The sequence below is a fragment of the Pseudophryne corroboree genome, unplaced genomic scaffold (genome assembly GCF_028390025.1).
Source record: "Pseudophryne corroboree isolate aPseCor3 unplaced genomic scaffold, aPseCor3.hap2 scaffold_1141, whole genome shotgun sequence".
NCBI lineage: Eukaryota > Metazoa > Chordata > Amphibia > Anura > Myobatrachidae > Pseudophryne > Pseudophryne corroboree.
In genome coordinates, this window is record NW_026967766.1 from 1 (window position 1) to 72089 (window position 72089).

Consider the following 72089-nt stretch of genomic DNA (forward strand, 5'->3'; position numbering starts at 1 on the left):
TAATCAGAGACTTGGCTTTGTGGACACTTTTCAGAGAACAAATTTGTTAGCATAAAAATAAAGCCAGAAAATGAAGAGCTGTTTAATCACTCGATTGGATTTTTCTGCCAGCATATTTTTTTTCTCTGCAACCCACTGCTAAATTGTGCTTCCTAGCTGTTTTTTATAAAATCACTGAATCAAATCTAACTCTGATTACATCAGAGAAGGCCATGTACCCTACACCATAAGAGGAGGTTTGAAATTTTGACTTGTCTACTTAAATATCACCAAAATCTGATCACAAGGTTAACTACGTCCCTGGGTGGGATTGAACCACCAACCTTTTGGTTAATAGCCAAACACACTAACTGATTGCGCCACAGAGACACTTTGCAAAAGTCCATACTGACAAAGGCTAATAAGCATTCATCTAAAACGTTTCCTAGAAAAACTTTAAAAAGTCAATAATCTGGAGAGTTTTTGTAAGATGTTTCTTCCATCAACCAACGAAGAAACACATTGGTACTTTCCCATGATAAGTGAGTGCTTCAGGATCTCTTGCACTTACATGTGCAGCAGAGTACTGCAATGGAAGCATGCTGGGCCCATAACCCAGAGGTAGACAGATTGAAACTATCCTCTGCTATATGCATTTTTTTGTTTGTTAATTAAAGTAATCCAAAACTGGGATTGATATTTTGGCTCTTTTATTTTTACTTAAAGTACAATAACTTTTACCATTTTAATTTGTTTTAATAGTATATTGACAGTATAGTTTTCTTTCAAAAATCCACTTAATTTTCTTTACCCTGTTATTAAAATGGTAATTGACAAAAAAACTACATTGTCACCAGAAGAGCAATACAAAATGTACAAGTGATATATTAAAATCATCTTTCCAGCTTGAATTTCAATGATGCATTGGGGCAACAATTTTGTGAGAAACATCTTCACCCTTAAATAAAGATTTTCGTAATTCCTTACCTGTGTGCTAATTAGATATCACCTTGTTTTCACATTAAACAGACTTCCACATGAGAAAGCAGCAAGGATGCAGTGGCTTTAATGTTTCCTGGTGTCAACCTGTATTATTTCAGTAGACATTGAAATGAGGATGCATCTTGCTGCCTTTCCAATGAAGCAAGTTTAATTTAGTAATAGGTGAAAAACCATCCTTACAAAGGTGTTAATCAGAGACTTGGCTTTGTGGACACTTTTCAGAGAACACATTTGTTAGCATAAAAATAAATTCCAGAAAATGAAGAGCTGTTTAATCACTCAATTGGATTTTTCTGCCAGCATATTTTTTTTCTCTGCAACCCACTGCTAAATTGTGCTTCCTAGCTGTTTTTTTATAAAATCACTGAATCAAATCTAACTCTGATTACATCAGAGAAGGCCAGGTACCCTACACAATAAGAGGGGGTTTGAAATTTTGACTTGTCTACTTAAATATCACCAAAATCTGATCACAAGGTCAATTACGTCCCTGGGTGGGATTGAACCACCAACCTTTTGGTTAATAGCCAAACACACTAACCGATTGCGCCACCGAGACACTTTGCAAAAAGTACATACTGACAAAGGCTAATAAGCATACATCTAGAACGTTTCCTAGAAAAATATTAAAAAATCAATAATCTGGAGAGTTTTTGTAAGATGTTTCTTCCATCAACCAATGAATAAACACATTGGTACTTTCCCATGATGAGTGAGTGCTTCAGGATCTCTTGCACTTACATGTGCAGCAGAGTACTGCAATGGAAGCATGCTGGACCCATAACCCAGAGGTAGGCAGATTGAAACTATCCTTTGCTATATGCATTTTTTTTTTGTTAATTTAAGTAATCAAAACTGGGATTGATATTTTTGCTCTTTTATTTTTACTTAAAGTACAATAACTTTTACCATTTTAATTTGTTTTAATAGTATATTGACAGTATAGTTTTCATTCAAAAATCCACTTAATTTTCTTTACCCTATTATTAAAATGGTAATTGACAAAACAAACTACATTGTCACCAGAAGAGCAATACAAAATGTACAAGTCATCTTTCCAGCTTGAATTTCAATGATGCATTGGGGCAACAATTTTGTGAGAAACATCTTCACCCTTAAATAAAGATTTTCGTAATTTCTTACCTGTGTGCTAATTAGATATCACCTTGTTTTCACATTAAACAGACTTCCACATGAGAAAGCAGCAAGGATGCAGTGGCTTTAATGTTTCCTGGTGTCAACCTGTATTATTTCAGTAGACATTGAAATGAGGATGCATCTTGCTGCCTTTCCAATGAAGCAAGTTTAATTTAGTAATAGGTGAAAAACCATCCTTACAAAGGTGTTAATCAGAGACTTGGCTTTGTGGACACTTTTCAGAGAACAAATTTGTTAGCATAAAAATAAATTCCAGAAAATGAAGAGCTGTTTAATCACTCAATTGGATTTTTCTGCCAGCATATTTTTTTTCTCTGCAACCCACTGCTAAATTGTGCTTCCTAGCTGTTTTTTTATAAAATCACTGAATCAAATCTAACTCTGATTACATCAGAGAAGGCCAGGTACCCTACACAATAAGAGGGGGTTTGAAATTTTGACTTGTCTACTTAAATATCACCAAAATCTGATCACAAGGTCAATTACGTCCCTGGGTGGGATTGAACCACCAACCTTTTGGTTAATAGCCAAACACACTAACCGATTGCGCCACCGAGACACTTTGCAAACAGTACATACTGACAAAGGCTAATAAGCATACATCTAGAACGTTTCCTAGAAAAATATTAAAAAATCAATAATCTGGAGAGTTTTTGTAAGATGTTTCTTCCATCAACCAATGAATAAACACATTGGTACTTTCCCATGATGAGTGAGTGCTTCAGGATCTCTTGCACTTACATGTGCAGCAGAGTACTGCAATGGAAGCATGCTGGACCCATAACCCAGAGGTAGGCAGATTGAAACTATCCTTTGCTATATGCATTTTTTTTTGTTAATTTAAGTAATCAAAACTGGGATTGATATTTTTGCTCTTTTATTTTTACTTAAAGTACAATAACTTTTACCATTTTAATTTGTTTTAATAGTATATTGACAGTATAGTTTTCTTTCAAAAATCCACTTAATTTTCTTTACCCTATTATTAAAATGGTAATTGACAAAAAAAACTACATTGTCACCAGAAGAGCAATACAAAATGTACAAGTGATATATTAAAATCATCTTTCCAGCTTGAATTTCAATGATGCATTGGGGCAACAATTTTGTGAGAAACATCTTCACCCTTAAATAAAGATTTTCGTAATTTCTTACCTGTGTGCTAATTAGATATCACCTTGTTTTCACATTAAACAGACTTCCACATGAGAAAGCAGCAAGGATGCAGTGGCGTTAATGTTTCCTGGTGTCAACCTGTATTATTTCAGTAGACATTGAAATGAGGATGCATCTTGCTGCCTTTCCAATGAAGCAAGTTTAATTTAGTAATAGGTGAAAAACCATCCCTACAAAGGTGTTAATCAGAGACTTGGCTTTGTGGACACTTTTCAGAGAACAAATTTGTTAGCATAAAAATAAAGCCAGAAAATGAAGAGCTGTTTAATCACGCAATTTGATTTTTTTGCCAGCATATTTCTTTTTCTCTGCAACCCACTGCTAAATTGTGCTTCCTAGATGTTTTTATAAAATCACTGAATCAAATCTAACTCTGATTACATCAGAGAAGGCCAGGTACCCTACACCATAACAGGGGGATATGAAATTTGACTTGTCTACTTAAAGATCACCAAAATCTGATAACAAGGTCAATTAGGTCCCTGGGTGGGATTGAACCACCAACCTTTTGGTTAATAGCTGTACATACTAACTGATTGCGCCACAGAGACACTTTGCAAAAGTCCATACTGACAAAGGCTAATAAGCATTCATCTAAAACGTTTCCTAGAAAAACTTTAAAAAGTCAATAATCTGGAGAGTTTTTGTAAGATGTTTCTTCCATCAACCAACGAAGAAACACATTGGTACTTTCCCATGATGAGTGAGTGCTTCAGGATCTCTTGAACTTACATGTGCAGCAGAGTACTGCAATGGAAGCATGCTGGGCCCATAACCCAGAGGTAGGCAGATTGAAACTATCCTCTGCTATATGCATTTTTTTTTTTTGTTAATTAAAGTAATCCAAAACTGGGATTGATATTTTGTCTCTTTTATTTTTACTTAAAGTACAATAACTTTTACCATTTTAATTTGTTTTAATAGTATATTGACAGTATTGTTTTCTTTCAAAAATCCACTTCATTTTCTTTACCCTATTATTAAAATGGTAATTGACAAAAACAAACTACATTGTCACCAGAAGAGCAATACAAAATGTACAAGTGATATATTAAAATCATCTTTCCAGCTTGAATTTCAATGTTGCATTGGGTCAACAATTTTGTGAGATACATCTTCACCCTTAAATAAAGATTTTCTTAATTCCTTACCTGTGTGCTAATTAGATATCACCTTGTTTTCACATTAAACAGACTTCCACATGAGAAAGCAGCAAGGATGCAGTGGCGTTAATGTTTCCTGGTGTCAACTTGTATTATTTCAGTAGACATTGAAATGAGGATGCATCTTGCTGCCTTTCCAATGAAGCAAGTTTAATTTAGTAATAGGTGAAAAACCATCCTTACAAAGGTGTTAATCAGAGACTTGGCTTTGTGGACACTTTTCAGAGAACAAATTTGTTAGCATAAAAATAAAGCCAGAAAATGAAGAGCTGTTTAATCACTCGATTGGATTTTTCTGCCAGCATATTTTTTTTCTCTGCAACCCACTGCTAAATTGTGCTTCCTAGCTGTTTTTTATAAAATCACTGAATCAAATCTAACTCTGATTACATCAGAGAAGGCCATGTACCCTACACCATAAGATGAGGTTTGAAATTTTGACTTGTCTACTTAAATATCACCAAAATCTGATCACAAGGTTAATTATGTCCCTGGGTGGGATTGAACCACCAACCTTTTGGTTAATAGCCAAACACACTAACCGATTGCACCACAGAGACACTTTGCAAAAGTCCATACTGACAAAGGCTAATAAGCATTCATCTAAAACGTTTCCTAGAAAAACTTTAAAAAGTCAATAATCTGGAGAGTTTTTGTAAGATGTTTCTTCCATCAACCAACGAAGAAACACATTGGTACTTTCCCATGATGAGTGAGTGCTTCAGGATCTCTTGCACTTACATGTGCAGCAGAGTACTGCAATGGAAGTATGCTGGGCCCATAACCCAGAGGTAGGCAGATTGAAACTATCCTCTGCTATATGCATTTTTTTGTTTGTTAATTAAAGTAATCCAAAACTGGGATTGATATTTTGGCTCTTTTATTTTTACTTAAAGTACAATAACTTTTACCATTTTAATTTGTTTTAATAGTATATTGACAGTATAGTTTTCTATCAAAAATCCACTTAATTTTCTTTACCCTGTTATTAAAATGGTAATTGACAAAAAAACTACATTGTCACCAGAAGAGCAATACAAAATGTACAAGTGATATATTAAAATCATCTTTCCAGCTTGAATTTCAATGATGCATTGGGGCAACAATTTTGTGAGAAACATCTTCACCCTTAAATAAAGATTTTCTTAATTCCTTACCTGTGTGCTAATTAGATATCACCTTGTTTTCACATTAAACAGACTTCCACATGAGAAAGCAGCAAGGATGCAGTGGCGTTAATGTTTCCTGGTGTCAACTTGTATTATTTCAGTAGACATTGAAATGAGGATGCATCTTGCTGCCTTTCCAATGAAGCAAGTTTAATTTAGTAATAGGTGAAAAACCATCCTTACAAAGGTGTTAATCAGAGACTTGGCTTTGTGGACACTTTTCAGAGAACAAATTTGTTAGCATAAAAATAAAGCCAGAAAATGAAGAGCTGTTTAATCACTCGATTGGATTTTTCTGCCAGCATATTTTTTTTCTCTGCAACCCACTGCTAAATTGTGCTTCCTAGCTGTTTTTTATAAAATCACTGAATCAAATCTAACTCTGATTACATCAGAGAAGGCCATGTACCCTACACCATAAGATGAGGTTTGAAATTTTGACTTGTCTACTTAAATATCACCAAAATCTGATCACAAGGTTAATTATGTCCCTGGGTGGGATTGAACCACCAACCTTTTGGTTAATAGCCAAACACACTAACCGATTGCACCACAGAGACACTTTGCAAAAGTCCATACTGACAAAGGCTAATAAGCATTCATCTAAAACGTTTCCTAGAAAAACTTTAAAAAGTCAATAATCTGGAGAGTTTTTGTAAGATGTTTCTTCCATCAACCAACGAAGAAACACATTGGTACTTTCCCATGATGAGTGAGTGCTTCAGGATCTCTTGCACTTACATGTGCAGCAGAGTACTGCAATGGAAGTATGCTGGGCCCATAACCCAGAGGTAGGCAGATTGAAACTATCCTCTGCTATATGCATTTTTTTGTTTGTTAATTAAAGTAATCCAAAACTGGGATTGATATTTTGGCTCTTTTATTTTTACTTAAAGTACAATAACTTTTACCATTTTAATTTGTTTTAATAGTATATTGACAGTATAGTTTTCTATCAAAAATCCACTTAATTTTCTTTACCCTGTTATTAAAATGGTAATTGACAAAAAAACTACATTGTCACCAGAAGAGCAATACAAAATGTACAAGTGATATATTAAAATCATCTTTCCAGCTTGAATTTCAATGATGCATTGGGGCAACAATTTTGTGAGAAACATCTTCACCCTTAAATAAAGATTTTCGTAATTCCTTACCTGTGTGCTAATTAGATACCACCTTGTTTTCACATTAAACAGACTTCCACATGAGAAAGCAGCAAGGATGCAGTGGCGTTAATGTTTCCTGGTGTCAACCTGTATTATTTCAGTAGACATTGAAATGAGGATACATCTTGCTGCCTTTCCAATGAAGCAAGTTTAATTTAGTAATAGGTGAAAAACCATCCCTACAAAGGTGTTAATCAGAGACTTGGCTTTGTGGACACTTTTCAGAGAACAAATTTGTTAGCATAAAAATAAAGCCAGAAAATAAAGAGCTGTTTAATCACTCAATTGGATTTTTCTGCCAGCATATTTTTTTTCTCTGCAACCCACTGCTAAATTGTGCTTCCTAGCTGTTTTTATAAAATCACTGAATCAAATCTAACTCTGATTACATCAGAGAAGGCCAGGTACCCTACACCATAACAGGGGGTTTGAAATTTTGACTTGTCTACTTAAAGATCACCAAAATCTGATAACAAGGTCAATTAGGTCCCTGGGTGGGATTGAACCACCAACCTTTTGGTTAATAGCCGTACATACTAACTGATTGCGCCACAGAGACACTTTGCAAAAGTCCATACTGACAAAGGCTAATAAGCATTCATCTAAAACGTTTCCTAGAAAAACTTTAAAAAGTCAATAATCTGGAGAGTTTTTGTAAGATGTTTCTTCCATCAACCAACGAAGAAACACATTGGTACTTTCCCATGATGAGTGAGTGCTTCAGGATCTCTTGAACTTACATGTGCAGCAGAGTACTGCAATGGAAGCATGCTGGGCCCATAACCCAGAGGTAGGCAGATTGAAACTATCCTCTGCTATATGCATTTTTTTTTTGTTAATTAAAGTAATCCAAAACTGGGATTGATATTTTGTCTCTTTTATTTTTACTTAAAGTACAATAACTTTTACCATTTTAATTTGTTTTAATAGTATATTGACAGTATTGTTTTCTTTCAAAAATCCACTTCATTTTCTTTACCCTATTATTAAAATGGTAATTGACAAAAACAAACTACATTGTCACCAGAAGAGCAATACAAAATGTACAAGTGATATATTAAAATCATCTTTCCAGCTTGAATTTCAATGTTGCATTGGGTCAACAATTTTGTGAGAAACATCTTCACCCTTAAATAAAGATTTTCTTAATTCCTTACCTGTGTGCTAATTAGATATCACCTTGTTTTCACATTAAACAGACTTCCACATGAGAAAGCAGCAAGGATGCAGTGGCGTTAATGTTTCCTGGTGTCAACTTGTATTATTTCAGTAGACATTGAAATGAGGATGCATCTTGCTGCCTTTCCAATGAAGCAAGTTTAATTTAGTAATAGGTGAAAAACCATCCTTACAAAGGTGTTAATCAGAGACTTGGCTTTGTGGACACTTTTCAGAGAACAAATTTGTTAGCATAAAAATAAAGCCAGAAAATGAAGAGCTGTTTAATCACTCGATTGGATTTTTCTGCCAGCATATTTTTTTTCTCTGCAACCCACTGCTAAATTGTGCATCCTAGCTGTTTTTTATAAAATCACTGAATCAAATCTAACTCTGATTACATCAGAGAAGGCCAGGTACCCTACACAATAAGAGGGGGTTTGAAATTTTGACTTGTCTACTTAAATATCACCAAAATCTGATCACAAGGTCAATTACGTCCCTGGGTGGGATTGAACCACCAACCTTTTGGTTTATAGCCGAACACACTAACCGATTGCGCCACCGAGACACTTTGTAAACAGTACATACTGACAAAGGCTAATAAGCATACATCTAGAACGTTTCCTAGAAAAATATTAAAAAATCAATAATCTGGAGAGTTTTTGTAAGATGTTTCTTCCATCAACCAATGAATAAACACATTGGTACTTTCCCATGATGAGTGAGTGCTTCAGGATCTCTTGCACTTACATGTGCAGCAGAGTACTGCAATGGAAGCATGCTGGACCCATAACCCAGAGGTAGGCAGATTGAAACTATCCTTTGCTATATGCATTTTTTTTGTTAATTTAAGTAATCAAAACTGGGATTGATATTTTTGCTCTTTTATTTTTACTTAAAGTACAATAACTTTTACCATTTTAATTTGTTTTAATAGTATATTGACAGTATAGTTTTCTTTCAAAAATCCACTTAATTTTCTTTACCCTATTATTAAAATGGTAATTGACAAAAAAAACTACATTGTCACCAGAAGAGCAATACAAAATGTACAAGTGATATATTAAAATCATCTTTCCAGCTTGAATTTCAATGATGCATTGGGGCAACGATTTTGTGAGAAACATCTTCACCCTTAAATAAAGATTTTCTTAATTCCTTACCTGTGTGCTAATTAGATATCACCTTGTTTTCATATTAAACAGACTTTTACATGAGAAAGCAGCAAGGATGCAGTGGCGTTAATGTTTCCTGGTGTCAACCTGTATTATTTCAGTAGACATTGAAATGAGGATGCATCTTGCTGCCTTTCCAATGAAGCAAGTTTAATTTAGTAATAGGTGAAAAACCATCCTTACAAAGGTGTTAATCAGAGACTTGGCTTTGTGGACACTTTTCAGAGAACAAATTTGTTAGCATAAAAATAAAGCAAGAAAATAAAGAGCTGTTTAATCACTCAATTGGATTTTTCTGCCAGCATATTTTTTTTCTCTGCAACCCACTGCTAAATTGTGCTTCCTAGCTGTTTTTATAAAATCACTGAATCAAATCTAACTCTGATTACATCAGAGAAGGCCAAGTACCCTACACCATAACAGGGGGTTTGAAATTTTGACTTGTCTACTTAAAGATCACCAAAATCTGATAACAAGGTCAATTAGGTCCCTGGGTGGGATTAAACCACCAACCTTTTGGTTAAAAGCCATACATACTAACTGATTGCGCCACAGAGACACTTTGCAAATTTCCATACTGACAAAGGCTAATAAGCATTCATCTAAAACGTTTCCTAGAAAAACTTTAAAATGTCAATAATCTGGAGAGTTTTTGTAAGATGTTTCTTCCATCAACCAACGAAGAAACACATTGGTACTTTCCCATGATGAGTGAGTGCTTCAGGATCTCTTGCACTTACATGTGCAGCAGAGTACTGCAATGGAAGCATGCTGGGCCCATAACCCAGAGGTAGGCAGATTGAAACTATCCTCTGCTATATGCATTTTTTTTTGTTAATTAAAGTAATCCAAAACTGGGATTGATATTTTGTCTCTTTTATTTTTACTTAAAGTACAATAACTTTTACCATTTTAATTTGTTTTAATAGTATATTGACAGTATTGTTTTCTTTCAAAAATCCACTTCATTTTCTTTACCCTATTATTAAAATGGTAATTGACAAAAACAAACTACATTGTCACCAGAAGAGCAATACAAAATGTACAAGTGATATATTAAAATCATCTTTCCAGCTTGAATTTCAATGATGCATTGGGTCAACAATTTTGTGAGAAACATCTTCACCCTTAAATAAAGATTTTCTTAATTCCTTACCTGTGTGCTAATTAGATATCACCTTGTTTTCACATTAAACAGACTTCCACATGAGAAAGCAGCAAGGATGCAGTGGCGTTAATGTTTCCTGGTGTCAACTTGTATTATTTCAGTAGACATTGAAATGAGGATGCATCTTGCTGCCTTTCCAATGAAGCAAGTTTAATTTAGTAATAGGTGAAAAACCATCCTTACAAAGGTGTTAATCAGAGACTTGGCTTTGTGGACACTTTTCAGAGAACAAATTTGTTAGCATAAAAATAAAGCCAGAAAATGAAGAGCTGTTTAATCACTCGATTGGATTTTTCTGCCAGCATATTTTTTTTCTCTGCAACCCACTGCTAAATTGTGCTTCCTAGCTGTTTTTTATAAAATCACTGAATCAAATCTAACTCTGATTACATCAGAGAAGGCCATGTACCCTACACCATAAGAGGAGGTTTGAAATTTTGACTTGTCTACTTAAATATCACCAAAATCTGATCACAAGGTTAATTACGTCCCTGGGTGGGATTGAACCACCAACCTTTTGGTTAACAGCCAAACACACTAACCGATTGCGCCACAGAGACACTTTGCAAAAAGTACATACTGACAAAGGCTAATAAGCATACATCTAGAACGTTTCCTAGAAAAACATTAAAAAATCAATAATCTGGAGAGTTTTTGTAAGATGTTTCTTCCATCAACCAACGAATAAACACATTGGTACTTTCCCATGATGAGTGAGTGCTTCAGGATCTCTTGCACTTACATGGGCAGCAGAGTACTGCAATGGAAGCATGCTGGACCCATAACCCAGAGGTAGGCAGATTGAAACTATCCTTTGCTATATGCATTTTTTTTGTTAATTTAAGTAATCAAAACTGGGATTGATATTTTTGCTCTTTTATTTTTACTTAAAGTACAATAACTTTTACCATTTTAATTTGTTTTAATAGTATATTGACAGTATAGTTTTCTTTCAAAAATCCACTTAATTTTCTTTACCCTGTTATTAAAATGGTAATTGACAAAAAAACTACATTGTCACCAGAAGAGCAATACAAAATGTACAAGTGATATATTAAAATCATCTTTCCAGCTTGAATTTCAATGATGCATTGGGGCAACAATTTTGTGAGAAACATCTTCACCCTTAAATAAAGATTTTCGTAATTCCTTACCTGTGTGCTAATTAGATATCACCTTGTTTTCACATTAAACAGACTTCCATGTGAGAAAGCAGCAAAGATGCAGTGGCGTTAATGTTTCCTGGTGTCAACCTGTATTATTTCAGTAGACATTGAAATGAGGATGCATCTTGCTGCCTTTCCAATGAAGCAAGTTTAATTTAGTAATAGGTGAAAAACCATCCTTACAAAGGTGTTAATCAGAGACTTGGCTTTGTGGACACTTTTCAGAGAACAAATTTGTTAGCATAAAAATAAATTCCAGAAAATGAAGAGCTGTTTAATCACTCAATTGGATTTTTCTGCCAGCATATTTTTTTTCTCTGCAACCCACTGCTAAATTGTGCTTCCTAGCTGTTTTTTATAAAATCACTGAATCAAATCTAACTCTGATTACATCAGAGAAGGCCAGGTACCCTACACAATAAGAGGGGGTTTGAAATTTTGACTTGTCTACTTAAATATCACCAAAATCTGATCACAAGGTCAATTACGTCCCTGGGTGGGATTGAACCACCGACCTTTTGGTTAATAGCCGAACACACTAACCGATTGCGCCACCAAGACACTTTGCAAACAGTACATACTAACAAAGGCTAATAAGCATACATCTAGAACGTTTCCTAGAAAAATATTAAAAAATCAATAATCTGGAGAGTTTTTGTAAGATGTTTCTTCCATCAACCAATGAATAAACACATTGGTACTTTCCCATGATGAGGGAGTGCTTCAGGATCTCTTGCACTTACATGTGCAGCAGAGTACTGCAATGGAAGCATGCTGGACCCATAACCCAGAGGTAGGCAGATTGAAACTATCCTTTGCTATATGCATTTTTTTTTGTTAATTTAAGTAATCAAAACTGGGATTGATATTTTTGCTCTTTTATTTTTACTTAAAGTACAATAACTTTTACCATTTTAATTTGTTTTAATAGTATATTGACAGTATAGTTTTCTTTCAAAAATCCACTTAATTTTCTTTACCCTATTATTAAAATGGTAATTGACAAAAAAAACTACATTGTCACCAGAAGAGCAATACAAAATGTACAAGTGATATATTAAAATCATCTTTCCAGCTTGAATTTCAATGATGCATTGGGGCAACAATTTTGTGAGAAACATATTCACCCTTAAATAAAGATTTTCGTAATTTCTTACCTGTGTGCTAATTAGATATCACCTTGTTTTCACATTAAACAGACTTCCACATGAGAAAGCAGCAAGGATGCAGTGGCGTTAATGTTTCCTGGTGTCAACCTGTATTATTTCAGTAGACATTGAAATGAGGATGCATCTTGCTGCCTTTCCAATGAAGCAAGTTTCATTTAGTAATAGGTGAAAAACCATCCCTACAAAGGTGTTAATCAGAGACTTGGCTTTGTGGACACTTTTCAGAGAACAAATTTGTTAGCATAAAAATAAAGCCAGAAAATGAAGAGCTGTTTAATCACGCAATTAGATTTTTTTGCCAGCATATTTCTTTTTCTCTGCAACCCACTGCTAAATTGTGCTTCCTAGATGTTTTTATAAAATCACTGAATCAAATCTAACTCTGATTACATCAGAGAAGGCCAGGTACCCTACACCATAACAGGGGGTATGAAATTTGACTTGTCTACTTAAAGATCACCAAAATCTGATAACAAGGTCAATTAGGTCCCTGGGTGGGATTGAACCACCAACCTTTTGGTTAATAGCCGTACATACTAACTGATTGCGCCACAGAGACACTTTGCAAAAGTTCATACTGACAAAGGCTAATAAGCATTCATCTAAAACGTTTCCTAGAAAAACTTTAAAAAGTCAATAATCTGGAGAGTTTTTGTAAGATGTTTCTTCCATCAACCAACGAAGAAACACATTGGTACTTTCCCATGATGAGTGAGTGCTTCAGGATCTCTTGCACTTACATGTGCAGCAGAGTACTGCAATGGAAGCATGCTGGGCCCATAACCCAGAGGTAGGCAGATTGAAACTATCCTCTGCTATATGCATTTTTTTTTGTTAATTAAAGTAATCCAAAACTGGGATTGATATTTTGGCTCTTTTATTTTTACTTAAAGTACAATAACTTTTACCATTTTAATTTGTTTTAATAGTATATTGACAGTATTGTTTTCTTTCAAAAATCCACTTCATTTTCTTTACCCTATTATTAAAATGGTAATTGACAAAAACAAACTACATTGTCACCAGAAGAGCAATACAAAATGTACAAGTGATATATTAAAATCATCTTTCCAGCTTGAATTTCAATGATGCATTGGGGCAACGATTTTGTGAGAAACATCTTCACCCTTAAATAAAGATTTTCTTAATTCCTTACCTGTGTGCTAATTAGATATCACCTTGTTTTCATATTAAACAGACTTTTACATGAGAAAGCAGCAAGGATGCAGTGGCGTTAATGTTTCCTGGTGTCAACCTGTATTATTTCAGTAGACATTGAAATGAGGATGCATCTTGCTGCCTTTCCAATGAAGCAAGTTTAATTTAGTAATAGGTGAAAAACCATCCTTACAAAGGTGTTAATCAGAGACTTGGCTTTGTGGACACTTTTCAGAGAACAAATTTGTTAGCATAAAAATAAAGCCAGAAAATAAAGAGCTGTTTAATCACTCAATTGGATTTTTCTGCCAGCATATTTTTTTTCTCTGCAACCCACTGCTAAATTGTGCTTCCTAGCTGTTTTTATAAAATCACTGAATCAAATCTAACTCTGATTACATCAGAGAAGGCCAAGTACCCTACACCTTAACAGGGGGTTTGAAATTTTGACTTGTCTACTTAAAGATCACCAAAATCTGATAACAAGGTCAATTAGGTCCCTAGGTGGGATTAAACCACCAACCTTTTGGTTAAAAGCCGTACATACTAACTGATTGCGCCACAGAGACACTTTGCAAATTTCCATACTGACAAAGGCTAATAAGCATTCATCTAAAACGTTTCCTAGCAAAACTTTAAAAAGTCAATAATCTGGAGAGTTTTTGTAAGATGTTTCTTCCATCAACCAACGAAGAAACACATTGGTACTTTCCCATGATGAGTGAGTGCTTCAGGATCTCTTGAACTTACATGTGCAGCAGAGTACTGCAATGGAAGCATGCTGGGCCCATAACCCAGAGGTAGGCAGATTGAAACTATCCTCTGCTATATGCATTTTTTTTTTGTTAATTAAAGTAATCCAAAACTGGGATTGATATTTTGTCTCTTTTATTTTTACTTAAAGTACAATAACTTTTACCATTTTAATTTGTTTTAATAGTATATTGACAGTATTGTTTTCTTTCAAAAATCCACTTAATTTTCTTTACCCTATTATTAAAATGGTAATTGACAAAAACAAACTACATTGTCACCAGAAGAGCAATACAAAATGTACAAGTGATATATTAAAATCATCTTTCCAGCTTGAATTTCAATGATGCATTGGGTCAACAATTTTGTGAGAAACATCTTCACCCTTAAATAAAGATTTTCTTAATTCCTTACCTGTGTGCTAATTAGATATCACCTTGTTTTCACATTAAACAGACTTCCACATGAGAAAGCAGCAAGGATGCAGTGGCGTTAATGTTTCCTGGTGTCAACTTGTATTATTTCAGTAGACATTGAAATGAGGATGCATCTTGCTGCCTTTCCAATGAAGCAAGTTTAATTTAGTAATAGGTGAAAAACCATCCTTACAAAGGTGTTAATCAGAGACTTGGCTTTGTGGACACTTTTCAGAGAACAAATTTGTTAGCATAAAAATAAAGCCAGAAAATGAAGAGCTGTTTAATCACTCGATTGGATTTTTCTGCCAGCATATTTTTTTTCTCTGCAACCCACTGCTAAATTGTGCTTCCTAGCTGTTTTTTATAAAATCACTGAATCAAATCTAACTCTGATTACATCAGAGAAGGCCATGTACCCTACACCATAAGAGGAGGTTTGAAATTTTGACTTGTCTACTTAAATATCACCAAAATCTGATCACAAGGTTAATTACGTCCCTGGGTGGGATTGAACCACCAACCTTTTGGTTAATAGCCGAACACACTAACCGATTGCGCCACAGAGACACTTTGCAAACAGTACATACTGACAAAGGCTAATAAGCATACATCTAGAACGTTTCCTAGAAAAACATTAAAAAATCAATAATCTGGAGAGTTTTTGTAAGATGTTTCTTCCATCAACCAATGAATAAACACATTGGTACTTTCCCATGATGAGTGAGTGCTTCAGGATCTCTTGCACTTACATGTGCAGCAGAGTACTGCAATGGAAGCATGCTGGACCCATAACCCAGAGGTAGGCAGATTGAAACTATCCTTTGTTATATGCATTTTTTTTTGTTAATTTAAGTAATCAAAACTGGGATTGATATTTTTGCTCTTTTATTTTTACTTAAAGTACAATAACTTTTACCATTTTAATTTGTTTTAATAGTATATTGACAGTATAGTTTTCTTTCAAAAATCCGCTTAATTTTCTTTACCCTATTATTAAAATGGTAATTGACAAAAAAAACTACATTGTCACCAGAAGAGCAATACAAAATGTACAAGTGATATATTAAAATCATCTTTCCAGCTTGAATTTCAAAGATGCATTGGGGCAACAATTTTGTGAGAAACATCTTCACCCTTAAATAAAGATTTTCGGAATTTCTTACCTGTGTGCTAATTAGATATCACCTTGTTTTCACATTAAACAGACTTCCACATGAGAAAGCAGCAAGGATGCAGTGGCGTTAATGTTTCCTGGTGTCAACTTGTATTATTTCAGTAGACATTGAAATGAGGATGCATCTTGCTGCCTTTCCAATGAAGCAAGTTTAATTTAGTAATAGGTGAAAAACCATCCCTACAAAGGTGTTAATCAGAGACTTGGCTTTGTGGACACTTTTCAGAGAACAAATTTGTTAGCATAAAAATAAAGCCAGAAAATGAAGAGCTGTTTAATCACGCAATTTGATTTTTTTGCCAGCATATTTCTTTTTCTCTGCAACCCACTGCTAAATTGTGCTTCCTAGATGTTTTTATAAAATCACTGAATCAAATCTAACTCTGATTACATCAGAGAAGGCCAGGTACCCTACACCATAACAGGGGGTATGAAATTTGACTTGTCTACTTAAATATCACCAAAATCTGATAACAAGGTCAATTGGTGGGATTGAACCACCAACCTTTTGGTTAATAGCCGTACATACTAACTGATTGCGCCACAGAGACACTTTGCAAAAGTTCATACTGACAAAGGCTAATAAGCATTCATCTAAAACGTTTCCTAGAAAAACTTTAAAATGTCAATTATCTGGAGAGTTTTTGTAAGATGTTTCTTCCATCAACCAACGAAGAAACACATTGGTACTTTCCCATGATGAGTGAGTGCTTCAGGATCTCTTGCACTTACATGTGCAGCAGAGTACTGCAATGGAAGCATGCTGGGCCCATAACCCAGAGGTAGGCAGATTGAAACTATCCTCTGCTATATGCATTTTTTTTTGTTAATTAAAGTAATCCAAAACTCGGATTGATATTTTGTCTCTTTTATTTTTACTTAAAGTACAATAACTTTTACCATTTTAATTTGTTTTAATAGTATATTGACAGTATTGTTTTCTTTCAAAAATCCACTTCATTTTCTTAACCCTATTATTAAAATGGTAATTGACAAAAACAAACTACATTGTCACCAGAAGAGCAATACAAAATGTACAAGTGATATATTAAAATCATCTTTCCAGCTTGAATTTCAATGATGCATTGGGTCAACAATTTTGTGAGAAACATCTTCACCCTTAAATAAAGATTTTCTTAATTCCTTACCTGTGTGCTAATTAGATATCACCTTGTTTTCACATTAAACAGACTTCCACATGAGAAAGCAGCAAGGATGCAGTGGCGTTAATGTTTCCTGGTGTCAACTTGTATTATTTCAGTAGACATTGAAATGAGGATGCATCTTGCTGCCTTTCCAATGAAGCAAGTTTAATTTAGTAATAGGTGAAAAACCATCCTTACAAAGGTGTTAATCAGAGACTTGGCTTTGTGGACACTTTTCAGAGAACAAATTTGTTAGCATAAAAATAAAGCCAGAAAATGAAGAGCTGTTTAATCACTCGATTGGATTTTTCTGCCAGCAAATTTTTTTTCTCTGCAACCCACTGCTAAATTGTGCTTCCTAGCTGTTTTTTATAAAATCACTGAATCAAATCTAACTCTGATTACATCAGAGAAGGCCATGTACCCTACACCATAAGAGGAGGTTTGAAATTTTGACTTGTCTACTTAAATATCACCAAAATCTGATCACAAGGTTAATTACATCCCTGGGTGGGATTGAACCACCAACCTTTTGGTTAACAGCCAAACACACTAACCGATTGCGCCACAGAGACACTTTGCAAAAAGTACATACTGACAAAGGCTAATAAGCATACATCTAGAACGTTTCCTAGAAAAACATTAAAAAATCAATAATCTGGAGAGTTTTTGTAAGATGTTTCTTCCATCAACCAACGAATAAACACATTGGTACTTTCCCATGATGAGTGAGTGCTTCAGGATCTCTTGCACTTACATGGGCAGCAGAGTACTGCAATGGAAGCATGCTGGACCCATAACCCAGAGGTAGGCAGATTGAAACTATCCTTTGCTATATGCATTTTTTTTGTTAATTTAAGTAATCAAAACTGGGATTGATATTTTTGCTCTTTTATTTTTACTTAAAGTACAATAACTTTTACCATTTTAATTTGTTTTAATAGTATATTGACAGTATAGTTTTCTTTCAAAAATCCACTTAATTTTCTTTACCCTGTTATTAAAATGGTAATTGACAAAAAAACTACATTGTCACCAGAAGAGCAATACAAAATGTACAAGTGATATATTAAAATCATCTTTCCAGCTTGAATTTCAATGATGCATTGGGGCAACAATTTTGTGAGAAACATCTTCACCCTTAAATAAAGATTTTCGTAATTCCTTACCTGTGTGCTAATTAGATATCACCTTGTTTTCACATTAAACAGACTTCCATGTGAGAAAGCAGCAAAGATGCAGTGGCGTTAATGTTTCCTGGTGTCAACCTGTATTATTTCAGTAGACATTGAAATGAGGATGCATCTTGCTGCCTTTCCAATGAAGCAAGTTTAATTTAGTAATAGGTGAAAAACCATCCTTACAAAGGTGTTAATCAGAGACTTGGCTTTGTGGACACTTTTCAGAGAACAAATTTGTTAGCATAAAAATAAATTCCAGAAAATGAAGAGCTGTTTAATCACTCAATTGGATTTTTCTGCCAGCATATTTTTTTTCTCTGCAACCCACTGCTAAATTGTGCTTCCTAGCTGTTTTTTATAAAATCACTGAATCAAATCTAACTCTGATTACATCAGAGAAGGCCAGGTACCCTACACAATAAGAGGGGGTTTGAAATTTTGACTTGTCTACTTAAATATCACCAAAATCTGATCACAAGGTCAATTACGTCCCTGGGTGGGATTGAACCACCAACCTTTTGGTTAATAGCCGAACACACTAACCGATTGCGCCACCGAGACACTTTGCAAACAGTACATACTGACAAAGGCTAATAAGCATACATCTAGAACGTTTCCTAGAAAAATATTAAAAAATCAATAATCTGGAGAGTTTTTGTAAGATGTTTCTTCCATCAACCAATGAATAAACACATTGGTACTTTCCCATGATGAGGGAGTGCTTCAGGATCTCTTGCACTTACATGTGCAGCAGAGTACTGCAATGGAAGCATGCTGGACCCATAACCCAGAGGTAGGCAGATTGAAACTATCCTTTGCTATATGCATTTTTTTTGGTTAATTTAAGTAATCAAAACTGGGATTGATATTTTTGCTCTTTTATTTTTACTTAAAGTACAATAACTTTTACCATTTTAATTTGTTTTAATAGTATATTGACAGTATAGTTTTCTTTCAAAAATCCACTTAATTTTCTTTACCCTATTATTAAAATGGTAATTGACAAAAAAAACTACATTGTCACCAGAAGAGCAATACAAAATGTACAAGTGATATATTAAAATCATCTTTCCAGCTTGAATTTCAATGATGCATTGGGGCAACAATTTTGTGAGAAACATCTTCACCCTTAAATAAAGATTTTCGTAATTTCTTACCTGTGTGCTAATTAGATATCACCTTGTTTTCACATTAAACAGACTTCCACATGAGAAAGCAGCAAGGATGCAGTGGCGTTAATGTTTCCTGGTGTCAACCTGTATTATTTCAGTAGACATTGAAATGAGGATGCATCTTGCTGCCTTTCCAATGAAGCAAGTTTAATTTAGTAATAGGTGAAAAACCATCCCTACAAAGGTGTTAATCAGAGACTTGGCTTTGTGGACACTTTTCAGAGAACAAATTTGTTAGCATAAAAATAAAGCCAGAAAATGAAGAGCTGTTTAATCACGCAATTTGATTTTTTTGCCAGCATATTTCTTTTTCTCTGCAACCCACTGCTAAATTGTGCTTCCTAGATGTTTTTATAAAATCACTGAATCAAATCTAACTCTGATTACATCAGAGAAGGCCAGGTACCCTACACCATAACAGGGGGTATGAAATTTGACTTGTCTACTTAAAGATCACCAAAATCTGATAACAAGGTCAATTAGGTCCCTGGGTGGGATTGAACCAACAACCTTTTGGTTAATAGCCGTACATACTAACTGATTGCGCCACAGAGACACTTTGCAAAAGTTCATACTGACAAAGGCTAATAAGCATTCATCTAAAACGTTTCCTAGAAAAACTTTAAAAAGTCAATAATCTGGAGAGTTTTTGTAAGATGTTTCTTCCATCAACCAACGAAGAAACACATTGGTACTTTCCCATGATGAGTGAGTGCTTCAGGATCTCTTGCACTTACATGTGCAGCAGAGTACTGCAATGGAAGCATGCTGGGCCCATAACCCAGAGGTAGGCAGATTGAAACTATCCTCTGCTATATGCATTTTTTTTTGTTAATTAAAGTAATCCAAAACTGGGATTGATATTTTGTCTCTTTTATTTTTACTTAAAGTACAATAACTTTTACCATTTTAATTTGTTTTAATAGTATATTGACAGTATTGTTTTCTTTCAAAAATCCACTTCATTTTCTTTACCCTATTATTAAAATGGTAATTGACAAAAACAAACTACATTGTCACCAGAAGAGCAATACAAAATGTACAAGTGATATATTAAAATCATCTTTCCAGCTTGAATTTCAATGATGCATTGGGTCAACAATTTTGTGAGAAACATCTTCACCCTTAAATAAAGATTTTCTTAATTCCTTACCTGTGTGCTAATTAGATATCACCTTGTTTTCACATTAAACAGACTTCCACATGAGAAAGCAGCAAGGATGCAGTGGCGTTAATGTTTCCTGGTGTCAACTTGTATTATTTCAGTAGACATTGAAATGAGGATGCATCTTGCTGCCTTTCCAATGAAGCAAGTTTAATTTAGTAATAGGTGAAAAACCATCCTTACAAAGGTGTTAATCAGAGACTTGGCTTTGTGGACACTTTTCAGAGAACAAATTTGTTAGCATAAAAATAAAGCCAGAAAATGAAGAGCTGTTTAATCACTCGATTGGATTTTTCTGCCAGCATATTTTTTTTCTCTGCAACCCACTGCTAAATTGTGCTTCCTAGCTGTTTTTTATAAAATCACTGAATCAAATCTAACTCTGATTACATCAGAGAAGGCCATGTACCCTACACCATAAGAGGAGGTTTGAAATTTTGACTTGTCTACTTAAATATCACCAAAATCTGATCACAAGGTTAATTACGTCCCTGGGTGGGATTGAACCACCAACCTTTTGGTTAACAGCCAAACACACTAACCGATTGCGCCACAGAGACACTTTGCAAAAAGTACATACTGACAAAGGCTAATAAGCATACATCTAGAACGTTTCCTAGAAAAACATTAAAAAATCAATAATCTGGAGAGTTTTTGTAAGATGTTTCTTCCATCAACCAACGAATAAACACATTGGTACTTTCCCATGATGAGTGAGTGCTTCAGGATCTCTTGCACTTACATGGGCAGCAGAGTACTGCAATGGAAGCATGCTGGACCCATAACCCAGAGGTAGGCAGATTGAAACTATCCTTTGCTATATGCATTTTTTTTGTTAATTTAAGTAATCAAAACTGGGATTGATATTTTTGCTCTTTTATTTTTACTTAAAGTACAATAACTTTTACCATTTTAATTTGTTTTAATAGTATATTGACAGTATAGTTTTCTTTCAAAAATCCACTTAATTTTCTTTACCCTGTTATTAAAATGGTAATTGACAAAAAAACTACATTGTCACCAGAAGAGCAATACAAAATGTACAAGTGATATATTAAAATCATCTTTCCAGCTTGAATTTCAATGATGCATTGGGGCAACAATTTTGTGAGAAACATCTTCACCCTTAAATAAAGATTTTCGTAATTCCTTACCTGTGTGCTAATTAGATATCACCTTGTTTTCACATTAAACAGACTTCCATGTGAGAAAGCAGCAAAGATGCAGTGGCGTTAATGTTTCCTGGTGTCAACCTGTATTATTTCAGTAGACATTGAAATGAGGATGCATCTTGCTGCCTTTCCAATGAAGCAAGTTTAATTTAGTAATAGGTGAAAAACCATCCTTACAAAGGTGTTAATCAGAGACTTGGCTTTGTGGACACTTTTCAGAGAACAAATTTGTTAGCATAAAAATAAATTCCAGAAAATGAAGAGCTGTTTAATCACTCAATTGGATTTTTCTGCCAGCATATTTTTTTTCTCTGCAACCCACTGCTAAATTGTGCTTCCTAGCTGTTTTTTATAAAATCACTGAATCAAATCTAACTCTGATTACATCAGAGAAGGCCAGGTACCCTACACAATAAGAGGGGGTTTGAAATTTTGACTTGTCTACTTAAATATCACCAAAATCTGATCACAAGGTCAATTACGTCCCTGGGTGGGATTGAACCACCGACCTTTTGGTTAATAGCCGAACACACTAACCGATTGCGCCACCAAGACACTTTGCAAACAGTACATACTAACAAAGGCTAATAAGCATACATCTAGAACGTTTCCTAGAAAAATATTAAAAAATCAATAATCTGGAGAGTTTTTGTAAGATGTTTCTTCCATCAACCAATGAATAAACACATTGGTACTTTCCCATGATGAGGGAGTGCTTCAGGATCTCTTGCACTTACATGTGCAGCAGAGTACTGCAATGGAAGCATGCTGGACCCATAACCCAGAGGTAGGCAGATTGAAACTATCCTTTGCTATATGCATTTTTTTTTGTTAATTTAAGTAATCAAAACTGGGATTGATATTTTTGCTCTTTTATTTTTACTTAAAGTACAATAACTTTTACCATTTTAATTTGTTTTAATAGTATATTGACAGTATAGTTTTCTTTCAAAAATCCACTTAATTTTCTTTACCCTATTATTAAAATGGTAATTGACAAAAAAAACTACATTGTCACCAGAAGAGCAATACAAAATGTACAAGTGATATATTAAAATCATCTTTCCAGCTTGAATTTCAATGATGCATTGGGGCAACAATTTTGTGAGAAACATATTCACCCTTAAATAAAGATTTTCGTAATTTCTTACCTGTGTGCTAATTAGATATCACCTTGTTTTCACATTAAACAGACTTCCACATGAGAAAGCAGCAAGGATGCAGTGGCGTTAATGTTTCCTGGTGTCAACCTGTATTATTTCAGTAGACATTGAAATGAGGATGCATCTTGCTGCCTTTCCAATGAAGCAAGTTTAATTTAGTAATAGGTGAAAAACCATCCCTACAAAGGTGTTAATCAGAGACTTGGCTTTGTGGACACTTTTCAGAGAACAAATTTGTTAGCATAAAAATAAAGCCAGAAAATGAAGAGCTGTTTAATCACGCAATTAGATTTTTTTGCCAGCATATTTCTTTTTCTCTGCAACCCACTGCTAAATTGTGCTTCCTAGATGTTTTTATAAAATCACTGAATCAAATCTAACTCTGATTACATCAGAGAAGGCCAGGTACCCTACACCATAACAGGGGGTATGAAATTTGACTTGTCTACTTAAAGATCACCAAAATCTGATAACAAGGTCAATTAGGTCCCTGGGTGGGATTGAACCACCAACCTTTTGGTTAATAGCCGTACATACTAACTGATTGCGCCACAGAGACACTTTGCAAAAGTTCATACTGACAAAGGCTAATAAGCATTCATCTAAAACGTTTCCTAGAAAAACTTTAAAAAGTCAATAATCTGGAGAGTTTTTGTAAGATGTTTCTTCCATCAACCAACGAAGAAACACATTGGTACTTTCCCATGATGAGTGAGTGCTTCAGGATCTCTTGCACTTACATGTGCAGCAGAGTACTGCAATGGAAGCATGCTGGGCCCATAACCCAGAGGTAGGCAGATTGAAACTATCCTCTGCTATATGCATTTTTTTTTGTTAATTAAAGTAATCCAAAACTGGGATTGATATTTTGGCTCTTTTATTTTTACTTAAAGTACAATAACTTTTACCATTTTAATTTGTTTTAATAGTATATTGACAGTATTGTTTTCTTTCAAAAATCCACTTCATTTTCTTTACCCTATTATTAAAATGGTAATTGACAAAAACAAACTACATTGTCACCAGAAGAGCAATACAAAATGTACAAGTGATATATTAAAATCATCTTTCCAGCTTGAATTTCAATGATGCATTGGGGCAACGATTTTGTGAGAAACATCTTCACCCTTAAATAAAGATTTTCTTAATTCCTTACCTGTGTGCTAATTAGATATCACCTTGTTTTCATATTAAACAGACTTTTACATGAGAAAGCAGCAAGGATGCAGTGGCGTTAATGTTTCCTGGTGTCAACCTGTATTATTTCAGTAGACATTGAAATGAGGATGCATCTTGCTGCCTTTCCAATGAAGCAAGTTTAATTTAGTAATAGGTGAAAAACCATCCTTACAAAGGTGTTAATCAGAGACTTGGCTTTGTGGACACTTTTCAGAGAACAAATTTGTTAGCATAAAAATAAAGCCAGAAAATAAAGAGCTGTTTAATCACTCAATTGGATTTTTCTGCCAGCATATTTTTTTTCTCTGCAACCCACTGCTAAATTGTGCTTCCTAGCTGTTTTTATAAAATCACTGAATCAAATCTAACTCTGATTACATCAGAGAAGGCCAAGTACCCTACACCTTAACAGGGGGTTTGAAATTTTGACTTGTCTACTTAAAGATCACCAAAATCTGATAACAAGGTCAATTAGGTCCCTAGGTGGGATTAAACCACCAACCTTTTGGTTAAAAGCCGTACATACTAACTGATTGCGCCACAGAGACACTTTGCAAATTTCCATACTGACAAAGGCTAATAAGCATTCATCTAAAACGTTTCCTAGCAAAACTTTAAAAAGTCAATAATCTGGAGAGTTTTTGTAAGATGTTTCTTCCATCAACCAACGAAGAAACACATTGGTACTTTCCCATGATGAGTGAGTTCTTCAGGATCTCTTGAACTTACATGTGCAGCAGAGTACTGCAATGGAAGCATGCTGGGCCCATAACCCAGAGGTAGGCAGATTGAAACTATCCTCTGCTATATGCATTTTTTTTTTGTTAATTAAAGTAATCCAAAACTGGGATTGATATTTTGTCTCTTTTATTTTTACTTAAAGTACAATAACTTTTACCATTTTAATTTGTTTTAATAGTATATTGACAGTATTGTTTTCTTTCAAAAATCCACTTAATTTTCTTTACCCTATTATTAAAATGGTAATTGACAAAAACAAACTACATTGTCACCAGAAGAGCAATACAAAATGTACAAGTGATATATTAAAATCATCTTTCCAGCTTGAATTTCAATGATGCATTGGGTCAACAATTTTGTGAGAAACATCTTCACCCTTAAATAAAGATTTTCTTAATTCCTTACCTGTGTGCTAATTAGATATCACCTTGTTTTCACATTAAACAGACTTCCACATGAGAAAGCAGCAAGGATGCAGTGGCGTTAATGTTTCCTGGTGTCAACTTGTATTATTTCAGTAGACATTGAAATGAGGATGCATCTTGCTGCCTTTCCAATGAAGCAAGTTTAATTTAGTAATAGGTGAAAAACCATCCTTACAAAGGTGTTAATCAGAGACTTGGCTTTGTGGACACTTTTCAGAGAACAAATTTGTTAGCATAAAAATAAAGCCAGAAAATGAAGAGCTGTTTAATCACTCGATTGGATTTTTCTGCCAGCATATTTTTTTTCTCTGCAACCCACTGCTAAATTGTGCTTCCTAGCTGTTTTTTATAAAATCACTGAATCAAATCTAACTCTGATTACATCAGAGAAGGCCATGTACCCTACACCATAAGAGGAGGTTTGAAATTTTGACTTGTCTACTTAAATATCACCAAAATCTGATCACAAGGTTAATTACGTCCCTGGGTGGGATTGAACCACCAACCTTTTGGTTAATAGCCGAACACACTAACCGATTGCGCCACAGAGACACTTTGCAAACAGTACATACTGACAAAGGCTAATAAGCATACATCTAGAACGTTTCCTAGAAAAACATTAAAAAATCAATAATCTGGAGAGTTTTTGTAAGATGTTTCTTCCATCAACCAATGAATAAACACATTGGTACTTTCCCATGATGAGTGAGTGCTTCAGGATCTCTTGCACTTACATGTGCAGCAGAGTACTGCAATGGAAGCATGCTGGACCCATAACCCAGAGGTAGGCAGATTGAAACTATCCTTTGTTATATGCATTTTTTTTTGTTAATTTAAGTAATCAAAACTGGGATTGATATTTTTGCTCTTTTATTTTTACTTAAAGTACAATAACTTTTACCATTTTAATTTGTTTTAATAGTATATTGACAGTATAGTTTTCTTTCAAAAATCCGCTTAATTTTCTTTACCCTATTATTAAAATGGTAATTGACAAAAAAAACTACATTGTCACCAGAAGAGCAATACAAAATGTACAAGTGATATATTAAAATCATCTTTCCAGCTTGAATTTCAAAGATGCATTGGGGCAACAATTTTGTGAGAAACATCTTCACCCTTAAATAAAGATTTTCGGAATTTCTTACCTGTGTGCTAATTAGATATCACCTTGTTTTCACATTAAACAGACTTCCACATGAGAAAGCAGCAAGGATGCAGTGGCGTTAATGTTTCCTGGTGTCAACTTGTATTATTTCAGTAGACATTGAAATGAGGATGCATCTTGCTGCCTTTCCAATGAAGCAAGTTTAATTTAGTAATAGGTGAAAAACCATCCCTACAAAGGTGTTAATCAGAGACTTGGCTTTGTGGACACTTTTCAGAGAACAAATTTGTTAGCATAAAAATAAAGCCAGAAAATGAAGAGCTGTTTAATCACGCAATTTGATTTTTTTGCCAGCATATTTCTTTTTCTCTGCAACCCACTGCTAAATTGTGCTTCCTAGATGTTTTTATAAAATCACTGAATCAAATCTAACTCTGATTACATCAGAGAAGGCCAGGTACCCTACACCATAACAGGGGGTATGAAATTTGACTTGTCTACTTAAATATCACCAAAATCTGATAACAAGGTCAATTGGTGGGATTGAACCACCAACCTTTTGGTTAATAGCCGTACATACTAACTGATTGCGCCACAGAGACACTTTGCAAAAGTTCATACTGACAAAGGCTAATAAGCATTCATCTAAAACGTTTCCTAGAAAAACTTTAAAATGTCAATTATCTGGAGAGTTTTTGTAAGATGTTTCTTCCATCAACCAACGAAGAAACACATTGGTACTTTCCCATGATGAGTGAGTGCTTCAGGATCTCTTGCACTTACATGTGCAGCAGAGTACTGCAATGGAAGCATGCTGGGCCCATAACCCAGAGGTAGGCAGATTGAAACTATCCTCTGCTATATGCATTTTTTTTTGTTAATTAAAGTAATCCAAAACTCGGATTGATATTTTGTCTCTTTTATTTTTACTTAAAGTACAATAACTTTTACCATTTTAATTTGTTTTAATAGTATATTGACAGTATTGTTTTCTTTCAAAAATCCACTTCATTTTCTTTACCCTATTATTAAAATGGTAATTGACAAAAACAAACTACATTGTCACCAGAAGAGCAATACAAAATGTACAAGTGATATATTAAAATCATCTTTCCAGCTTGAATTTCAATGATGCATTGGGTCAACAATTTTGTGAGAAACATCTTCACCCTTAAATAAAGATTTTCTTAATTCCTTACCTGTGTGCTAATTAGATATCACCTTGTTTTCACATTAAACAGACTTCCACATGAGAAAGCAGCAAGGATGCAGTGGCGTTAATGTTTCCTGGTGTCAACTTGTATTATTTCAGTAGACATTGAAATGAGGATGCATCTTGCTGCCTTTCCAATGAAGCAAGTTTAATTTAGTAATAGGTGAAAAACCATCCTTACAAAGGTGTTAATCAGAGACTTGGCTTTGTGGACACTTTTCAGAGAACAAATTTGTTAGCATAAAAATAAAGCCAGAAAATGAAGAGCTGTTTAATCACTCGATTGGATTTTTCTGCCAGCAAATTTTTTTTCTCTGCAACCCACTGCTAAATTGTGCTTCCTAGCTGTTTTTTATAAAATCACTGAATCAAATCTAACTCTGATTACATCAGAGAAGGCCATGTACCCTACACCATAAGAGGAGGTTTGAAATTTTGACTTGTCTACTTAAATATCACCAAAATCTGATCACAAGGTTAATTACATCCCTGGGTGGGATTGAACCACCAACCTTTTGGTTAATAGCCGAACACACTAACCGATTGCGCCACCGAGACACTTTGCAAACAGTACATACTGACAAAGGCTAATAAGCATACATCTAGAACGTTTCCTAGAAAAATATTAAAAAATCAATAATCTGGAGAGTTTTTGTAAGATGTTTCTTCCATCAACCAATGAATAAACACATTGGTACTTTCCCATGATGAGGGAGTGCTTCAGGATCTCTTGCACTTACATGTGCAGCAGAGTACTGCAATGGAAGCATGCTGGACCCATAACCCAGAGGTAGGCAGATTGAAACTATCCTTTGCTATATGCATTTTTTTTTGTTAATTTAAGTAATCAAAACTGGGATTGATATTTTTGCTCTTTTATTTTTACTTAAAGTACAATAACTTTTACCATTTTAATTTGTTTTAATAGTATATTGACAGTATAGTTTTCTTTCAAAAATCCACTTAATTTTCTTTACCCTATTATTAAAATGGTAATTGACAAAAAAAACTACATTGTCACCAGAAGAGCAATACAAAATGTACAAGTGATATATTAAAATCATCTTTCCAGCTTGAATTTCAATGATGCATTGGGGCAACAATTTTGTGAGAAACATCTTCACCCTTAAATAAAGATTTTCGTAATTTCTTACCTGTGTGCTAATTAGATATCACCTTGTTTTCACATTAAACAGACTTCCACATGAGAAAGCAGCAAGGATGCAGTGGCGTTAATGTTTCCTGGTGTCAACCTGTATTATTTCAGTAGACATTGAAATGAGGATGCATCTTGCTGCCTTTCCAATGAAGCAAGTTTAATTTAGTAATAGGTGAAAAACCATCCCTACAAAGGTGTTAATCAGAGACTTGGCTTTGTGGACACTTTTCAGAGAACAAATTTGTTAGCATAAAAATAAAGCCAGAAAATGAAGAGCTGTTTAATCACGCAATTTGATTTTTTTGCCAGCATATTTCTTTTTCTCTGCAACCCACTGCTAAATTGTGCTTCCTAGATGTTTTTATAAAATCACTGAATCAAATCTAACTCTGATTACATCAGAGAAGGCCAGGTACCCTACACCATAACAGGGGGTATGAAATTTGACTTGTCTACTTAAAGATCACCAAAATCTGATAACAAGGTCAATTAGGTCCCTGGGTGGGATTGAACCAACAACCTTTTGGTTAATAGCCGTACATACTAACTGATTGCGCCACAGAGACACTTTGCAAAAGTTCATACTGACAAAGGCTAATAAGCATTCATCTAAAACGTTTCCTAGAAAAACTTTAAAAAGTCAATAATCTGGAGAGTTTTTGTAAGATGTTTCTTCCATCAACCAACGAAGAAACACATTGGTACTTTCCCATGATGAGTGAGTGCTTCAGGATCTCTTGCACTTACATGTGCAGCAGAGTACTGCAATGGAAGCATGCTGGGCCCATAACCCAGAGGTAGGCAGATTGAAACTATCCTCTGCTATATGCATTTTTTTGTTTGTTAATTAAAGTAATCCAAAACTGGGATTGATATTTTGTCTCTTTTATTTTTACTTAAAGTACAATAACTTTTACCATTTTAATTTGTTTTAATAGTATATTGACAGTATTGTTTTCTTTCAAAAATCCACTTCATTTTCTTTACCCTATTATTAAAATGGTAATTGACAAAAACAAACTACATTGTCACCAGAAGAGCAATACAAAATGTACAAGTGATATATTAAAATCATCTTTCCAGCTATAATTTCAATGATGCATTGGGGCAACGATTTTGTGAGAAACATCTTCACCCTTAAATAAAGATTTTCTTAATTCCTTACCTGTGTGCTAATTAGATATCACCTTGTTTTCACATTAAACAGACTTCCACATGAGAAAGCAGCAAGGATGCAGTGGCGTTAATGTTTCCTGGTGTCAACCTGTATTATTTCAGTAGACATTGAAATGAGGATGCATCTTGCTGCCTTTCCAATGAAGCAAGTTTAATTTAGTAATAGGTGAAAAACCATCCTTACAAAGGTGTTAATCAGAGACTTGGCTTTGTGGACACTTTTCAGAGAACAAATTTGTTAGCATAAAAATAAAGCCAGAAAATAAAAAACTGTTTAATCACTCAATTGGATTTTTCTGCCAGCATATTTTTTTTCTCTGCAACCCACTGCTAAATTGTGCTTCCAAGCTGTTTTTATAAAATCACTGAATCAAATCTAACTCTGATTACATCAGAGAAGGCCAAGTACCCTACACCATAACAGGGGGTTTGAAATTTTGACTTGTCTACTTAAAGATCACCAAAATCTGATAACAAGGTCAATTAGGTCCCTGGGTGGGATTGAACCACCAACCTTTTGGTTAATAGCCGTACATACTAACTGATTGCGCCACAGAGACACTTTGCAAAAGTCCATACTGACAAAGGCTAATAAGCATTCATCTAAAACGTTTCCTAGCAAAACTTTAAAAAGTCAATAATCTGGAGAGTTTTTGTAAGATGTTTCTTCCATCAACCAACGAAGAAACACATTGGTACTTTCCCATGATGAGTGAGTGCTTCAGGATCTCTTGCACTTACATGTGCAGCAGAGTACTGCAATGGAAGCATGCTGGACCCATAACCCAGAGGTAGGCAGATTGAAACTATCCTCTGCTGTATGCTTTTTTTTTTTGTTAATTAAAGTAATCCAAAACTGGGATTGATATTTTGTCTCTTTTATTTTTACTTAAAGTACAATAACTTTTACCATTTTAATTTGTTTTAATAGTATATTGACAGTATTGTTTTCTTTCAAAAATCCACTTCATTTTCTTTACCCTATTATTAAAATGGTAATTGACAAAAAAAACTACATTGTCACCAGAAGAGCAATACAAAATGTACAAGTGATATATTAAAATCATCTTTCCAGCTTGAATTTCAATGATGCATTGGGGCAACAATTTTGTGAGAAACATCTTCACCCTTAAATAAAGATTTTCGTAATTTCTTACCTGTGTGCTAATTAGATATCACCTTGTTTTCACATTAAACAGACTTCCACATGAGAAAGCAGCAAGGATGCAGTGGCGTTAATGTTTCCTGGTGTCAACCTGTATTATTTCAGTAGACATTGAAATGAGGATGCATCTTGCTGCCTTTCCAATGAAGCAAGTTTAATTTAGTAATAGGTGAAAAACCATCCTTACAAAGGTGTTAATCAGAGACTTGGCTTTGTGGACACTTTTCAGAGAACAAATTTGTTAGCATAAAAATAAAGCCAGAAAATGAAGAGCTGTTTAATCACGCAATTTGATTTTTTTGCCAGCATATTTCTTTTTCTCTGCAACCCACTGCTAAATTGTGCTTCCTAGATGTTTTTATAAAATCACTGAATCAAATCTAACTCTGATTACATCAGAGAAGGCCAGGTACCCTACACCATAACAGGGGGTATGAAATTTGACTTGTCTACTTAAAGATCACCAAAATCTGATAACAAGGTCAATTAGGTCCCTGGGTGGGATTGAACCACCAACCTTTTGGTTAATAGCCGTACATACTAACTGATTGCGCCACAGAGACACTTTGCAAAAGTTCATACTGACAAAGGCTAATAAGCATTCATCTAAAACGTTTCCTAGAAAAACTTTAAAAAGTCAATAATCAGGAGAGTTTTTGTAAGATGTTTCTTCCATCAACCAACGAAGAAACACATTGGTACTTTCCCATGATGAGTGAGTGCTTCAGGATCTCTTGCACTTACATGTGCAGCAGAGTACTGCAATGGAAGCATGCTGGGCCCATAACCCAGAGGTAGGCAGATTGAAACTATCCTCTGCTATATGCATTTTTTTGTTTGTTAATTAAAGTAATCCAAAACTGGGATTGATATTTTGTCTCTTTTATTTTTACTTAAAGTACAATAACTTTTACCATTTTAATTTGTTTTAATAGTATATTGACAGTATTGTTTTCTTTCAAAAATCCACTTCATTTTCTTTACCCTATTATTAAAATGGTAATTGACAAAAAAACTACATTGTCACCAGAAGAGCAATACAAAATGTACAAGTGATATATTAAAATCATCTTTCCAGCTTGAATTTCAATGATGCATTGGGGCAACAATTTTGTGAGAAACATCTTCACCCTTAAATAAAGATTTTCGTAATTCCTTACCTGTGTGCTAATTAGATATCACCTTGTTTTCACATTAAACAGACTTCCATGTGAGAAAGCAGCAAAGATGCAGTGGCGTTAATGTTTCCTGGTGTCAACCTGTATTATTTCAGTAGACATTGAAATGAGGATGCATCTTGCTGCCTTTCCAATGAAGCAAGTTTAATTTAGTAATAGGTGAAAAACCATCCTTACAAAGGTGTTAATCAGAGACTTGGCTTTGTGGACACTTTTCAGAGAACAAATTTGTTAGCATAAAAATAAAGCCAGAAAATAAAAAACTGTTTAATCACTCAATTGGATTTTTCTGCCAGCATATTTTTTTTCTCTGCAACCCACTGCTAAATTGTGCTTCCTAGCTGTTTTTATAAAATCACTGAATAAAATCTAACTCTGATTACATCAGAGAAGGCCAAGTACCCTACACCATAACAGGGGGTTTGAAATTTTGACTAGTCTACTTAAAGATCACCAAAATCTGATAACAAGGTCAATTAGGTCCCTGGGTGGGATTGAACCACCAACCTTTTGGTTAATAGCCGTACATACTAACTGATTGCGCCACAGAGACACTTTGCAAAAGTCCATACTGACAAAGGCTAATAAGCATTCATCTAAAACGTTTCCTAGCAAAACTTTAAAAAGTCAATAATCTGGAGAGTTTTTGTAAGATGTTTCTTCCATCAACCAACGAAGAAACACATTGGTACTTTCCCATGATGAGTGAGTGCTTCAGGATCTCTTGCACTTACATGTGCAGCAGAGTACTGCAATGGAAGCATGCTGGACCCATAACCCAGAGGTAGGCAGATTGAAACTATCCTCTGCTGTATGCTTTTTTTTTTGTTAATTAAAGTAATCCAAAACTGGGATTGATATTTTGGCTCTTTTATTTTTACTTAAAGTACAATAACTTTTACCATTTTAATTTGTTTTAATAGTATATTGACAGTATTGTTTTCTTTCAAAAATCCACTTAATTTTATTTACCCTATTATTAAAATGGTAATTGACAAAAACAAACTACATTGTCACCAGAAGAGCAATACAAAATGTACAAGTGATATATTAAAATCATCTTTCCAGCTTGAATTTCAATGATGCATTGGGGCAACGATTTTGTGAGAAACATCTTCACCCTTAAATAAAGATTTTCTTAATTCCTTACCTGTGTGCTAATTAGATAATTAGATATCACCTTGTTTTCACATTAAACAGACTTCCACATGAGAAAGCAGCAAGGATGCAGTGGCGTTAATGTTTCCTGGTGTCAACCTGAATTATTTCAGTAGACATTGAAATGAGGATGCATCTTGCTGACAGCCAACATCCCGAAGGCGAGTATTGGAGGGAGGGTTAGGACCGGGGGAGGGGGTGTTAGGGAAGGCACTAGGGGGGGGGGGGTTAGTCCTAGCTGCCACCCCCTGAGGGTTAGCCCTATCCGCCACCCCCCCAGAGGGTTAGGATTAGGTATCATATGACTGCTGGAATCCCGAGCGCCGGATGCCATACCCAACCCCCTTTACTTTTTCAGGCATTTCTATCTCTCCTCTCTCTATGGTGTTCCGATTGCCCACTTTCCCTTGTGCTTTTCTCTCTCTCTCTCTCTCCTTTGTTTAGAGCATCAGTTTCTGTAGTCCACTTTATCCTTATTTTTTCCAGTGTTTCACTATCTCTCTGATGTAATGAGGATGTATGGTCTAGAGGGATCAGTAATGCATTGTACTGTATAGAGGCGTCAGGGATGTAGCGTAGGGTATAGAGGCGTCAGGGATGTAGCGTAGGTTATAGAGGCATCAGGAATGTAGCGTAGGGAATAGAGGCATCAGGGATGTAGCGTAGGGTATAGAGGCGTCAGGGATGTAGCATAGGGAATAGAGGCGTCAGGGATGTAGCGTAGGGAATAGAGGCGTCAGGGATTTAGCTTAGGAAATATAGGCATCAGGGATGTACTAGCAGGTATATAGAGGTCAGTGTACTGTATAGAGGGTAGAGATGAGCGGGTTCGGTTCCTCGGAATCCGAACCCGCCCGAACTTCAGGTTTTTTTACACGGGGCCGAGCGACTCGGATCTTCCCGCCTTGCTCGGTTAACCCGAGCGCGCCCGAACGTCATCATCCCGCTGTCGGATTCTCGCGAGGCTCGTATTCTATCGCGAGACTCGGATTCTATATAAGGAGCCGCGCGTCGCCGCCATTTTCACACGTGCATTGAGATTGATAGGGAGAGGACGTGGCTGGCGTCCTCTCCGTTTAGACTAGAGTACTAGAGAGAGACACAAATTTTGGGGAGCATATTATTAGGAGGAGTACTACTTGCTGCTGATAGTGTGACCAGTGACCACCAGTTTAATTAATCCGTTCTCTGCCTGAAAAAAAACGATACACAGTGTGACACAGTCACATACCATATCTGTGCTCAGCCCAGTGTGCTGCATTATATGTAATACTGTATATCATTATCTGACTGTGCTGAGTGCTCACTGCTCACACAGCTTAATTGTGGGGGAGACTGGGGAGCAGTTATAGCAGGAGTACATATTTTAAGTACAGTGCACACTTTTGCTGCCAGAGTGCCACTGCCAGTGTGACTGACCAGTGACCACTGACCACCAGTATTGTGATTGTCTGCTGACCACCAGTATATTGTGATTGTCTGCCTGAAAAAGTTAAACACTCGTCGTGTGGTGTTTTTATAAACGCATTCTGCAGACAGTGTCCAGCAGGTCCGTCATTACATAATATATACCTGTCCGGCTGCAGTACTAGTGTGATATATATATATATTTTAATTTTATCTCACTATCATCCAGTCTATATTAGCAGCAGACACAGTACGGTAGTCCACGGCTGTAGCTACCTCTGTGTCGGCAGTCGCTCGTCCATCCATAATTGTATACCACCTACCCGTGGTTTTTTTTTTCTATCTTCTTGATACTAGTAGCTTACTTTAGGAGTCTGCAGTGCTGAGTCTGACAGACAGTGTCCAGCAGGTCCGTCATTACATAATATATACCTGTCCGGCTGCAGTACTAGTGTGATATATAATATATATATATTTTAATTTTATCTCATTATCATCCAGTCTATATTAGCAGCAGACACAGTACGGTAGTCCACGGCTGTAGCTACCTCTGTGTCGGCAGTCGCTCGTCCATCCATAATTGTATACCACCTACCCGTGTTTTTTCTTTTCTTCTATCTTCTTGATACTAGTAGCTTACTTTAGGAGTCTGCAGTGCTGACAGACAGTGTCCAGCAGGTCCGTCATTACATAATATATACCTGTCCGGCGCCAGTACTAGTGTGATATATATATATATATTTTAATTTTATCTCATTATCATCCAGTCTATATTAGCAGCAGACACAGTACGGTAGTCCACGGCTGTAGTAGCTACCTCTGTGTCGGCAGTCGCTCGTCCATCCATAATTGTATACCACCTACCCGTGTTTTTTTTTTTTTCTATCTTCTTGATACTAGTAGCTTACTTTAGGAGTCTGCAGTGCTGACAGACAGTGTCCAGCAGGTCCGTCATTACATAATATATACCTGTCCGGCTGCAGTACTAGTGTGATATATATATATATTTTAATTTTATCTCATTATCATCCAGTCTATATTAGCAGCAGACACAGTACGGTAGTCCACGGCTGTAGCTACCTCTGTGTCGGCAGTCGCTCGTCCATCCATAATTGTATACCACCTACCCGTGGTTTTTTTTTTTCTATCTTCTTGATACTAGTAGCTTACTTTAGGAGTCTGCAGTGCTGACAGACAGTGTCCAGCAGGTCCGTCATTACATAATATATACCTGTCCGGCTGCAGTACTAGTGTGATATATATATATATATTTTAATTTTATCTCATTATCATCCAGTCTATATTAGCAGCAGACACAGTACGGTAGTCCACGGCTGTAGTTACCTCTGTGTCGGCAGTCGCTCGTCCATCCATAATTGTATACCACCTACCCGTGGTTTTTTTTTTTCTATCTTCTTGATACTAGTAGCTTACTTTAGGAGTCTGCAGTGCTGACAGACAGTGTCCAGAAGGTCCGTCATTACATAATATATACCTGTCCGGCTGCAGTACTAGTGTGATATATATATATATATTTTAATTTTATCTCATTATCATCCAGTCTATATTAGCAGCAGACACAGTACGGTAGTCCACGGCTGTAGCTACCTCTGTGTCGGCAGTCGCTCGTCATCCATAAGTATACTAGTATCCATCCATCTCCATTGTTTACCTGAGGTGCCTTTTAGTTGTGCCTATTAAAATATGGAGAACAAAAATGTTGAGGTTCCAAAAATAGGGAAAGATCAAGATCGACTTCCACCTCGTGCTGAAGCTGCTGCCACTAGTCATGGCCGAGACGATGAAATGCCAGCAACGTTGTCTGCCAAGGCCGATGCCCAATGTCATAGTACAGAGCATGTAAAATCCAAAACACCAAATATCAGTAAAAAAAGGACTCAAAAATCTAAAATAAAATTGTCGGAGGAGAAGCGTAAACTTGCCAATATGCCATTTACCACACGGAGTGGCAAGGAACGGCTGAGGCCCTGGCCTATGTTCATGGCTAGTGGTTCAGCTTCACATGAGGATGGAAGCACTCAGCCTCTCGCTAGAAAAATGAAAAGACTCAAGCTGGCAAAAGCACAGCAAAGAACTGTGCGTTCTTTGAAATCCCAAATCCACAAGGAGAGTCCAATTGTGTCGGTTGCGATGCCTGACCTTCCCAACACTGGACGTGAAGAGCATGCGCCTTCCACCATTTGCACGCCCCCTGCAAGTGCTGGAAGGAGCACCCGCAGTCCAGTTCCTGATAGTCAGATTTGTTTGTTTTTGGATTTTTGGATCAGGTTTGTTTTTGGATTTCAAGTCCTGCCTTCTGGTTTGGCCACGGCACCTCGGATATTCACCAAGGTCATGGCCGTGATGACGACCCTTCACCATCAGAGAATCAGGATCCTGCCAAATCTGGACGACTTGCTGATCCTGGTGAACTCCCAAGAGGTTCTCCACAGTTATCTGGAACTGGCGGTCCAATTCCTAAAAGTCCACGGGTGGCTCATCAACTGAAAAAAGTCCTCGCTGGTCCCTGCTCGGAACATTGTGCACCTAGGGGCACTGCTGGACACACACAGCCAACAATTGTTTCTGTCTCCAGAGAAAGTCCTGAAAATTCAGGACAGTATCGTCCTCTCTCGCCCAAGAGTGTTGATACACACAGCGATGCAAGTACTAGACCTCATGGTGTCGGCTTTCGATATGGTAGAGTACGCTCAATTTCATTACCGCCCTCTGCAGAGGTTAATCCTCTCCAAGTGGGACGGCCTGCCTCATCGGATGATGTCTCAAATGATCTCCTTGACTCCGGAGGTTCGTCTGACACTGAGCTGGTGGCTACAGGACCAACAGTTGAGCAGGGGCCATCCCTTCTGGATCTCCAACTGTGTCCTCCTGACAATGGATGCCAGTCTTTTGGGCTGGGCCATGGTGTTGGAGCAACACTTTCTCCAGGGTCGGTGGACCAGGGAGGAATCTCTCCTCCTGATATACATTCTGGAATTGCAGGCAGTGTTCAATTAATTGACACTGGCCCTGCCTCTAGTACAAAACAGGCCTGTTCAAGTACAATCTGACAACGCCACCATGGTAGTGTACACAAATCATCAAGGCGGCACTCGAAACTGCATGGCAAAGCTGGAAGTATCAAAAATCCTCCGTTGGGTAGAAAGTCATCTGACAGCAATATCGGCAGTGTTCATTCCCGGAGTCCTCAACTAGGAAGCGGATTTCCTCAGTCGTCAGGACGTTCACGCTGGAGAGTGGAGAGGCCGCAGCAGAAATGTCTGCACTGGTGTCAGTAGGTGACTGAGGCAGGGATGACTTGGAGATAGTGGGTGACTGAAGCATGTATGAGTGGGAGATAGTGGGTGACTGAGGCCGGGGTGACTGGGAGATAGTGGGTGACAGGGAGATAGTGGGTTACTGAGGGAGGGGTGATAGGAAGGGGTTGGGTAAGTATGGGAAGAAAGTGGGTGACAGGTATAATAAATGACTAAGGCAGGGGTGATAGGGAGATAGTGGATGACTGTGGCAGGGGTGACAGGGACAGTAAGAGACTGAGGCATGGGTGACAGGGATAGTGGCTGACTGAGGCAGGGGTGACTGGGAGATAGTGGGTGACTGAGGCAGGGTTGACAGGGATAGTGGGTGACTGAAGCAGGGGTGATAGGGTGACAGTGGGTGACTAAAGCAGGGGTGACTGGTATAGTGGGTGACTGAGGCAGGGATCGCAGATATAGTGGTTGACTGAGGCAGCGGTGACTGGGAGATAGTGGGTAACTGAGGCAGGGGTGACAGGGAAAGTGTGTGACTCAGGCAGGGGTGATAGGGAGATAGTGGGCTGCATATCTCTGCCTCACTGCAGCAGCACATTCCTGCTTCAATGACAGCAGCACATCCCTACCTCACTTATAGCAGCACATCCCTGCCTCGCTGACAGCAGCACATCCCTGCCTCGCTGACAGCAGCACATCCCTGCCTCGCTGACAGCAGCACATCCCTGCTTCACTGACAGCAGCACATCCCTGCTTCGCTGACAGCAGCACATCCCTGCTTCGCTGACAGCAGCACATCCCTGCCTCGCTGACAGCAGCACATCCCTGTCTCGCTGACAGCAGCACAGCACTGCTTCGCTGACAGCAGCACATCACTGCTTCACTACCAGCAGCACATCCCTGCCTCACTGGCAGCAGCACATCCCTGCCTTACTGACAGCTGTATATAGGGCCTAATTCAGACCTGATCCCTGCTGTGCATATTCACACAACAGGAGATCAGGTCTGAAGTGCGTGTGTGCTGGTGCCGCAGTGCACCGGCACATGCCAGAGATGCGATCAGCATCTCTGCCCAGTGAGCGCCTCTGCCTGATTAATCTGGAGAGTTTTTGTAAGATGTTTCTTCCATCAACCAACGAAGAAACACATTGGTACTTTCCCATGATGAGTGAGTGCTTCAGGATCTCTTGCACTTACATGTGCAGCAGAGTACTGCAATGGAAGCATGCTGGGCCCATAACCCAGAGGTAGGCAGATTGAAACTATCCTCTGCTATATGCATTTTTTTTTTGTTAATTTAAGTAATCAAAAACTGGGATTGATATTTTGTCTCTTTTATTTTTACTTAAAGTACAATAACTTTTACCATTTTAATTTGTTTTAATAGTATATTGACAGTATTGTTTTCTTTCAAAAATCCACTTCATTTTCTTTACCCTATTATTAAAATGGTAATTGACAAAAACAAACTACATTGTCACCAGAAGAGCAATACAAAATGTACAAGTGATATATTAAAATCATCTTTCCAGCTTGAATTTCAATGATGCATTGGGTCAACAATTTTGTGAGAAACATCTTCACCCTTAAATAAAGATTTTCTTAATTCCTTACCTGTGTGCTAATTAGATATCACCTTGTTTTCACATTAAACAGACTTCCACATGAGAAAGCAGCAAGGATGCAGTGGCGTTAATGTTTCCTGGTGTCAACCTGTATTATTTCAGTAGACATTGAAATGAGGATACATCTTGCTGCCTTTCCAATGAAGCAAGTTTAATTTAGTAATAGGTGAAAAACCATCCCTACAAAGGTGTTAATCAGAGACTTGGCTTTGTGGACACTTTTCAGAGAACAAATTTGTTAGCATAAAAATAAAGCCAGAAAATAAAGAGCTGTTTAATCACTCAATTGGATTTTTCTGCCAGCATATTTTTTTTCTCTGCAACCCACTGCTAAATTGTGCTTCCTAGCTGTTTTTATAAAATCACTGAATCAAATCTAACTCTGATTACATCAGAGAAGGCCAGGTACCCTACACCAAAACAGGGGGTTTGAAATTTTGACTTGTCTACTTAAAGATCACCAAAATCTGATAACAAGGTCAATTAGGTCCCTGGGTGGGATTGAACCACCAACCTTTTGGTTAATAGCTGTACATACTAACTGATTGCGCCACAGAGACACTTTGCAAAAGTCCATACTGACAAAGGCTAATAAGCATTCATCTAAAACGTTTCCTAGAAAAACTTTAAAAAGTCAATAATCTGGAGAGTTTTTGTAAGATGTTTCTTCCATCAACCAACGAAGAAACACATTGGTACTTTCCCATGATGAGTGAGTGCTTCAGGATCTCTTGAACTTACATGTGCAGCAGAGTACTGCAATGGAAGCATGCTGGGCCCATAACCCAGAGGTAGGCAGATTGAAACTATCCTCTGCTATATGCATTTTTTTTTTTGTTAATTAAAGTAATCCAAAACTGGGATTGATATTTTGTCTCTTTTATTTTTACTTAAAGTACAATAACTTTTACCATTTTAATTTGTTTTAATAGTATATTGACAGTATTGTTTTCTTTCAAAAATCCACTTCATTTTCTTTACCCTATTATTAAAATGGTAATTGACAAAAACAAACTACATTGTCACCAGAAGAGCAATACAAAATGTACAAGTGATATATTAAAATCATCTTTCCAGCTTGAATTTCAATGTTGCATTGGGTCAACAATTTTGTGAGAAACATCTTCACCCTTAAATAAAGATTTTCTTAATTCCTTACCTGTGTGCTAATTAGATATCACCTTGTTTTCACATTAAACAGACTTCCACATGAGAAAGCAGCAAGGATGCAGTGGCGTTAATGTTTCCTGGTGTCAACTTGTATTATTTCAGTAGACATTGAAATGAGGATGCATCTTGCTGCCTTTCCAATGAAGCAAGTTTAATTTAGTAATAGGTGAAAAACCATCCTTACAAAGGTGTTAATCAGAGACTTGGCTTTGTGGACACTTTTCAGAGAACAAATTTGTTAGCATAAAAATAAAGCCAGAAAATGAAGAGCTGTTTAATCACTCGATTGGATTTTTCTGCCAGCATATTTTTTTTCTCTGCAACCCACTGCTAAATTGTGCTTCCTAGCTGTTTTTTATAAAATCACTGAATCAAATCTAACTCTGATTACATCAGAGAAGGCCATGTACCCTACACCATAAGATGAGGTATGAAATTTTGACTTGTCTACTTAAATATCACCAAAATCTGATCACAAGGTTAATTATGTCCCTGGGTGGGATTGAACCACCAACCTTTTGGTTAATAGCCAAACACACTAACCGATTGCACCACAGAGACACTTTGCAAAAGTCCATACTGACAAAGGCTAATAAGCATTCATCTAAAACGTTTCCTAGAAAAACTTTAAAAAGTCAATAATCTGGAGAGTTTTTGTAAGATGTTTCTTCCATCAACCAACGAAGAAACACATTGGTACTTTCCCATGATGAGTGAGTGCTTCAGGATCTCTTGCACTTACATGTGCAGCAGAGTACTGCAATGGAAGCATGCTGGGCCCATAACCCAGAGGTAGGCAGATTGAAACTATCCTCTGCTATATGCATTTTTTTGTTTGTTAATTAAAGTAATCCAAAACTGGGATTGATATTTTGGCTCTTTTATTTTTACTTAAAGTACAATAACTTTTACCATTTTAATTTGTTTTAATAGTATATTGACAGTATAGTTTTCTATCAAAAATCCACTTAATTTTCTTTACCCTGTTATTAAAATGGTAATTGACAAAAAAACTACATTGTCACCAGAAGAGCAATACAAAATGTACAAGTGATATATTAAAATCATCTTTCCAGCTTGAATTTCAATGATGCATTGGGGCAACAATTTTGTGAGAAACATCTTCACCCTTAAATAAAGATTTTCGTAATTCCTTACCTGTGTGCTAATTAGATACCACCTTGTTTTCACATTAAACAGACTTCCACATGAGAAAGCAGCAAGGATGCAGTGGCGTTAATGTTTCCTGGTGTCAACCTGTATTATTTCAGTAGACATTGAAATGAGGATACATCTTGCTGCCTTTCCAATGAAGCAAGTTTAATTTAGTAATAGGTGAAAAACCATCCCTACAAAGGTGTTAATCAGAGACTTGGCTTTGTGGACACTTTTCAGAGAACAAATTTGTTAGCATAAAAATAAAGCCAGAAAATAAAGAGCTCTTTAATCACTCGATTGGATTTTTCTGCCAGCATATTTTTTTTCTCTGCAACCCACTGCTAAATTGTGCTTCCTAGCTGTTTTTTATAAAATCACTGAATCAAATCTAACTCTGATTACATCAGAGAAGGCCAGGTACCCTACACAATAAGAGGGGGTTTGAAATTTTGACTTGTCTACTTAAATATCACCAAAATCTGATCACAAGGTCAATTACGTCCCTGGGTGGGATTGAACCACCAACCTTTTGGTTAATAGCCGAACACACTAACCGATTGCGCCACCGAGACACTTTGTAAACAGTACATACTGACAAAGGCTAATAAGCATACATCTAGAACGTTTCCTAGAAAAATATTAAAAAATCAATAATCTGGAGAGTTTTTGTAAGATGTTTCTTCCATCAACCAATGAATAAACACATTGGTACTTTCCCATGATGAGTGAGTGCTTCAGGATCTCTTGCACTTACATGTGCAGCAGAGTACTGCAATGGAAGCATGCTGGACCCATAACCCAGAGGTAGGCAGATTGAAACTATCCTTTGCTATATGCATTTTTTTTGTTAATTTAAGTAATCAAAACTGGGATTGATATTTTTGCTCTTTTATTTTTACTTAAAGTACAATAACTTTTACCATTTTAATTTGTTTTAATAGTATATTGACAGTATAGTTTTCTTTCAAAAATCCACTTAATTTTCTTTACCCGATTATTAAAATGGTAATTGACAAAAAAAACTACATTGTCACCAGAAGAGCAATACAAAATGTACAAGTGATATATTAAAATCATCTTTCCAGCTTGAATTTCAATGATGCATTGGGGCAACGATTTTGTGAGAAACATCTTCACCCTTAAATAAAGATTTTCTTAATTCCTTACCTGTGTGCTAATTAGATATCACCTTGTTTTCATATTAAACAGACTTTTACATGAGAAAGCAGCAAGGATGCAGTGGCGTTAATGTTTCCTGGTGTCAACCTGTATTATTTCAGTAGACATTGAAATGAGGATGCATCTTGCTGCCTTTCCAATGAAGCAAGTTTAATTTAGTAATAGGTGAAAAACCATCCTTACAAAGGTGTTAATCAGAGACTTGGCTTTGTGGACACTTTTCAGAGAACAAATTTGTTAGCATAAAAATAAAGCCAGAAAATAAAAAACTGTTTAATCACTCAATTGGATTTTTCTGCCAGCATATTTTTTTTCTCTGCAACCCACTGCTAAATTGTGCTTCCTAGCTGTTTTTATAAAATCACTGAATAAAATCTAACTCTGATTACATCAGAGAAGGCCAAGTACCCTACACCATAACAGGGGGTTTGAAATTTTGACTAGTCTACTTAAAGATCACCAAAATCTGATAACAAGGTCAATTAGGTCCCTGGGTGGGATTGAACCACCAACCTTTTGGTTAATAGCCGTACATACTAACTGATTGCGCCACAGAGACACTTTGCAAAAGTCCATACTGACAAAGGCTAATAAGCATTCATCTAAAACGTTTCCTAGCAAAACTTTAAAAAGTCAATAATCTGGAGAGTTTTTGTAAGATGTTTCTTCCATCAACCAACGAAGAAACACATTGGTACTTTCCCATGATGAGTGAGTGCTTCAGGATCTCTTGCACTTACATGTGCAGCAGAGTACTGCAATGGAAGCATGCTGGACCCATAACCCAGAGGTAGGCAGATTGAAACTATCCTCTGCTGTATGCTTTTTTTTTTGTTAATTAAAGTAATCCAAAACTGGGATTGATATTTTGGCTCTTTTATTTTTACTTAAAGTACAATAACTTTTACCATTTTAATTTGTTTTAATAGTATATTGACAGTATTGTTTTCTTTCAAAAATCCACTTAATTTTATTTACCCTATTATTAAAATGGTAATTGACAAAAACAAACTACATTGTCACCAGAAGAGCAATACAAAATGTACAAGTGATATATTAAAATCATCTTTCCAGCTTGAATTTCAATGATGCATTGGGGCAACGATTTTGTGAGAAACATCTTCACCCTTAAATAAAGATTTTCTTAATTCCTTACCTGTGTGCTAATTAGATAATTAGATATCACCTTGTTTTCACATTAAACAGACTTCCACATGAGAAAGCAGCAAGGATGCAGTGGCGTTAATGTTTCCTGGTGTCAACCTGAATTATTTCAGTAGACATTGAAATGAGGATGCATCTTGCTGACAGCCAACATCCCGAAGGCGAGTATTGGAGGGAGGGTTAGGACCGGGGGAGGGGGTGTTAGGGAAGGCACTAGGGGGGGGGGGGTTAGTCCTAGCTGCCACCCCCTGAGGGTTAGCCCTATCCGCCACCCCCCCAGAGGGTTAGGATTAGGTATCATATGACTGCTGGAATCCCGAGCGCCGGATGCCATACCCAACCCCCTTTACTTTTTCAGGCATTTCTATCTCTCCTCTCTCTATGGTGTTCCGATTGCCCACTTTCCCTTGTGCTTTTCTCTCTCTCTCTCTCTCCTTTGTTTAGAGCATCAGTTTCTGTAGTCCACTTTATCCTTATTTTTTCCAGTGTTTCACTATCTCTCTGATGTAATGAGGATGTATGGTCTAGAGGGATCAGTAATGCATTGTACTGTATAGAGGCGTCAGGGATGTAGCGTAGGGTATAGAGGCGTCAGGGATGTAGCGTAGGTTATAGAGGCATCAGGAATGTAGCGTAGGGAATAGAGGCATCAGGGATGTAGCGTAGGGTATAGAGGCGTCAGGGATGTAGCATAGGGAATAGAGGCGTCAGGGATGTAGCGTAGGGAATAGAGGCGTCAGGGATTTAGCTTAGGAAATATAGGCATCAGGGATGTACTAGCAGGTATATAGAGGTCAGTGTACTGTATAGAGGGTAGAGATGAGCGGGTTCGGTTCCTCGGAATCCGAACCCGCCCGAACTTCAGGTTTTTTTACACGGGGCCGAGCGACTCGGATCTTCCCGCCTTGCTCGGTTAACCCGAGCGCGCCCGAACGTCATCATCCCGCTGTCGGATTCTCGCGAGGCTCGTATTCTATCGCGAGACTCGGATTCTATATAAGGAGCCGCGCGTCGCCGCCATTTTCACACGTGCATTGAGATTGATAGGGAGAGGACGTGGCTGGCGTCCTCTCCGTTTAGACTAGAGTACTAGAGAGAGACACAAATTTTGGGGAGCATATTATTAGGAGGAGTACTACTTGCTGCTGATAGTGTGACCAGTGACCACCAGTTTAATTAATCCGTTCTCTGCCTGAAAAAAAACGATACACAGTGTGACACAGTCACATACCATATCTGTGCTCAGCCCAGTGTGCTGCATTATATGTAATACTGTATATCATTATCTGACTGTGCTGAGTGCTCACTGCTCACACAGCTTAATTGTGGGGGAGACTGGGGAGCAGTTATAGCAGGAGTACATATTTTAAGTACAGTGCACACTTTTGCTGCCAGAGTGCCACTGCCAGTGTGACTGACCAGTGACCACTGACCACCAGTATTGTGATTGTCTGCTGACCACCAGTATATTGTGATTGTCTGCCTGAAAAAGTTAAACACTCGTCGTGTGGTGTTTTTATAAACGCATTCTGCAGACAGTGTCCAGCAGGTCCGTCATTACATAATATATACCTGTCCGGCTGCAGTACTAGTGTGATATATATATATATTTTAATTTTATCTCACTATCATCCAGTCTATATTAGCAGCAGACACAGTACGGTAGTCCACGGCTGTAGCTACCTCTGTGTCGGCAGTCGCTCGTCCATCCATAATTGTATACCACCTACCCGTGGTTTTTTTTTTCTATCTTCTTGATACTAGTAGCTTACTTTAGGAGTCTGCAGTGCTGAGTCTGACAGACAGTGTCCAGCAGGTCCGTCATTACATAATATATACCTGTCCGGCTGCAGTACTAGTGTGATATATAATATATATATATTTTAATTTTATCTCATTATCATCCAGTCTATATTAGCAGCAGACACAGTACGGTAGTCCACGGCTGTAGCTACCTCTGTGTCGGCAGTCGCTCGTCCATCCATAATTGTATACCACCTACCCGTGTTTTTTCTTTTCTTCTATCTTCTTGATACTAGTAGCTTACTTTAGGAGTCTGCAGTGCTGACAGACAGTGTCCAGCAGGTCCGTCATTACATAATATATACCTGTCCGGCGCCAGTACTAGTGTGATATATATATATATATTTTAATTTTATCTCATTATCATCCAGTCTATATTAGCAGCAGACACAGTACGGTAGTCCACGGCTGTAGTAGCTACCTCTGTGTCGGCAGTCGCTCGTCCATCCATAATTGTATACCACCTACCCGTGTTTTTTTTTTTTTCTATCTTCTTGATACTAGTAGCTTACTTTAGGAGTCTGCAGTGCTGACAGACAGTGTCCAGCAGGTCCGTCATTACATAATATATACCTGTCCGGCTGCAGTACTAGTGTGATATATATATATATTTTAATTTTATCTCATTATCATCCAGTCTATATTAGCAGCAGACACAGTACGGTAGTCCACGGCTGTAGCTACCTCTGTGTCGGCAGTCGCTCGTCCATCCATAATTGTATACCACCTACCCGTGGTTTTTTTTTTTCTATCTTCTTGATACTAGTAGCTTACTTTAGGAGTCTGCAGTGCTGACAGACAGTGTCCAGCAGGTCCGTCATTACATAATATATACCTGTCCGGCTGCAGTACTAGTGTGATATATATATATATATTTTAATTTTATCTCATTATCATCCAGTCTATATTAGCAGCAGACACAGTACGGTAGTCCACGGCTGTAGTTACCTCTGTGTCGGCAGTCGCTCGTCCATCCATAATTGTATACCACCTACCCGTGGTTTTTTTTTTTCTATCTTCTTGATACTAGTAGCTTACTTTAGGAGTCTGCAGTGCTGACAGACAGTGTCCAGAAGGTCCGTCATTACATAATATATACCTGTCCGGCTGCAGTACTAGTGTGATATATATATATATATTTTAATTTTATCTCATTATCATCCAGTCTATATTAGCAGCAGACACAGTACGGTAGTCCACGGCTGTAGCTACCTCTGTGTCGGCAGTCGCTCGTCATCCATAAGTATACTAGTATCCATCCATCTCCATTGTTTACCTGAGGTGCCTTTTAGTTGTGCCTATTAAAATATGGAGAACAAAAATGTTGAGGTTCCAAAAATAGGGAAAGATCAAGATCGACTTCCACCTCGTGCTGAAGCTGCTGCCACTAGTCATGGCCGAGACGATGAAATGCCAGCAACGTTGTCTGCCAAGGCCGATGCCCAATGTCATAGTACAGAGCATGTAAAATCCAAAACACCAAATATCAGTAAAAAAAGGACTCAAAAATCTAAAATAAAATTGTCGGAGGAGAAGCGTAAACTTGCCAATATGCCATTTACCACACGGAGTGGCAAGGAACGGCTGAGGCCCTGGCCTATGTTCATGGCTAGTGGTTCAGCTTCACATGAGGATGGAAGCACTCAGCCTCTCGCTAGAAAAATGAAAAGACTCAAGCTGGCAAAAGCACAGCAAAGAACTGTGCGTTCTTTGAAATCCCAAATCCACAAGGAGAGTCCAATTGTGTCGGTTGCGATGCCTGACCTTCCCAACACTGGACGTGAAGAGCATGCGCCTTCCACCATTTGCACGCCCCCTGCAAGTGCTGGAAGGAGCACCCGCAGTCCAGTTCCTGATAGTCAGATTTGTTTGTTTTTGGATTTTTGGATCAGGTTTGTTTTTGGATTTCAAGTCCTGCCTTCTGGTTTGGCCACGGCACCTCGGATATTCACCAAGGTCATGGCCGTGATGACGACCCTTCACCATCAGAGAATCAGGATCCTGCCAAATCTGGACGACTTGCTGATCCTGGTGAACTCCCAAGAGGTTCTCCACAGTTATCTGGAACTGGCGGTCCAATTCCTAAAAGTCCACGGGTGGCTCATCAACTGAAAAAAGTCCTCGCTGGTCCCTGCTCGGAACATTGTGCACCTAGGGGCACTGCTGGACACACACAGCCAACAATTGTTTCTGTCTCCAGAGAAAGTCCTGAAAATTCAGGACAGTATCGTCCTCTCTCGCCCAAGAGTGTTGATACACACAGCGATGCAAGTACTAGACCTCATGGTGTCGGCTTTCGATATGGTAGAGTACGCTCAATTTCATTACCGCCCTCTGCAGAGGTTAATCCTCTCCAAGTGGGACGGCCTGCCTCATCGGATGATGTCTCAAATGATCTCCTTGACTCCGGAGGTTCGTCTGACACTGAGCTGGTGGCTACAGGACCAACAGTTGAGCAGGGGCCATCCCTTCTGGATCTCCAACTGTGTCCTCCTGACAATGGATGCCAGTCTTTTGGGCTGGGCCATGGTGTTGGAGCAACACTTTCTCCAGGGTCGGTGGACCAGGGAGGAATCTCTCCTCCTGATATACATTCTGGAATTGCAGGCAGTGTTCAATTAATTGACACTGGCCCTGCCTCTAGTACAAAACAGGCCTGTTCAAGTACAATCTGACAACGCCACCATGGTAGTGTACACAAATCATCAAGGCGGCACTCGAAACTGCATGGCAAAGCTGGAAGTATCAAAAATCCTCCGTTGGGTAGAAAGTCATCTGACAGCAATATCGGCAGTGTTCATTCCCGGAGTCCTCAACTAGGAAGCGGATTTCCTCAGTCGTCAGGACGTTCACGCTGGAGAGTGGAGAGGCCGCAGCAGAAATGTCTGCACTGGTGTCAGTAGGTGACTGAGGCAGGGATGACTTGGAGATAGTGGGTGACTGAAGCATGTATGAGTGGGAGATAGTGGGTGACTGAGGCCGGGGTGACTGGGAGATAGTGGGTGACAGGGAGATAGTGGGTTACTGAGGGAGGGGTGATAGGAAGGGGTTGGGTAAGTATGGGAAGAAAGTGGGTGACAGGTATAATAAATGACTAAGGCAGGGGTGATAGGGAGATAGTGGATGACTGTGGCAGGGGTGACAGGGACAGTAAGAGACTGAGGCATGGGTGACAGGGATAGTGGCTGACTGAGGCAGGGGTGACTGGGAGATAGTGGGTGACTGAGGCAGGGTTGACAGGGATAGTGGGTGACTGAAGCAGGGGTGATAGGGTGACAGTGGGTGACTAAAGCAGGGGTGACTGGTATAGTGGGTGACTGAGGCAGGGATCGCAGATATAGTGGTTGACTGAGGCAGCGGTGACTGGGAGATAGTGGGTAACTGAGGCAGGGGTGACAGGGAAAGTGTGTGACTCAGGCAGGGGTGATAGGGAGATAGTGGGCTGCATATCTCTGCCTCACTGCAGCAGCACATTCCTGCTTCAATGACAGCAGCACATCCCTACCTCACTTATAGCAGCACATCCCTGCCTCGCTGACAGCAGCACATCCCTGCCTCGCTGACAGCAGCACATCCCTGCCTCGCTGACAGCAGCACATCCCTGCTTCACTGACAGCAGCACATCCCTGCTTCGCTGACAGCAGCACATCCCTGCTTCGCTGACAGCAGCACATCCCTGCCTCGCTGACAGCAGCACATCCCTGTCTCGCTGACAGCAGCACAGCACTGCTTCGCTGACAGCAGCACATCACTGCTTCACTACCAGCAGCACATCCCTGCCTCACTGGCAGCAGCACATCCCTGCCTTACTGACAGCTGTATATAGGGCCTAATTCAGACCTGATCCCTGCTGTGCATATTCACACAACAGGAGATCAGGTCTGAAGTGCGTGTGTGCTGGTGCCGCAGTGCACCGGCACATGCCAGAGATGCGATCAGCATCTCTGCCCAGTGAGCGCCTCTGCCTGATTAATCTGGAGAGTTTTTGTAAGATGTTTCTTCCATCAACCAACGAAGAAACACATTGGTACTTTCCCATGATGAGTGAGTGCTTCAGGATCTCTTGAACTTACATGTGCAGCAGAGTACTGCAATGGAAGCATGCTGGGCCCATAACCCAGAGGTAGGCAGATTGAAACTATCCTCTGCTATATGCATTTTTTTTTTGTTAATTAAAGTAATCAAAAACTGGGATTGATATTTTGTCTCTTTTATTTTTACTTAAAGTACAATAACTTTTACCATTTTAATTTGTTTTAATAGTATATTGACAGTATTGTTTTCTTTCAAAAATCCACTTAATTTTCTTTACCCTATTATTAAAATGGTAATTGACAAAAACAAACTACATTGTCACCAGAAGAGCAATACAAAATGTACAAGTGATATATTAAAATCATCTTTCCAGCTTGAATTTCAATGATGCATTGGGTCAACAATTTTGTGAGAAACATCTTCACCCTTAAATAAAGATTTTCTTAATTCCTTACCTGTGTGCTAATTAGATATCACCTTGTTTTCACATTAAACAGACTTCCACATGAGAAAGCAGCAAGGATGCAGTGGCGTTAATGTTTCCTGGTGTCAACTTGTATTATTTCAGTAGACATTGAAATGAGGATGCATCTTGCTGCCTTTCCAATGAAGCAAGTTTAATTTAGTAATAGGTGAAAAACCATCCTTACAAAGGTGTTAATCAGAGACTTGGCTTTGTGGACACTTTTCAGAGAACAAATTTGTTAGCATAAAAATAAAGCCAGAAAATGAAGAGCTGTTTAATCACTCGATTGGATTTTTCTGCCAGCATATTTTTTTTCTCTGCAACCCACTGCTAAATTGTGCTTCCTAGCTGTTTTTTATAAAATCACTGAATCAAATCTAACTCTGATTACATCAGAGAAGGCCATGTACCCTACACCATAAGAGGAGGTTTGAAATTTTGACTTGTCTACTTAAATATCACCAAAATCTGATCACAAGGTTAATTACGTCCCTGGGTGGGATTGAACCACCAACCTTTTGGTTAATAGCCGAACACACTAACCGATTGCGCCACAGAGACACTTTGCAAACAGTACATACTGACAAAGGCTAATAAGCATACATCTAGAACGTTTCCTAGAAAAACATTAAAAAATCAATAATCTGGAGAGTTTTTGTAAGATGTTTCTTCCATCAACCAATGAATAAACACATTGGTACTTTCCCATGATGAGTGAGTGCTTCAGGATCTCTTGCACTTACATGTGCAGCAGAGTACTGCAATGGAAGCATGCTGGACCCATAACCCAGAGGTAGGCAGATTGAAACTATCCTTTGTTATATGCATTTTTTTTTGTTAATTTAAGTAATCAAAACTGGGATTGATATTTTTGCTCTTTTATTTTTACTTAAAGTACAATAACTTTTACCATTTTAATTTGTTTTAATAGTATATTGACAGTATAGTTTTCTTTCAAAAATCCGCTTAATTTTCTTTACCCTATTATTAAAATGGTAATTGACAAAAAAAACTACATTGTCACCAGAAGAGCAATACAAAATGTACAAGTGATATATTAAAATCATCTTTCCAGCTTGAATTTCAAAGATGCATTGGGGCAACAATTTTGTGAGAAACATCTTCACCCTTAAATAAAGATTTTCGGAATTTCTTACCTGTGTGCTAATTAGATATCACCTTGTTTTCACATTAAACAGACTTCCACATGAGAAAGCAGCAAGGATGCAGTGGCGTTAATGTTTCCTGGTGTCAACTTGTATTATTTCAGTAGACATTGAAATGAGGATGCATCTTGCTGCCTTTCCAATGAAGCAAGTTTAATTTAGTAATAGGTGAAAAACCATCCCTACAAAGGTGTTAATCAGAGACTTGGCTTTGTGGACACTTTTCAGAGAACAAATTTGTTAGCATAAAAATAAAGCCAGAAAATGAAGAGCTGTTTAATCACGCAATTTGATTTTTTTGCCAGCATATTTCTTTTTCTCTGCAACCCACTGCTAAATTGTGCTTCCTAGATGTTTTTATAAAATCACTGAATCAAATCTAACTCTGATTACATCAGAGAAGGCCAGGTACCCTACACCATAACAGGGGGTATGAAATTTGACTTGTCTACTTAAATATCACCAAAATCTGATAACAAGGTCAATTGGTGGGATTGAACCACCAACCTTTTGGTTAATAGCCGTACATACTAACTGATTGCGCCACAGAGACACTTTGCAAAAGTTCATACTGACAAAGGCTAATAAGCATTCATCTAAAACGTTTCCTAGAAAAACTTTAAAATGTCAATTATCTGGAGAGTTTTTGTAAGATGTTTCTTCCATCAACCAACGAAGAAACACATTGGTACTTTCCCATGATGAGTGAGTGCTTCAGGATCTCTTGCACTTACATGTGCAGCAGAGTACTGCAATGGAAGCATGCTGGGCCCATAACCCAGAGGTAGGCAGATTGAAACTATCCTCTGCTATATGCATTTTTTTTTGTTAATTAAAGTAATCCAAAACTCGGATTGATATTTTGTCTCTTTTATTTTTACTTAAAGTACAATAACTTTTACCATTTTAATTTGTTTTAATAGTATATTGACAGTATTGTTTTCTTTCAAAAATCCACTTCATTTTCTTTACCCTATTATTAAAATGGTAATTGACAAAAACAAACTACATTGTCACCAGAAGAGCAATACAAAATGTACAAGTGATATATTAAAATCATCTTTCCAGCTTGAATTTCAATGATGCATTGGGTCAACAATTTTGTGAGAAACATCTTCACCCTTAAATAAAGATTTTCTTAATTCCTTACCTGTGTGCTAATTAGATATCACCTTGTTTTCACATTAAACAGACTTCCACATGAGAAAGCAGCAAGGATGCAGTGGCGTTAATGTTTCCTGGTGTCAACTTGTATTATTTCAGTAGACATTGAAATGAGGATGCATCTTGCTGCCTTTCCAATGAAGCAAGTTTAATTTAGTAATAGGTGAAAAACCATCCTTACAAAGGTGTTAATCAGAGACTTGGCTTTGTGGACACTTTTCAGAGAACAAATTTGTTAGCATAAAAATAAAGCCAGAAAATGAAGAGCTGTTTAATCACTCGATTGGATTTTTCTGCCAGCAAATTTTTTTTCTCTGCAACCCACTGCTAAATTGTGCTTCCTAGCTGTTTTTTATAAAATCACTGAATCAAATCTAACTCTGATTACATCAGAGAAGGCCATGTACCCTACACCATAAGAGGAGGTTTGAAATTTTGACTTGTCTACTTAAATATCACCAAAATCTGATCACAAGGTTAATTACATCCCTGGGTGGGATTGAACCACCAACCTTTTGGTTAATAGCCGAACACACTAACCGATTGCGCCACCGAGACACTTTGCAAACAGTACATACTGACAAAGGCTAATAAGCATACATCTAGAACGTTTCCTAGAAAAATATTAAAAAATCAATAATCTGGAGAGTTTTTGTAAGATGTTTCTTCCATCAACCAATGAATAAACACATTGGTACTTTCCCATGATGAGGGAGTGCTTCAGGATCTCTTGCACTTACATGTGCAGCAGAGTACTGCAATGGAAGCATGCTGGACCCATAACCCAGAGGTAGGCAGATTGAAACTATCCTTTGCTATATGCATTTTTTTTGGTTAATTTAAGTAATCAAAACTGGGATTGATATTTTTGCTCTTTTATTTTTACTTAAAGTACAATAACTTTTACCATTTTAATTTGTTTTAATAGTATATTGACAGTATAGTTTTCTTTCAAAAATCCACTTAATTTTCTTTACCCTATTATTAAAATGGTAATTGACAAAAAAAACTACATTGTCACCAGAAGAGCAATACAAAATGTACAAGTGATATATTAAAATCATCTTTCCAGCTTGAATTTCAATGATGCATTGGGGCAACAATTTTGTGAGAAACATCTTCACCCTTAAATAAAGATTTTCGTAATTTCTTACCTGTGTGCTAATTAGATATCACCTTGTTTTCACATTAAACAGACTTCCACATGAGAAAGCAGCAAGGATGCAGTGGCGTTAATGTTTCCTGGTGTCAACCTGTATTATTTCAGTAGACATTGAAATGAGGATGCATCTTGCTGCCTTTCCAATGAAGCAAGTTTAATTTAGTAATAGGTGAAAAACCATCCCTACAAAGGTGTTAATCAGAGACTTGGCTTTGTGGACACTTTTCAGAGAACAAATTTGTTAGCATAAAAATAAAGCCAGAAAATGAAGAGCTGTTTAATCACGCAATTTGATTTTTTTGCCAGCATATTTCTTTTTCTCTGCAACCCACTGCTAAATTGTGCTTCCTAGATGTTTTTATAAAATCACTGAATCAAATCTAACTCTGATTACATCAGAGAAGGCCAGGTACCCTACACCATAACAGGGGGTATGAAATTTGACTTGTCTACTTAAAGATCACCAAAATCTGATAACAAGGTCAATTAGGTCCCTGGGTGGGATTGAACCAACAACCTTTTGGTTAATAGCCGTACATACTAACTGATTGCGCCACAGAGACACTTTGCAAAAGTTCATACTGACAAAGGCTAATAAGCATTCATCTAAAACGTTTCCTAGAAAAACTTTAAAAAGTCAATAATCTGGAGAGTTTTTGTAAGATGTTTCTTCCATCAACCAACGAAGAAACACATTGGTACTTTCCCATGATGAGTGAGTGCTTCAGGATCTCTTGCACTTACATGTGCAGCAGAGTACTGCAATGGAAGCATGCTGGGCCCATAACCCAGAGGTAGGCAGATTGAAACTATCCTCTGCTATATGCATTTTTTTGTTTGTTAATTAAAGTAATCCAAAACTGGGATTGATATTTTGTCTCTTTTATTTTTACTTAAAGTACAATAACTTTTACCATTTTAATTTGTTTTAATAGTATATTGACAGTATTGTTTTCTTTCAAAAATCCACTTCATTTTCTTTACCCTATTATTAAAATGGTAATTGACAAAAACAAACTACATTGTCACCAGAAGAGCAATACAAAATGTACAAGTGATATATTAAAATCATCTTTCCAGCTATAATTTCAATGATGCATTGGGGCAACGATTTTGTGAGAAACATCTTCACCCTTAAATAAAGATTTTCTTAATTCCTTACCTGTGTGCTAATTAGATATCACCTTGTTTTCACATTAAACAGACTTCCACATGAGAAAGCAGCAAGGATGCAGTGGCGTTAATGTTTCCTGGTGTCAACCTGTATTATTTCAGTAGACATTGAAATGAGGATGCATCTTGCTGCCTTTCCAATGAAGCAAGTTTAATTTAGTAATAGGTGAAAAACCATCCTTACAAAGGTGTTAATCAGAGACTTGGCTTTGTGGACACTTTTCAGAGAACAAATTTGTTAGCATAAAAATAAAGCCAGAAAATAAAAAACTGTTTAATCACTCAATTGGATTTTTCTGCCAGCATATTTTTTTTCTCTGCAACCCACTGCTAAATTGTGCTTCCAAGCTGTTTTTATAAAATCACTGAATCAAATCTAACTCTGATTACATCAGAGAAGGCCAAGTACCCTACACCATAACAGGGGGTTTGAAATTTTGACTTGTCTACTTAAAGATCACCAAAATCTGATAACAAGGTCAATTAGGTCCCTGGGTGGGATTGAACCACCAACCTTTTGGTTAATAGCCGTACATACTAACTGATTGCGCCACAGAGACACTTTGCAAAAGTCCATACTGACAAAGGCTAATAAGCATTCATCTAAAACGTTTCCTAGCAAAACTTTAAAAAGTCAATAATCTGGAGAGTTTTTGTAAGATGTTTCTTCCATCAACCAACGAAGAAACACATTGGTACTTTCCCATGATGAGTGAGTGCTTCAGGATCTCTTGCACTTACATGTGCAGCAGAGTACTGCAATGGAAGCATGCTGGACCCATAACCCAGAGGTAGGCAGATTGAAACTATCCTCTGCTGTATGCTTTTTTTTTTTGTTAATTAAAGTAATCCAAAACTGGGATTGATATTTTGTCTCTTTTATTTTTACTTAAAGTACAATAACTTTTACCATTTTAATTTGTTTTAATAGTATATTGACAGTATTGTTTTCTTTCAAAAATCCACTTCATTTTCTTTACCCTATTATTAAAATGGTAATTGACAAAAAAAACTACATTGTCACCAGAAGAGCAATACAAAATGTACAAGTGATATATTAAAATCATCTTTCCAGCTTGAATTTCAATGATGCATTGGGGCAACAATTTTGTGAGAAACATCTTCACCCTTAAATAAAGATTTTCGTAATTTCTTACCTGTGTGCTAATTAGATATCACCTTGTTTTCACATTAAACAGACTTCCACATGAGAAAGCAGCAAGGATGCAGTGGCGTTAATGTTTCCTGGTGTCAACCTGTATTATTTCAGTAGACATTGAAATGAGGATGCATCTTGCTGCCTTTCCAATGAAGCAAGTTTAATTTAGTAATAGGTGAAAAACCATCCTTACAAAGGTGTTAATCAGAGACTTGGCTTTGTGGACACTTTTCAGAGAACAAATTTGTTAGCATAAAAATAAAGCCAGAAAATGAAGAGCTGTTTAATCACGCAATTTGATTTTTTTGCCAGCATATTTCTTTTTCTCTGCAACCCACTGCTAAATTGTGCTTCCTAGATGTTTTTATAAAATCACTGAATCAAATCTAACTCTGATTACATCAGAGAAGGCCAGGTACCCTACACCATAACAGGGGGTATGAAATTTGACTTGTCTACTTAAAGATCACCAAAATCTGATAACAAGGTCAATTAGGTCCCTGGGTGGGATTGAACCACCAACCTTTTGGTTAATAGCCGTACATACTAACTGATTGCGCCACAGAGACACTTTGCAAAAGTTCATACTGACAAAGGCTAATAAGCATTCATCTAAAACGTTTCCTAGAAAAACTTTAAAAAGTCAATAATCAGGAGAGTTTTTGTAAGATGTTTCTTCCATCAACCAACGAAGAAACACATTGGTACTTTCCCATGATGAGTGAGTGCTTCAGGATCTCTTGCACTTACATGTGCAGCAGAGTACTGCAATGGAAGCATGCTGGGCCCATAACCCAGAGGTAGGCAGATTGAAACTATCCTCTGCTATATGCATTTTTTTGTTTGTTAATTAAAGTAATCCAAAACTGGGATTGATATTTTGTCTCTTTTATTTTTACTTAAAGTACAATAACTTTTACCATTTTAATTTGTTTTAATAGTATATTGACAGTATTGTTTTCTTTCAAAAATCCACTTCATTTTCTTTACCCTATTATTAAAATGGTAATTGACAAAAAAACTACATTGTCACCAGAAGAGCAATACAAAATGTACAAGTGATATATTAAAATCATCTTTCCAGCTTGAATTTCAATGATGCATTGGGGCAACAATTTTGTGAGAAACATCTTCACCCTTAAATAAAGATTTTCGTAATTCCTTACCTGTGTGCTAATTAGATATCACCTTGTTTTCACATTAAACAGACTTCCATGTGAGAAAGCAGCAAAGATGCAGTGGCGTTAATGTTTCCTGGTGTCAACCTGTATTATTTCAGTAGACATTGAAATGAGGATGCATCTTGCTGCCTTTCCAATGAAGCAAGTTTAATTTAGTAATAGGTGAAAAACCATCCTTACAAAGGTGTTAATCAGAGACTTGGCTTTGTGGACACTTTTCAGAGAACAAATTTGTTAGCATAAAAATAAAGCCAGAAAATAAAAAACTGTTTAATCACTCAATTGGATTTTTCTGCCAGCATATTTTTTTTCTCTGCAACCCACTGCTAAATTGTGCTTCCTAGCTGTTTTTATAAAATCACTGAATAAAATCTAACTCTGATTACATCAGAGAAGGCCAAGTACCCTACACCATAACAGGGGGTTTGAAATTTTGACTAGTCTACTTAAAGATCACCAAAATCTGATAACAAGGTCAATTAGGTCCCTGGGTGGGATTGAACCACCAACCTTTTGGTTAATAGCCGTACATACTAACTGATTGCGCCACAGAGACACTTTGCAAAAGTCCATACTGACAAAGGCTAATAAGCATTCATCTAAAACGTTTCCTAGCAAAACTTTAAAAAGTCAATAATCTGGAGAGTTTTTGTAAGATGTTTCTTCCATCAACCAACGAAGAAACACATTGGTACTTTCCCATGATGAGTGAGTGCTTCAGGATCTCTTGCACTTACATGTGCAGCAGAGTACTGCAATGGAAGCATGCTGGACCCATAACCCAGAGGTAGGCAGATTGAAACTATCCTCTGCTGTATGCTTTTTTTTTTGTTAATTAAAGTAATCCAAAACTGGGATTGATATTTTGGCTCTTTTATTTTTACTTAAAGTACAATAACTTTTACCATTTTAATTTGTTTTAATAGTATATTGACAGTATTGTTTTCTTTCAAAAATCCACTTAATTTTATTTACCCTATTATTAAAATGGTAATTGACAAAAACAAACTACATTGTCACCAGAAGAGCAATACAAAATGTACAAGTGATATATTAAAATCATCTTTCCAGCTTGAATTTCAATGATGCATTGGGGCAACGATTTTGTGAGAAACATCTTCACCCTTAAATAAAGATTTTCTTAATTCCTTACCTGTGTGCTAATTAGATAATTAGATATCACCTTGTTTTCACATTAAACAGACTTCCACATGAGAAAGCAGCAAGGATGCAGTGGCGTTAATGTTTCCTGGTGTCAACCTGAATTATTTCAGTAGACATTGAAATGAGGATGCATCTTGCTGACAGCCAACATCCCGAAGGCGAGTATTGGAGGGAGGGTTAGGACCGGGGGAGGGGGTGTTAGGGAAGGCACTAGGGGGGGGGGGGTTAGTCCTAGCTGCCACCCCCTGAGGGTTAGCCCTATCCGCCACCCCCCCAGAGGGTTAGGATTAGGTATCATATGACTGCTGGAATCCCGAGCGCCGGATGCCATACCCAACCCCCTTTACTTTTTCAGGCATTTCTATCTCTCCTCTCTCTATGGTGTTCCGATTGCCCACTTTCCCTTGTGCTTTTCTCTCTCTCTCTCTCTCCTTTGTTTAGAGCATCAGTTTCTGTAGTCCACTTTATCCTTATTTTTTCCAGTGTTTCACTATCTCTCTGATGTAATGAGGATGTATGGTCTAGAGGGATCAGTAATGCATTGTACTGTATAGAGGCGTCAGGGATGTAGCGTAGGGTATAGAGGCGTCAGGGATGTAGCGTAGGTTATAGAGGCATCAGGAATGTAGCGTAGGGAATAGAGGCATCAGGGATGTAGCGTAGGGTATAGAGGCGTCAGGGATGTAGCATAGGGAATAGAGGCGTCAGGGATGTAGCGTAGGGAATAGAGGCGTCAGGGATTTAGCTTAGGAAATATAGGCATCAGGGATGTACTAGCAGGTATATAGAGGTCAGTGTACTGTATAGAGGGTAGAGATGAGCGGGTTCGGTTCCTCGGAATCCGAACCCGCCCGAACTTCAGGTTTTTTTACACGGGGCCGAGCGACTCGGATCTTCCCGCCTTGCTCGGTTAACCCGAGCGCGCCCGAACGTCATCATCCCGCTGTCGGATTCTCGCGAGGCTCGTATTCTATCGCGAGACTCGGATTCTATATAAGGAGCCGCGCGTCGCCGCCATTTTCACACGTGCATTGAGATTGATAGGGAGAGGACGTGGCTGGCGTCCTCTCCGTTTAGACTAGAGTACTAGAGAGAGACACAAATTTTGGGGAGCATATTATTAGGAGGAGTACTACTTGCTGCTGATAGTGTGACCAGTGACCACCAGTTTAATTAATCCGTTCTCTGCCTGAAAAAAAACGATACACAGTGTGACACAGTCACATACCATATCTGTGCTCAGCCCAGTGTGCTGCATTATATGTAATACTGTATATCATTATCTGACTGTGCTGAGTGCTCACTGCTCACACAGCTTAATTGTGGGGGAGACTGGGGAGCAGTTATAGCAGGAGTACATATTTTAAGTACAGTGCACACTTTTGCTGCCAGAGTGCCACTGCCAGTGTGACTGACCAGTGACCACTGACCACCAGTATTGTGATTGTCTGCTGACCACCAGTATATTGTGATTGTCTGCCTGAAAAAGTTAAACACTCGTCGTGTGGTGTTTTTATAAACGCATTCTGCAGACAGTGTCCAGCAGGTCCGTCATTACATAATATATACCTGTCCGGCTGCAGTACTAGTGTGATATATATATATATTTTAATTTTATCTCACTATCATCCAGTCTATATTAGCAGCAGACACAGTACGGTAGTCCACGGCTGTAGCTACCTCTGTGTCGGCAGTCGCTCGTCCATCCATAATTGTATACCACCTACCCGTGGTTTTTTTTTTCTATCTTCTTGATACTAGTAGCTTACTTTAGGAGTCTGCAGTGCTGAGTCTGACAGACAGTGTCCAGCAGGTCCGTCATTACATAATATATACCTGTCCGGCTGCAGTACTAGTGTGATATATAATATATATATATTTTAATTTTATCTCATTATCATCCAGTCTATATTAGCAGCAGACACAGTACGGTAGTCCACGGCTGTAGCTACCTCTGTGTCGGCAGTCGCTCGTCCATCCATAATTGTATACCACCTACCCGTGTTTTTTCTTTTCTTCTATCTTCTTGATACTAGTAGCTTACTTTAGGAGTCTGCAGTGCTGACAGACAGTGTCCAGCAGGTCCGTCATTACATAATATATACCTGTCCGGCGCCAGTACTAGTGTGATATATATATATATATTTTAATTTTATCTCATTATCATCCAGTCTATATTAGCAGCAGACACAGTACGGTAGTCCACGGCTGTAGTAGCTACCTCTGTGTCGGCAGTCGCTCGTCCATCCATAATTGTATACCACCTACCCGTGTTTTTTTTTTTTTCTATCTTCTTGATACTAGTAGCTTACTTTAGGAGTCTGCAGTGCTGACAGACAGTGTCCAGCAGGTCCGTCATTACATAATATATACCTGTCCGGCTGCAGTACTAGTGTGATATATATATATATTTTAATTTTATCTCATTATCATCCAGTCTATATTAGCAGCAGACACAGTACGGTAGTCCACGGCTGTAGCTACCTCTGTGTCGGCAGTCGCTCGTCCATCCATAATTGTATACCACCTACCCGTGGTTTTTTTTTTTCTATCTTCTTGATACTAGTAGCTTACTTTAGGAGTCTGCAGTGCTGACAGACAGTGTCCAGCAGGTCCGTCATTACATAATATATACCTGTCCGGCTGCAGTACTAGTGTGATATATATATATATATTTTAATTTTATCTCATTATCATCCAGTCTATATTAGCAGCAGACACAGTACGGTAGTCCACGGCTGTAGTTACCTCTGTGTCGGCAGTCGCTCGTCCATCCATAATTGTATACCACCTACCCGTGGTTTTTTTTTTTCTATCTTCTTGATACTAGTAGCTTACTTTAGGAGTCTGCAGTGCTGACAGACAGTGTCCAGAAGGTCCGTCATTACATAATATATACCTGTCCGGCTGCAGTACTAGTGTGATATATATATATATATTTTAATTTTATCTCATTATCATCCAGTCTATATTAGCAGCAGACACAGTACGGTAGTCCACGGCTGTAGCTACCTCTGTGTCGGCAGTCGCTCGTCATCCATAAGTATACTAGTATCCATCCATCTCCATTGTTTACCTGAGGTGCCTTTTAGTTGTGCCTATTAAAATATGGAGAACAAAAATGTTGAGGTTCCAAAAATAGGGAAAGATCAAGATCGACTTCCACCTCGTGCTGAAGCTGCTGCCACTAGTCATGGCCGAGACGATGAAATGCCAGCAACGTTGTCTGCCAAGGCCGATGCCCAATGTCATAGTACAGAGCATGTAAAATCCAAAACACCAAATATCAGTAAAAAAAGGACTCAAAAATCTAAAATAAAATTGTCGGAGGAGAAGCGTAAACTTGCCAATATGCCATTTACCACACGGAGTGGCAAGGAACGGCTGAGGCCCTGGCCTATGTTCATGGCTAGTGGTTCAGCTTCACATGAGGATGGAAGCACTCAGCCTCTCGCTAGAAAAATGAAAAGACTCAAGCTGGCAAAAGCACAGCAAAGAACTGTGCGTTCTTTGAAATCCCAAATCCACAAGGAGAGTCCAATTGTGTCGGTTGCGATGCCTGACCTTCCCAACACTGGACGTGAAGAGCATGCGCCTTCCACCATTTGCACGCCCCCTGCAAGTGCTGGAAGGAGCACCCGCAGTCCAGTTCCTGATAGTCAGATTTGTTTGTTTTTGGATTTTTGGATCAGGTTTGTTTTTGGATTTCAAGTCCTGCCTTCTGGTTTGGCCACGGCACCTCGGATATTCACCAAGGTCATGGCCGTGATGACGACCCTTCACCATCAGAGAATCAGGATCCTGCCAAATCTGGACGACTTGCTGATCCTGGTGAACTCCCAAGAGGTTCTCCACAGTTATCTGGAACTGGCGGTCCAATTCCTAAAAGTCCACGGGTGGCTCATCAACTGAAAAAAGTCCTCGCTGGTCCCTGCTCGGAACATTGTGCACCTAGGGGCACTGCTGGACACACACAGCCAACAATTGTTTCTGTCTCCAGAGAAAGTCCTGAAAATTCAGGACAGTATCGTCCTCTCTCGCCCAAGAGTGTTGATACACACAGCGATGCAAGTACTAGACCTCATGGTGTCGGCTTTCGATATGGTAGAGTACGCTCAATTTCATTACCGCCCTCTGCAGAGGTTAATCCTCTCCAAGTGGGACGGCCTGCCTCATCGGATGATGTCTCAAATGATCTCCTTGACTCCGGAGGTTCGTCTGACACTGAGCTGGTGGCTACAGGACCAACAGTTGAGCAGGGGCCATCCCTTCTGGATCTCCAACTGTGTCCTCCTGACAATGGATGCCAGTCTTTTGGGCTGGGCCATGGTGTTGGAGCAACACTTTCTCCAGGGTCGGTGGACCAGGGAGGAATCTCTCCTCCTGATATACATTCTGGAATTGCAGGCAGTGTTCAATTAATTGACACTGGCCCTGCCTCTAGTACAAAACAGGCCTGTTCAAGTACAATCTGACAACGCCACCATGGTAGTGTACACAAATCATCAAGGCGGCACTCGAAACTGCATGGCAAAGCTGGAAGTATCAAAAATCCTCCGTTGGGTAGAAAGTCATCTGACAGCAATATCGGCAGTGTTCATTCCCGGAGTCCTCAACTAGGAAGCGGATTTCCTCAGTCGTCAGGACGTTCACGCTGGAGAGTGGAGAGGCCGCAGCAGAAATGTCTGCACTGGTGTCAGTAGGTGACTGAGGCAGGGATGACTTGGAGATAGTGGGTGACTGAAGCATGTATGAGTGGGAGATAGTGGGTGACTGAGGCCGGGGTGACTGGGAGATAGTGGGTGACAGGGAGATAGTGGGTTACTGAGGGAGGGGTGATAGGAAGGGGTTGGGTAAGTATGGGAAGAAAGTGGGTGACAGGTATAATAAATGACTAAGGCAGGGGTGATAGGGAGATAGTGGATGACTGTGGCAGGGGTGACAGGGACAGTAAGAGACTGAGGCATGGGTGACAGGGATAGTGGCTGACTGAGGCAGGGGTGACTGGGAGATAGTGGGTGACTGAGGCAGGGTTGACAGGGATAGTGGGTGACTGAAGCAGGGGTGATAGGGTGACAGTGGGTGACTAAAGCAGGGGTGACTGGTATAGTGGGTGACTGAGGCAGGGATCGCAGATATAGTGGTTGACTGAGGCAGCGGTGACTGGGAGATAGTGGGTAACTGAGGCAGGGGTGACAGGGAAAGTGTGTGACTCAGGCAGGGGTGATAGGGAGATAGTGGGCTGCATATCTCTGCCTCACTGCAGCAGCACATTCCTGCTTCAATGACAGCAGCACATCCCTACCTCACTTATAGCAGCACATCCCTGCCTCGCTGACAGCAGCACATCCCTGCCTCGCTGACAGCAGCACATCCCTGCCTCGCTGACAGCAGCACATCCCTGCTTCACTGACAGCAGCACATCCCTGCTTCGCTGACAGCAGCACATCCCTGCTTCGCTGACAGCAGCACATCCCTGCCTCGCTGACAGCAGCACATCCCTGTCTCGCTGACAGCAGCACAGCACTGCTTCGCTGACAGCAGCACATCACTGCTTCACTACCAGCAGCACATCCCTGCCTCACTGGCAGCAGCACATCCCTGCCTTACTGACAGCTGTATATAGGGCCTAATTCAGACCTGATCCCTGCTGTGCATATTCACACAACAGGAGATCAGGTCTGAAGTGCGTGTGTGCTGGTGCCGCAGTGCACCGGCACATGCCAGAGATGCGATCAGCATCTCTGCCCAGTGAGCGCCTCTGCCTGATTAATCTGGAGAGTTTTTGTAAGATGTTTCTTCCATCAACCAACGAAGAAACACATTGGTACTTTCCCATGATGAGTGAGTGCTTCAGGATCTCTTGCACTTACATGTGCAGCAGAGTACTGCAATGGAAGCATGCTGGGCCCATAACCCAGAGGTAGGCAGATTGAAACTATCCTCTGCTATATGCATTTTTTTTTTGTTAATTTAAGTAATCAAAAACTGGGATTGATATTTTGTCTCTTTTATTTTTACTTAAAGTACAATAACTTTTACCATTTTAATTTGTTTTAATAGTATATTGACAGTATTGTTTTCTTTCAAAAATCCACTTCATTTTCTTTACCCTATTATTAAAATGGTAATTGACAAAAACAAACTACATTGTCACCAGAAGAGCAATACAAAATGTACAAGTGATATATTAAAATCATCTTTCCAGCTTGAATTTCAATGATGCATTGGGTCAACAATTTTGTGAGAAACATCTTCACCCTTAAATAAAGATTTTCTTAATTCCTTACCTGTGTGCTAATTAGATATCACCTTGTTTTCACATTAAACAGACTTCCACATGAGAAAGCAGCAAGGATGCAGTGGCGTTAATGTTTCCTGGTGTCAACCTGTATTATTTCAGTAGACATTGAAATGAGGATACATCTTGCTGCCTTTCCAATGAAGCAAGTTTAATTTAGTAATAGGTGAAAAACCATCCCTACAAAGGTGTTAATCAGAGACTTGGCTTTGTGGACACTTTTCAGAGAACAAATTTGTTAGCATAAAAATAAAGCCAGAAAATAAAGAGCTGTTTAATCACTCAATTGGATTTTTCTGCCAGCATATTTTTTTTCTCTGCAACCCACTGCTAAATTGTGCTTCCTAGCTGTTTTTATAAAATCACTGAATCAAATCTAACTCTGATTACATCAGAGAAGGCCAGGTACCCTACACCAAAACAGGGGGTTTGAAATTTTGACTTGTCTACTTAAAGATCACCAAAATCTGATAACAAGGTCAATTAGGTCCCTGGGTGGGATTGAACCACCAACCTTTTGGTTAATAGCTGTACATACTAACTGATTGCGCCACAGAGACACTTTGCAAAAGTCCATACTGACAAAGGCTAATAAGCATTCATCTAAAACGTTTCCTAGAAAAACTTTAAAAAGTCAATAATCTGGAGAGTTTTTGTAAGATGTTTCTTCCATCAACCAACGAAGAAACACATTGGTACTTTCCCATGATGAGTGAGTGCTTCAGGATCTCTTGAATTTACATGTGCAGCAGAGTACTGCAATGGAAGCATGCTGGGCCCATAACCCAGAGGTAGGCAGATTGAAACTATCCTCTGCTATATGCATTTTTTTTTTTGTTAATTAAAGTAATCCAAAACTGGGATTGATATTTTGTCTCTTTTATTTTTACTTAAAGTACAATAACTTTTACCATTTTAATTTGTTTTAATAGTATATTGACAGTATTGTTTTCTTTCAAAAATCCACTTCATTTTCTTTACCCTATTATTAAAATGGTAATTGACAAAAACAAACTACATTGTCACCAGAAGAGCAATACAAAATGTACAAGTGATATATTAAAATCATCTTTCCAGCTTGAATTTCAATGTTGCATTGGGTCAACAATTTTGTGAGAAACATCTTCACCCTTAAATAAAGATTTTCTTAATTCCTTACCTGTGTGCTAATTAGATATCACCTTGTTTTCACATTAAACAGACTTCCACATGAGAAAGCAGCAAGGATGCAGTGGCGTTAATGTTTCCTGGTGTCAACTTGTATTATTTCAGTAGACATTGAAATGAGGATGCATCTTGCTGCCTTTCCAATGAAGCAAGTTTAATTTAGTAATAGGTGAAAAACCATCCTTACAAAGGTGTTAATCAGAGACTTGGCTTTGTGGACACTTTTCAGAGAACAAATTTGTTAGCATAAAAATAAAGCCAGAAAATGAAGAGCTGTTTAATCACTCGATTGGATTTTTCTGCCAGCATATTTTTTTTCTCTGCAACCCACTGCTAAATTGTGCTTCCTAGCTGTTTTTTATAAAATCACTGAATCAAATCTAACTCTGATTACATCAGAGAAGGCCATGTACCCTACACCATAAGATGAGGTATGAAATTTTGACTTGTCTACTTAAATATCACCAAAATCTGATCACAAGGTTAATTATGTCCCTGGGTGGGATTGAACCACCAACCTTTTGGTTAATAGCCAAACACACTAACCGATTGCACCACAGAGACACTTTGCAAAAGTCCATACTGACAAAGGCTAATAAGCATTCATCTAAAACGTTTCCTAGAAAAACTTTAAAAAGTCAATAATCTGGAGAGTTTTTGTAAGATGTTTCTTCCATCAACCAACGAAGAAACACATTGGTACTTTCCCATGATGAGTGAGTGCTTCAGGATCTCTTGCACTTACATGTGCAGCAGAGTACTGCAATGGAAGCATGCTGGGCCCATAACCCAGAGGTAGGCAGATTGAAACTATCCTCTGCTATATGCATTTTTTTGTTTGTTAATTAAAGTAATCCAAAACTGGGATTGATATTTTGGCTCTTTTATTTTTACTTAAAGTACAATAACTTTTACCATTTTAATTTGTTTTAATAGTATATTGACAGTATAGTTTTCTATCAAAAATCCACTTAATTTTCTTTACCCTGTTATTAAAATGGTAATTGACAAAAAAACTACATTGTCACCAGAAGAGCAATACAAAATGTACAAGTGATATATTAAAATCATCTTTCCAGCTTGAATTTCAATGATGCATTGGGGCAACAATTTTGTGAGAAACATCTTCACCCTTAAATAAAGATTTTCGTAATTCCTTACCTGTGTGCTAATTAGATACCACCTTGTTTTCACATTAAACAGACTTCCACATGAGAAAGCAGCAAGGATGCAGTGGCGTTAATGTTTCCTGGTGTCAACCTGTATTATTTCAGTAGACATTGAAATGAGGATACATCTTGCTGCCTTTCCAATGAAGCAAGTTTAATTTAGTAATAGGTGAAAAACCATCCCTACAAAGGTGTTAATCAGAGACTTGGCTTTGTGGACACTTTTCAGAGAACAAATTTGTTAGCATAAAAATAAAGCCAGAAAATAAAGAGCTCTTTAATCACTCGATTGGATTTTTCTGCCAGCATATTTTTTTTCTCTGCAACCCACTGCTAAATTGTGCTTCCTAGCTGTTTTTTATAAAATCACTGAATCAAATCTAACTCTGATTACATCAGAGAAGGCCAGGTACCCTACACAATAAGAGGGGGTTTGAAATTTTGACTTGTCTACTTAAATATCACCAAAATCTGATCACAAGGTCAATTACGTCCCTGGGTGGGATTGAACCACCAACCTTTTGGTTAATAGCCGAACACACTAACCGATTGCGCCACCGAGACACTTTGTAAACAGTACATACTGACAAAGGCTAATAAGCATACATCTAGAACGTTTCCTAGAAAAATATTAAAAAATCAATAATCTGGAGAGTTTTTGTAAGATGTTTCTTCCATCAACCAATGAATAAACACATTGGTACTTTCCCATGATGAGTGAGTGCTTCAGGATCTCTTGCACTTACATGTGCAGCAGAGTACTGCAATGGAAGCATGCTGGACCCATAACCCAGAGGTAGGCAGATTGAAACTATCCTTTGCTATATGCATTTTTTTTGTTAATTTAAGTAATCAAAACTGGGATTGATATTTTTGCTCTTTTATTTTTACTTAAAGTACAATAACTTTTACCATTTTAATTTGTTTTAATAGTATATTGACAGTATAGTTTTCTTTCAAAAATCCACTTAATTTTCTTTACCCGATTATTAAAATGGTAATTGACAAAAAAAACTACATTGTCACCAGAAGAGCAATACAAAATGTACAAGTGATATATTAAAATCATCTTTCCAGCTTGAATTTCAATGATGCATTGGGGCAACGATTTTGTGAGAAACATCTTCACCCTTAAATAAAGATTTTCTTAATTCCTTACCTGTGTGCTAATTAGATATCACCTTGTTTTCATATTAAACAGACTTTTACATGAGAAAGCAGCAAGGATGCAGTGGCGTTAATGTTTCCTGGTGTCAACCTGTATTATTTCAGTAGACATTGAAATGAGGATGCATCTTGCTGCCTTTCCAATGAAGCAAGTTTAATTTAGTAATAGGTGAAAAACCATCCTTACAAAGGTGTTAATCAGAGACTTGGCTTTGTGGACACTTTTCAGAGAACAAATTTGTTAGCATAAAAATAAAGCCAGAAAATAAAAAACTGTTTAATCACTCAATTGGATTTTTCTGCCAGCATATTTTTTTTCTCTGCAACCCACTGCTAAATTGTGCTTCCTAGCTGTTTTTATAAAATCACTGAATAAAATCTAACTCTGATTACATCAGAGAAGGCCAGGTACCCTACACCAAAACAGGGGGTTTGAAATTTTGACTTGTCTACTTAAAGATCACCAAAATCTGATAACAAGGTCAATTAGGTCCCTGGGTGGGATTGAACCACCAACCTTTTGGTTAATAGCTGTACATACTAACTGATTGCGCCACAGAGACACTTTGCAAAAGTCCATACTGACAAAGGCTAATAAGCATTCATCTAAAACGTTTCCTAGAAAAACTTTAAAAAGTCAATAATCTGGAGAGTTTTTGTAAGATGTTTCTTCCATCAACCAACGAAGAAACACATTGGTACTTTCCCATGATGAGTGAGTGCTTCAGGATCTCTTGAATTTACATGTGCAGCAGAGTACTGCAATGGAAGCATGCTGGGCCCATAACCCAGAGGTAGGCAGATTGAAACTATCCTCTGCTATATGCATTTTTTTTTTTGTTAATTAAAGTAATCCAAAACTGGGATTGATATTTTGTCTCTTTTATTTTTACTTAAAGTACAATAACTTTTACCATTTTAATTTGTTTTAATAGTATATTGACAGTATTGTTTTCTTTCAAAAATCCACTTCATTTTCTTTACCCTATTATTAAAATGGTAATTGACAAAAACAAACTACATTGTCACCAGAAGAGCAATACAAAATGTACAAGTGATATATTAAAATCATCTTTCCAGCTTGAATTTCAATGTTGCATTGGGTCAACAATTTTGTGAGAAACATCTTCACCCTTAAATAAAGATTTTCTTAATTCCTTACCTGTGTGCTAATTAGATATCACCTTGTTTTCACATTAAACAGACTTCCACATGAGAAAGCAGCAAGGATGCAGTGGCGTTAATGTTTCCTGGTGTCAACTTGTATTATTTCAGTAGACATTGAAATGAGGATGCATCTTGCTGCCTTTCCAATGAAGCAAGTTTAATTTAGTAATAGGTGAAAAACCATCCTTACAAAGGTGTTAATCAGAGACTTGGCTTTGTGGACACTTTTCAGAGAACAAATTTGTTAGCATAAAAATAAAGCCAGAAAATGAAGAGCTGTTTAATCACTCGATTGGATTTTTCTGCCAGCATATTTTTTTTCTCTGCAACCCACTGCTAAATTGTGCTTCCTAGCTGTTTTTTATAAAATCACTGAATCAAATCTAACTCTGATTACATCAGAGAAGGCCATGTACCCTACACCATAAGATGAGGTATGAAATTTTGACTTGTCTACTTAAATATCACCAAAATCTGATCACAAGGTTAATTATGTCCCTGGGTGGGATTGAACCACCAACCTTTTGGTTAATAGCCAAACACACTAACCGATTGCACCACAGAGACACTTTGCAAAAGTCCATACTGACAAAGGCTAATAAGCATTCATCTAAAACGTTTCCTAGAAAAACTTTAAAAAGTCAATAATCTGGAGAGTTTTTGTAAGATGTTTCTTCCATCAACCAACGAAGAAACACATTGGTACTTTCCCATGATGAGTGAGTGCTTCAGGATCTCTTGCACTTACATGTGCAGCAGAGTACTGCAATGGAAGCATGCTGGGCCCATAACCCAGAGGTAGGCAGATTGAAACTATCCTCTGCTATATGCATTTTTTTGTTTGTTAATTAAAGTAATCCAAAACTGGGATTGATATTTTGGCTCTTTTATTTTTACTTAAAGTACAATAACTTTTACCATTTTAATTTGTTTTAATAGTATATTGACAGTATAGTTTTCTATCAAAAATCCACTTAATTTTCTTTACCCTGTTATTAAAATGGTAATTGACAAAAAAACTACATTGTCACCAGAAGAGCAATACAAAATGTACAAGTGATATATTAAAATCATCTTTCCAGCTTGAATTTCAATGATGCATTGGGGCAACAATTTTGTGAGAAACATCTTCACCCTTAAATAAAGATTTTCGTAATTCCTTACCTGTGTGCTAATTAGATACCACCTTGTTTTCACATTAAACAGACTTCCACATGAGAAAGCAGCAAGGATGCAGTGGCGTTAATGTTTCCTGGTGTCAACCTGTATTATTTCAGTAGACATTGAAATGAGGATACATCTTGCTGCCTTTCCAATGAAGCAAGTTTAATTTAGTAATAGGTGAAAAACCATCCCTACAAAGGTGTTAATCAGAGACTTGGCTTTGTGGACACTTTTCAGAGAACAAATTTGTTAGCATAAAAATAAAGCCAGAAAATAAAGAGCTCTTTAATCACTCGATTGGATTTTTCTGCCAGCATATTTTTTTTCTCTGCAACCCACTGCTAAATTGTGCTTCCTAGCTGTTTTTTATAAAATCACTGAATCAAATCTAACTCTGATTACATCAGAGAAGGCCAGGTACCCTACACAATAAGAGGGGGTTTGAAATTTTGACTTGTCTACTTAAATATCACCAAAATCTGATCACAAGGTCAATTACGTCCCTGGGTGGGATTGAACCACCAACCTTTTGGTTAATAGCCGAACACACTAACCGATTGCGCCACCGAGACACTTTGTAAACAGTACATACTGACAAAGGCTAATAAGCATACATCTAGAACGTTTCCTAGAAAAATATTAAAAAATCAATAATCTGGAGAGTTTTTGTAAGATGTTTCTTCCATCAACCAATGAATAAACACATTGGTACTTTCCCATGATGAGTGAGTGCTTCAGGATCTCTTGCACTTACATGTGCAGCAGAGTACTGCAATGGAAGCATGCTGGACCCATAACCCAGAGGTAGGCAGATTGAAACTATCCTTTGCTATATGCATTTTTTTTG

General features: G+C 37.7%; 8 non-coding genes across 8 annotated transcripts; all 8 read right to left on the reverse strand.

The window, feature by feature from the left end:
• Positions 1-4964: 4964 nt before the first annotated feature.
• On the reverse strand, positions 4965-5038 carry TRNAN-AUU (transfer RNA asparagine (anticodon AUU)). The gene has a single exon. It is a non-coding gene; the product is annotated as a tRNA-Asn (tRNA).
• A 1095-nt stretch (positions 5039-6133) lies between these two features.
• On the reverse strand, positions 6134-6207 carry TRNAN-AUU (transfer RNA asparagine (anticodon AUU)). Its single transcript has one exon. It is a non-coding gene; the product is annotated as a tRNA-Asn (tRNA).
• A 2264-nt stretch (positions 6208-8471) lies between these two features.
• TRNAY-AUA (transfer RNA tyrosine (anticodon AUA)) lies at positions 8472-8545 on the reverse strand. The gene has a single exon. It is a non-coding gene; the product is annotated as a tRNA-Tyr (tRNA).
• A 2261-nt stretch (positions 8546-10806) lies between these two features.
• Positions 10807-10880, reverse strand: TRNAN-GUU (transfer RNA asparagine (anticodon GUU)). The gene has a single exon. It is a non-coding gene; the product is annotated as a tRNA-Asn (tRNA).
• A 10428-nt stretch (positions 10881-21308) lies between these two features.
• On the reverse strand, positions 21309-21382 carry TRNAN-GUU (transfer RNA asparagine (anticodon GUU)). Its single transcript has one exon. It is a non-coding gene; the product is annotated as a tRNA-Asn (tRNA).
• Positions 21383-41620: 20238 nt separating this feature from the next.
• TRNAN-AUU (transfer RNA asparagine (anticodon AUU)) lies at positions 41621-41694 on the reverse strand. Its single transcript has one exon. It is a non-coding gene; the product is annotated as a tRNA-Asn (tRNA).
• Positions 41695-67065: 25371 nt separating this feature from the next.
• Positions 67066-67139, reverse strand: TRNAN-AUU (transfer RNA asparagine (anticodon AUU)). Its single transcript has one exon. It is a non-coding gene; the product is annotated as a tRNA-Asn (tRNA).
• A 3432-nt stretch (positions 67140-70571) lies between these two features.
• On the reverse strand, positions 70572-70645 carry TRNAN-AUU (transfer RNA asparagine (anticodon AUU)). Its single transcript has one exon. It is a non-coding gene; the product is annotated as a tRNA-Asn (tRNA).
• Positions 70646-72089: the final 1444 nt, after the last annotated feature.